This window comes from Dermacentor andersoni, chromosome 7 (genome assembly GCF_023375885.2).
Source record: "Dermacentor andersoni chromosome 7, qqDerAnde1_hic_scaffold, whole genome shotgun sequence".
Taxonomy (NCBI): Eukaryota; Metazoa; Arthropoda; class Arachnida; order Ixodida; family Ixodidae; genus Dermacentor; species Dermacentor andersoni.
In genome coordinates, this window is record NC_092820.1 from 83691031 (window position 1) to 83763119 (window position 72089).

Genomic DNA, 72089 nt, shown 5'->3' on the forward strand with positions numbered 1-72089 from the left:
GGTCTGTTGCCACAGGAAGACTCTTCACACGATTTCGCTACTGAGTGCTGTGGCAGAAGTAGAAGCTGCTTGAAATGTTTTTGTCCGGACGTGCGGTCTTTATAAGAGTACAGTGCTATGTCAGGTCTAAGAAAGTGTATTCTTACGGAAATATACCCGAGGTCTTCTACCCGTGTAACCCCCTGATATGACTTATATTCAGCCTTCTTTGTTTTTGAACGGCCCAAAAAATGGCGCTCTTGGCACACCGAGGCAGATGAGACACACAAGGAAAATGTAAAAATTCGCACGATGTTGGTCTCAGACACTGCTTCAAATATCTTTTTATCCTTGTCTTTTTATTTGTAGAGGGCATTATTTCGAGGGTTATTATTTCGGGAGATCGAAACAAACGGGCCTTATTTTCTGGACAAGAACACCGGGCAATCTGGAGCATTCATTACAAAAATTATCACATCTTAATTTTATGGTTTAATATTGAAAGAAGCTCATGAATTCCAAGTTTGACATGCTGTATCTCGCGTTTTTCACACTATTTACAGCAATGATTAGCTGACACCTGTATTATGGGTTTCAATGCTTCAACCGTCATTGGCGAAGGGAGAGGGTTACGCCGGTAAATATCACAATGGCCTCTATCACGTCCTCATGTGGCTTTCCAGCTTTATTTTCACATATTTATTTCACTATATTGCACTATACTGTAACATTATACTGCACTTTCAAACTGCATCCTAATAGGCACCTTGAAAATAACGTGTGATTGTTTTTGTCGCTACAACCATTTATTTATTTGAGAATACGCCGTTGCCGTTGTCGAGGCAAAACGCAACAGTAATTACACTGGCCAGGCCTGTAGCACTAATGACAGTCACAGTTACCAACAGTTATACAGCATATTTGCCAATAAGAACGAACACAATTTTTTATAAATGCAAAATGGAAATACACTTTGACTTCAGATGGTAAATACAACAATTAAGACCACATATTTTCCAAATATTAGTAAACGAAACAAAGCAACTTCACTATTTTTATCCGAAATGCCTACAAAAAGACCCACGCGCGCGCGCACCCCCCACCCCCCACGCGCGCGCACACGCACACGCGCGCGCGCACACACACACACACACACACACACACACACACACACACACACACACACACACACACACACACACACACACACACACACACACACACACACACACACACACACACACACACACACACACACACACACACACACACACACACACACACACACACACACACACACACACACACACACACACACACACACACACACACACACACACACACACACACACACACACACACACACACACACACACACACACACACACACACACACACACACACACACACACACACACACACACACACACACACACACACACACACACACACACACACACACACACACACACACACACACACACACACACACACACACACACACACACACACACACACACACACACACACACACACACACACACACACACACACACACACACACACACACACACACACACACACACACACACACACACACACACACACACACACACACACACACACACACACACACACACACACACACACGCAAAAGCACGCACCCAGGGAAAGAGATATGGGGATGTAATATCGCCATGATTGACTAGTTTTCACCCGGGAGCTCAGCAGATGGGCCTTCTGCTGAGCTCCGCGCCTCGGTGAGCAGGGCAAGTCCAGGCAAGAATACAGAAAAAGCTACACGAATGCTCGAAGAGCTACAAAGGCGCCGCATATTTCTATCGGCGATGCCGTTCATGTGTAGAAGCTTACAATTAGCTACAAAGGTGACCTGTTATTCATCAGCCCCGGCAATGTGATCGGCCAACAAGGATCGTCTTCGTTTCTTCTCCATCACGGAGGAACATGGAGCGCATTCAAGCCATGGTTCCTGCGAGCACTCTCATAGCTGGAAGAACCTGACCTACTCGGCTATTGACATCACGCAGCAGCCGCGTAACCGAAGCTGCCTATAGAGCTGGCGCATATCAGAGTGTTTTCGATCTGTCGTCGCGGCACCCGCTGAGCAGTAGCAGCCTGTTACTCTCGAGCTAGTAGCAGTAACAAGACGGATGCAGCACCCGAGAACCAGAAGTGCTCCTGACTGGCATTGCTACGAACCGTACGTGCTAAACTTCAGCCCAAAGCTTATAAACGTCGTTTCTTCACTTGACATATTCTGCAGTAGAATACGTTATTTCATCCTGCTATGTATCTTGTAAAGCGCAGATTTGAGCACTTTCATTACAATGCCTCTTCCTTGCATATATTTTAATGTGTGATATTTATCAAATTATTATTCATATTTATTATCAATAGTTATTGATATATTAATGTGTAGTATTTTATTATTGGTAAGCATAAGAAATTACCAATATTGTGCACGGCGTCGGCTTTGGTGAATACTGTGTCGGCTGTTGTGCTGAGTGACACTGCATGTTCTCGCATTCTCTCTGCGGCAACAGCCTGCAATATACCAATATCCTGGCCAGGTTTGTCGATGCAGTCGAAAATAAGGTGAAGGCCAGTGTTGTGCTCGCCAAACGTATGCGGCAAGAATATTAGATCATCAACGCAACACATGCAAATTTTCCTTTTAAAGTGAAGCTTTCTTGTGATACTAAACTGGGCTTACATGGTGATCCTCTGGCGCATCTTGAGCTCGGTGCACACAGTGCAATGCGCTCAAGTGAAAGTCTGGTGTCTTTCAAGCGCAACACACAAAACGCATGAAAAGGAAAAGAAAGGAAACAACTCAAGTATACACGCATAAATCCCGCCAAGCGATGCACTCCCGTGGAAGCCTGGCATCTCCCGAGCACAGTGCACGCAAAGGATACATCGCGCAAAAGGACACGTCAAACACAATAGACGCTAGCATCCGGGCTTCAACCACAACAATGTATGCGTGCTGCAGTACAAGTGTTCACGAACACTTTTATGCTATAAAGCCGAGTGGTGATGAGAAGAAACCACCACAGATACCTCAGGCAGACCTATGAGAAACGAAGAAGCGGGAATCCGAAATCACCCCTATACAGCAAACAACGTTCAGGCATCAGCATTAGACGTCAGCATTCGGCAACAAAATCCACGGAAAATCCCTTGAAAGCTTTCCCTTTTCATTATTCCGATACAAGCGTCTGAACTGAACAGCTCTTTAAGACCAGCTATTGTGTCCACAAATGTTACAAACATTTCAGGAGCATCACAAAGGCCCTAGGGGCGTAACATTAAGTTTCAAACTGCCACCCGGCGTAACGAATGCGGTCGTTTCCTCGTCTTCAGGTTCAACAGGTTTTCGGGGATAGCCTAATGGTATATTTACTGTCTAGAAATAAGAACTGATGTGCAGGCAGCCGAGGACGTCGTCAATTCTTGGTAGCAATTGGACATTCTTCTTGAACACTGAGTTTAGTCGTCTGCATTTTGCACAGAGTCTCGAGGAGCCGGGATAATTGGTGGATGAGTTCATTTATTTAGGACCAGGATTACCGGCGCTGCCCTTGGTCTGGGAGAACTCTTAGGCAACACCTTTCTTCAGCATTTCCTGCACTTGCTTAGCAATGAATTTTCGTACGGAGGACGACACTCAGTAAAGTTTCTCGCGTATGAGATGTGTGCTTTAATTTGCCTCGAGGGAACTCCTAAAAGCGAGGCACATTACCGAAACAGTTGCAATGCTATCGACTGAAGCTATGGTCACGGTACCGTTAATCAACACGTTCGCTTTGATTTCCAGCACTGTAACAGACAAAGGTATTTATTGCACAAGCCGTCCAGCGACCTCATCTGCAGTGGTCGCGGATGCTGATTTACCAGCAGCGCTGGTGAGGTTGAGCGGTGCCGGGGAGACGCAGGGAGGCAAGGACGGGTAATTGGTCGCGTCTAACATCACTGACGGACGCTGGCGAATAACTGCTTCGGCCCTCTTGCCATGCACGGCCTCTTGGAAGCGAATTGGCCTACCCCAGATTGCCTGAACTAAAATTCGCACGTGGAGAGAATTCCGATGGCGGGATTTGCAACAGGCAGCGCTGACGCAAACAACAACAACAACAACAACAACAACAACAACAACAACAACAACAACAACAACAACAACAACAACAACAACAACAACAACAACAACAACAACAACAACAACAACAACCGAGACATTTGTCCAGCATGTCGCGCTGACAACAACAATAACAACAACAACAACAACAACAATAACAAAAACCGAGACATTTGTCCAGCATGTCGCGCGCGGTCAACTCCATCTTTAAAAGCAATGTGAATTCGCTATGGGTTCCGACAGCTGCAATATGCATGCTGAATATGTTCCTACTGCAGCTGGGGACCTATTGTTCAATTGTTATAGTTATCCCCTTCTTGAAACCAAAACGAATTCTAGCTCCGTAAAAGAACCTTGAAACCTACGAACGTTACCAAATAAATTTTAAAGCGAAGATTTCTTTAGCTCCTTCACTTACATTGTATTAACGATTTAGCAAGGAAAGAAAAAAAGGGGGTGGGTGCGGCGACCGCCAGACTGCAGCTGGATTACATCAGGCTGAGGCTATCCGGGTGAGCCCATCAGAAGAAGCTTCCACATGCGTCACGTAGTTGCTTGCTGTGTGACGTCCCCATTGATCACTTTAGCTGCGCTTGCCGGATATCCGGTGCTTTGACGCCACTCGCTATGACGCGACTACTATTTATTTGTTTATTTATTTATGGATACTGCAATGCGCATGGAAGATTTTGGCCGGGTGGCTTACAAAACAATGTTGATTTCAAAATTCGCAAAAATGAAACAAATCTGCACACAACTCACAGGACACAAAGAATGAAACCCTGTTCTACGGGGAAGAAAAGAAAAGAAAAAGAAAAATCCTTAACCTCACCGCGTTAGTTTAGAAGGAAAACAGCCAATACTCTGCTGAAGAACTTGATCGTTAGTTAGACTGTTCTAGCCGTTAAAAACTATCACAAACAAGGTGTAAAAACATAGCAAATGTGCGAAAGGCAGTTACTGTCAAGTTATGCATTTGTCTGACCGCGTCTCCGAATGGCAGATTGCTTTTGTTGCGTCAGTTTTTGAGTGCCATTTAATTAGGAAGTAAACAAATTTAACATTCCAACAACGGTTCCTTTGAGAGCAGGAACGTGAACGGGCCTAGGCCAGAAGAGCATTCATTGATGAGCGTCGAAAACTGTGCAGGGTATTGCAGCTATCATCACCACATTCTCTACAAAAGGCGGGCCATTCTACGAGAAGATAACCATGTGCGTATTGGTCACACTCGAGTAGAGTAGCCGCCAGTAAGTTTTTTGTTAATGGTGTTTACTTTATTAGCTATTGCAATTAGCATTTCATAATTACTGCTGTGAATGTCTCGCTATCAATGAAGAAATTGCAGAAAATTGAATAATGCTTAAGGATGGCATGCTTTCAGCTAGGTACTTTTGCCCGTTAATTTTTTTTTTCAGCTGATATGGAAAACCCGCGAGAAATAGGAAAAGAAATGTCACTTTACTAACCAACTACCCGCATCAAAGGGCAGTGCCCACACGCAAGCTCCATGGCAGTCAGCAGAGGGCCGGGGCTCGTCCCATAGCAACACCAAGGCGTGGGCCCACTAACTCCTGTTATGTGACACTGAAGCGTAGCAGTCACACTCATTACAACTCGCAGATGTTACTTTTTTGATGCGAGACCAGGGCCCGTATAAGGTAAAACCTTTCCATTTTGTTTATATTCCATGTTGGCCATTAGCACTCCTTGATATGTTAAATCGGCTGGACCCTAACCAGTCTGACCTGCAGCGGAGGGCTAATGGTCGATTTGCAATAAAAACAGATTGGGGTGGTTTTACGCTATGCTTGCCCAGAAGCACGGTGTGCGTGCAACTTTTTCTAAGCGCAGACGATGCAGCAGCGTGTCGGAAGTGCAGAACAGGCCCAGATGGTGTCGCATACATCACGCCTAATTTGGGAGCGCAGAACTTACAGTGCTGCTAAACATATATAACAACCCTTGGGAAAGGTTCGTAACTCCCGATTTCGCGGAAGGCCGCCACTGTATGGGCCCGGATTCACGACCCTGATAAGCCTACGGATGTGTCGTTATTCATACCGGTAAGCTTGAAACGTAGCACGGTGGGATATGCGCAAAATTGTACAAAGGTACAAAGTCAATGTTAACAGTGACTGCGTTGGTTTCTTGAAGTGATGGTTTCTCCGAGGAAACGACTGGTTGACGTCCACGTAGCACTCGGTAACGCTCTTTCCTGGATTAAGTGGCGTACACAGAGCGCAAGAAGACATCGGCGAGAATTTGATTCTGTAGGGAAGTGCCCAGCTAGTTTTACCTCAGCGCATTCTTGCCCCTAATATAGCGGTTGAAGGAATGCCAAAACACAGGTTCAAATGCGTGCTTGATACATCGTTCTTGCTTTCATTCATTCCTTCCAATAACATTGTATCAATGGTTAAACGGCTAGAAACAGTCACCGAGAAAATATAAATAATTGATTCGTTTTGTCCGGTGAAAAATTCTTCTTTTTTTGTCGCCAGACCACTTTGACAATATGCAACGAAGGAAAAGCCTAAACGATGTACCAGTTGCGCCGTAAATGTCACATTAAGAATGTGCTCGCGGCCATAATATTTGGGCACTTGTGTATTGAAGGAAAGCTAAGACTGCGCACGCTTGCCGGTGCGTTCCAGCTGACTTCTACACGCGATTAAGCGCACGCAGCTTCCCGGGCGTATTGGTGGCTGGTATTTGCAAAGGACGCTCACCAATGACCGCTAACCCCTGGCTAAGCGGCTTGGCAGATGCCGCTGCTGGTAGAGATTAGTTCTTAAAAAAATTATGGGATTTTACGTGCCAAAACCATTTTCTGATTATGAGGCACACCGTAGGGGAGGGCTCCGAAACTTTCGACCACCTGCGGTACTTTAACGTGCACCTAAATCTAAGTACGCGGGTGTTTTCGCATTTCACCTCCATCGAAATGCGAGATTAGTTCTTCTTGCTTCGAAACTGCTTTCGGATCCATTTATTATATTATGTTCTATGTTGAGATGTAAAAACAGCGTAATAGGCAACAATAAATAAAGGAGGGGGGGGGAGGGGGAGGAGGAGCGTCTTTACCTGACAAAATTTGGCACTGTGTGTGTCCCTTTGTGTCTTCTCTTGTCCCGTCTTTGAATCGCGCTACCATACTCCCCTTGAAGATGCATTACCAACAAGCCCACATTGCAACCCTCGTAAAATTTCAACCCACGAAAGGTTAAACCTCTCTGGGCAGCTGTGTAGCTGCTGTGGTCATCCCGTCGCCGGCCAGACGCTCGGCCAGCCGCGTCCTCCGATTGGTTTCTTTCTGTCACGAGGCATCCAGAGTCGTTCCCGACCTTGAAGTAAACGTAAGATATCCCTAGCTGGCCAGCCGTTCGGCACGCTTTTACCGCTAATACCCCCTCCCCCTCCCCTTCTTGTTTTAACGTAAACTGTTCAGCGGCCTGGTTCTATAGGTAAAAATTGCCTGTGTTCGCATGTGACATTGCTGTCGCATTCTTGCCTAAAATTCAGGGTCCAATCTGCACATTTTGGTTGCCTATTTTATTATGAAATGCTGCTGTGAGGAGTGTTTTACGGGACCAGCAGAACACTCTCCCCAGTCGTAGTCAATTTGGCCACTAACAGTGAAGAAAGGAGAAATGCAGCGTATATTCATGTGAGCAAGATGTGCTGCTCCATCAAAATTGAACAAAGGAAAAAAAATGACGTCCATGTGGCAGCGCAGTGTTTAAAGCCTGCTTCGCAAAGCGGGGCACAGATCGAGGAAGAGCACCTCCAGGTCCAACAAAGCCTGTAGGATGAAGACGAGCGCATGCTGCAACGGAATCACCCGAAAAGGTTTTAGAAACAACAACAACAACAACAACAACAACAAAAGTGAAACATTTTTAAAGTGGCCAGCCACGACCTCGAGGGTCTTCCCGTATGACATTCCAGCAGTAAACACAACCACATACTAGCGCGCGCGCGCGCGCACACACACACACACACACACACACACACACACACACACACACACACACACACACACACACACACACACACACACACACACACACACACACACACACACACACACACACACACACACACACACACACACACACACACACACATACACACTTTATAGAAGGTGGTAAACGAAAACTTCATGCTTATTTATGCCAAAAGTTGCGAGAGTGGAACTTTCTTCATCGGGCAGTTCGACAAGCACGAAGAGAGTTGCACACTCGAAAGTGTTGGCATTAAGAAACCTGAAGTTTTCGTTTACCCCAATGTCTCTATTGTACCATCATTTCTAAATATAACAACTGGCCCATTGATCTTCTCCCTCCTCCTATATATGCATTGCAACTGACGAAGGCTGGTCCACAAGCCGAAAACGTTAAGTGAACACGTCTTGCTTCCAAAAAGTTCATCGGTATGGTATTTTGCCTGGTTGTCTTGCTCAAGAAATTGCAGTGCGCTTGTGCACTCATTAAAACCTTCAGACATACGTGAGTAGCGTGTCCAGAAGAAAAATATCTCACCTCGAGTGTTTCCAAGTGCGCCACAAAATCCTCAAGAAGCGCCCTCCTTTGCGGCGCTCGATTCCTGAAAGGCAAGCCACCAAATTGTGCAGTGACCGTCATACGACGCACGCGTCCACGGCGTGACACATCGAGAAAGCTAGCGGTCAGGGAGGGATGCCACAGAACAATTATAGCAGCACGACGGTGATTAGTGAGGACCTAGTCTTCTTAATTGAAGAAAATGAAACAATAAACAAAAAAAACCGAACAACTAACCTTCCCCACGACGTAGTACGCTGTGCACGCGGCAGTCGTAAAACAAAGGTCATCTGAAATATGCTACTACCCTTAGAAAGGGGATCCCGAGAGGTCTGATTTTCGTAAGACAACCACATAAAGCCAACAGACAACTACAAGGAAAGCACAGGGGGAATGACTTGTTTAATAATGCGTAGCTTTCATTGCCTAGGTTCCCGGGGTCATTTTCTGTTCCGTTCCGTTCGTCCTTCTAATTCACGTTCCAAAAACCCGTAGCGCCATGTAGGTTTGATCAGGCGCTTTTCCGTGAAAACACAATACAACCTTTTCTACGCCTATCACCACATACTTGTGGGCGTATGGACCTACGGCATAAAAATTTTGTAAGAAAGCCGCCAGGAGCCAGCCGACATTCGCCCAATGCCCAAACCATAGTTTCGTGCAATAATTACTCGAGGGAACTCGACTGTCTACGGTAGCTACAAGCGAGGCCGTTCAGCCAGCGTGGGAAAAAAAATTAAATTGTGGGGTTTTACGTGCCAAAACCACTTTCTGATTATGAGGCACGCCGTAGTGGAGGACTCCGGAAATTTCGACCACCAGGGGTTTTTTAACGTGCACCTAAATCTAAGTACGCGGGTGTTTTCGCATTTCGCCCCCATCGAAATGCGGCCGCCGTGGCCGGGATTCGATCCCGCGACCTCGTGCTCAGCAGCCTAACACCATAGCCACTGAGCAACCACGGCGGGTGCAGCCAGCGTGGGAATGATGAGTTGTACATGAATTTGCCTCAACTACGTCCTGCTGGCTTCAAACGGCTCAGTAAATTCGTCATTTTAAACTGACTGCTCTTTTACAAGTAATTCAATAAACACTGTGGAAATTGACAGACGGCATGATTGCAACACAGGGCATCGAGTGCACAAGCCCGATATAGAAGCACTTAGGCCACGGAAGCATGCATCGAGAAGCAGCATAGGATACCCTTGGGAATTTCTCGCAGGCAAGCAAGCGCGTTGAGACGCTTGGTGCGTTTCCATTTGGTCTTGTTGAGGTGGAATTAGATCACAGGCAACGGGGTACGTGGGAAAGGTACGCGCGAAAAATGCAAGCAGCGAGTCAATAGACAGTTTCAGAAATGCAGACTCAAGCGAATTGTGGGCCCCGTGTGGGCATGCACAGAACCCAAGAAAGTATTGGGTTGTTGAGTTTGCGCTGACCCAATACCCCGAAAGCCGAAAACTAGAGTGCGTCCCCAAGCCGTCTCGTGTCTCCCTCGCCCACGATGAGAAACTGCCAGATATTTGAGAGAGAGAGATACGAGCCGCTGCCATCCTAATCTCGTATCGCTCAGCCAAGTTGGTTGCAGAGCAAACTTGCCGTGTTCTGGGTGCTTTTCAGCATATTGAGAGGCAAGAGACTCAAGGGCAAGGCAAGAAGACGCTAGCAGAGCTGGGTCTGGCGTCATTTGATCACCCTTGGCTTAAATTGGGCATAAACAAGTCGAAGGAACAATAATGTAGTCATTATTTTTACTACATACTATCGCAAGCCTTTCTGTTTTCTTTCATTGGATGCGTTTCTTCAAACGCATTCATTTAGGTTTCACTTGTAAAAAGACTCGTTCTTGTTCCTGTTTTTTCGCTTTCCTGCGCCTTCTATTGCCACCACTGTGGCGTCCCGAGCGCGCAACCCAACGCTGCTCTTGTCTCAATTCTGAAACTCGGAAGCTCCTTTGAATCCAAGAGCAACCAACACAACTCGGCTTGGGGCCCCAAGAGTATAACACGATAGCATCAGAGAGTCTCCGACTGCGTCTCATGCTCTCGTTTCTCACCACGACATGCTTCTCACGCTCTCGACGCCTACAAGGACCTGCTTCGGCTCGCACATCAACTTCTTAATTTCGCACAATCACTTGCTTGTCACCGCAGTGACATTGTTTACTCCACAGCACCATTTGCTTCTCATCGCATTGCTGCTTACTTTACGTACTTTGATTGGACTTTGATGGCTATGACTGGTAGAAAACTTTCGCTCATGGTCAACTCACAAACAACGTCAACGACACCGGACTTCCCGCGCCACGGCGTCCTTAAAGCTGTCGCTTTAATATCGCTTTTAAAAAGCGAAACTTATGGCGGTATGAGAAAGCGTGATGATGAGCCGGCCAGCGGGGTTGCAGGCATCGCACCTCGATGGCGGCCGAGATGAGATCGAAAGAGAACCGTCACGTGCTGGTCGGCGTCCAAAGAAAGGATTACGTTTACCGTCCGCGTCCGCTCCGAAGATGCCACGTGACCGTAGCCACTCGGGAGGAAAGCCAGTGCGTGGCGCACAACGCTCATGCTAGCAGTGGAAGCAGAGCAGATTGATCAGCACGTTATGGCAGGTCCATTTGACTTCGTCGCTTGTGCAGCCAAACGCACTGCGTGTCTGTGGATACCCCGCGCACGTGCCGCGCATGCGCGTAGTCGATAGCAGGACAGCACGACAACGTCTACGGCCGCCTCGAGTCACCGTATACAAGTGGCGTCGCAATGAAATGTCGAGAGTCTGAACGTTACTGTCCTCTTTTGACTACAGTCCCCAAGGGTCGTATTCTTGGGACGATTACTCTCGGCCATACTATCCCTGTCGGGTGACGCACAGTGCTCAAGCAGCCAATCGGCTCATCCAGTTTCGCTCAATCAGCCAATAAGCGCTTGCTCACCGAGAGTGATCGCACTAGAATATGTTCCAATGTTCAGATTCCATGCATAGATGAACTACTCCTTAACAACGCTCGTCAACGTATATTTCGACAGAAGCATGCAGACAAAGAAATGGCGCACATTACAACGTCTTGCGCGCGTCCTTTCCAAATTTCCAATTTGTTTTGAGCGATTGGAGCTGCTTACCAACGCTTGCAACACACTAGGCGCGGACACGAATCAATATTGAAGAACCGCTCGAATAAACTGCAGCCACGATATTTGTGTTCCTCGCGCAACCGAAGCTTTCATCGAGGATGATTACCCGCCGTAAGTCGGTATGCGCTGCATAGCACATAGTAAGTTAGGATTTTGATGACAATTACTGATGGCGTCTTGAAAAAATCGCGCTTTATTGCAGTGCACTACAATAACTTAGCGTTCGCGTTTATGTCAACGGAAAACGCGATACGTTTTTTTAGTAGCGTGCATGACGCGTGCTCAAAGAACACTGAAAGCGATTACAGCGCTTTGATTTCAATCAGTCGCTGGTTAGTGATGCAGGGGGTACCTTACACAGTTCATTGAAATGGAAGATCGCTTTTAAACAAAGGCCAATCGTTCTTTGTCCCCCTCCCCCCCCCCCCCCAAAAAAAAAAAATTCCTCCTCGATAAGTTAGATTTACATAGCCAGAAAAGGTGCTCACCTTCGTCTCACCATTGTCTTTGGAAGCGGCGTCTGGAAGACGTGCAGCTTTGGAACAGGTCTGCTCACAAGACTACGACGCACTGCGGTTTGTCTGAGGAGGACGCGTCGGGCGTCCGGTCCGCGTCTAAGGCACCCTGCACCTCCGACTCCGCGCGAACGCTTCCAGCGGCTATAAGTGGGTCCACGTCGGGAAAATGGCTGCCCTGGTAGCGTTGACACTACTACCTTTCTCTATGCTACTAGCACGGTGGAGTGGGTACTGCCATGCACAGCGTTCATTTTAAAAAGAGTGCTCTTAATTTTTTTTTTGTGTCAGCATGGGTCCGAGTCAAAGTGACAACTGCTGTATTGGGACATGCAACAGTACTTACGGCAACGCGGCGGGGATTCAGTTTTCTGGCTGTGATCACCTAGTTGTTTGAGGAAGCTGCCAAATTTCAGAACGTTTATAGTTGCGGTACTTTTATATTGAAAGTGGCATAGTTAATCAAGCAGTTATGTGCATTGTTTGAATTCAGAGTGGTATCTACGACTTTTAACGATATGCTTCCTTTCTATTTAATTGTTGGCACACCGAGCACAGTAGAACGTAGCTGCTCACAAAGAACACACAAAAAAAGATAAGAAATACATTTTGTCAGTTCAGTGAAATCGTGCATCCCGCTTACAACCAATACATTTTCCGAACGTGTAGAAGTTCGCAGGCGGCTCGTATGAACGGTGATGTGGGACATGTGTCTGTCACTTGAGATATTTTAAAATTTTAATGCTGCATTGGAGGGTGAGACGGCCGTTTCAGAGGTACAAATTTGCTCTCATAAGGGCCGCATGGACGTCCTTATGAAACTCTCACACAAGGAATGCGTGTCTACCCGTGCTTGAGGAATGCAGTGGCCTGGAGCCTCGTCCCCAGCCATGGACCAAGCCTGTTTCGCGTCGAGGACATGGCCTGCTACAGAAGCTCCTGCATAGAAGCTCCCCCTATGTAATGCCCTAACGGGCCCTTAGGGTACTCAAATAAATAAATAAATAACGTATTTGGTCTTCGAAATCGCCAGCTCCAGGTCGTGAGACAAGTGCGTAGGCCTCCTGTAAACTAACGTGCATACTCCCCGATCTCCGGGCTGCCCGGAGGCAGCCTGATAGCCGGGGCGGGATGCGGCAGAAACGATGGTTTTCTGTAATGCCATTACATGTGGTTTGTTAAGTAGCGATCTAAAATAATGCTGCAACGGAGCCCTCTTATAGGAGCACCCCCTGAAGTTCAATTGTCAAATTCTGAGCTCTTCTTTGGAACTATCCATGATTGAACAAATTATCTGTACTACCCGCTGTAAGGAACGCCGCACGTTAACTGTGTCCCCCAGTCTGACCTTCCGATGTAGCCCTGATTAGAGTCCCCGACGCGTTCGGAACAACAACCTGCATCGGAATTGCGGACGGAGTACATGGGATCACCGGACACTCGAGGGCGCCCACGCGATCGACCAGCGCGCCTAGGTTTCTCTTCGGCTCCCCTAGGACTGAGCGTTGCTGTGGCTGCTGCACGCTGTTAGTGAGCGTGGCCAACATGCCCTTGATCTTATTGGTTTGCGAACCTGATTCTTGCTTACTGGAAACTGCGGCCCCGGCCGTGTCTCTAGCCGGAACTGGCGCTTCGGTGATGGTCGCGCTAACGATTTGGCGGAATCACTCTGACTGATTACCAATTTCTTAATCTCTGTCATTTCTCTAGCTATCTTTCTGAACATTTCCTTTAAGTGCGCTTTTTCCTTCCGAACGCGCACTACTTCGACATCCCTTGCTTGCTCTTGGAGCAGGTCACGTGGGCCCCGGGAGGGTCCCGCTTAGCCGCCGCCAGTGACCGTATCGACCCAGGATAGGGTGGACTTCCTCTTCCTCTACTGGCCGGCGCTAAATTTGGACCGGGCCCTGGAGATGGAGCGGCTCCTGGATCTGCCCCTGGACCCGGATTTGCTCCTGGACCTGGAACGGCGTACGCAAGGCCCAGGGGTAACCGGCGGAGAGGGGCTCCTGGATCAGGAGCTCCCGCGGGCCCCGGAGCGACCGGCGGTGGCCGGGAGCTGTCGCTCGCCAATAGCTAAGGCCAAAGACTTGCTTCTACTGGCTCAGGATTGCTCCCCGCGCCTGCGTCTCACGACGTACGGCGTCTGGTACCTCTGCTTGCACTCCTTGCAAGCGGTGAAGTGTCGGCCACCACACAGCCTGCATTTGCGGTCATTCGGGTCATAAACACCGTGGTTTGGAGCCACGTTTGTGCGACGAGCCGCCTCGCCTTGAGCCTCACAAGGCCATATCCAATGAGCCACAGTAACTGTTTAAAAGATGTTTGGCCAACATAGTGTTGCGATATTTGTGAGGGAATATCTGTGCTTTATAATATATGAAAAAAAAGACACGAATAATACTTATATGATAAATGATCATTTGATAGGTATCGAGAGTACGTCGTCATGGTCATAAAAGATTTCACGATATTCAATTGTTACGTACGAGGGACGTAACACTTACGCTGTTGAGACACATCGGGTGTTACAAACGTGTTCATGCACACACTCTCATACAGTATGAAGGTCTATAGGTACACTGCAAAGACTTTTACTGTTGTGTACAATAGCAGAGGCCCAGTTCAGCAGGTCCTTCCATTCGTCAAGGGCGCGATTTAGTCACTTTGGATAGAACCTGTAATTTTTATTGTTTTAAACATACTCATTGCTGAAAAGAGATGCGGCTTCACTCATCGTGTTTTCAGCCGCCTTTGCCCGTTCTATAGGGAATGTGTGAGTGATGACACTGGTGGGACAGATTCCTTTGACGTCTCGCGTGACGTCACCAGAAATACTTGAAGCATGCCGCTAAAGAAGGCTTATCTGTAACAAAGTATTTTACGCGGTAGTATGGGTATCTGTAAAAATCAATTCACAGAAGCAATAAATGGGCCCGCGTTTTAAAACAGATACCGCACTTCTGCCTCAACCTTCAATTCGGTTACTACAGGTGTTGTCTGCACCCGTGCATTAGTGCGCGGATGAGAGGGGACGAGTGGGTATAAATAGTTTATTTTCACGACTTCCAAGAAGCATACCATCTTGGAAGCTTTGCTAGGCTGCGCACAGGAAGTCGAAGCGTTAGAAATATTCCGACAAAGGTTCACGCTACAGTGGGGAACAGTTGCTGATGTAATCGTAGGGGCTCTCGCATGATCTTTGGTGTGCAGACATTTTCATTGGCGCTGAGACATAAACACTACGTGCTCTGTATTGCACTCGCCTTGCACTGTAGCTAACATCAGGAAGTAAACTGCAGCATCTGTACGAGTAGAAAACTCGAAAGCTGCGTGTTAACTTTCGTTTAAGGCTCTAGTAACAAGAAAAGGGTAAGTGGGAAACACGCAGGAACGCACTTGATTTCAAGTTAACTGGAAGAAGACAACCTTTTCATATTTTGTTGTAGCGCAAGCGGAACGACAAGGACAACAGAAACGCACATTTGACAGACACAGGGTGCTGTGTGTGTCAAATGTGCGTTTCTGTTATCCTTGTCGTACAGCTTACGCTACAACAAAATAAGATATGCCGTACAAACAAGCTCCTATAGCTAACCTTAACAATCTTCCCGTCGTCCCACTACCTTGTGCCCGAGGATGCGGGACATAGCCATTGCCACACAGAATAAATGTTGTGGGGAAACGCAGCGGTTTGAGAGAATATTGTTCAACCTCTTGCAGCTCTTTTAGCACATGGTTCTGAAATTTATGCGAGGAAGGATTCCGTCAGCGATAATTCCTTATGTTTGGCAGAACATTTAGGTATGAAAACATTTTGTCAAGGGCCATTCAGAAGAAAATTAAATAGGACTGCCACAAGAATTTCAACTGACAATGCAGACATAACGTGCCCTTAGGAGCAGGACATGCTAACTGCGGTATCATGCAACTTCAGCTCCTGGTAATTAGTGCAAAGTTTCGCACTACACACGAAGTCTAAAAGTGGTTGGCGTCCGTGCATGTACATTGAAGGCCATAATAGGCAATACAGAGCAGACGAGCATTACGTCGTGTAAAGTGTTGATGAAAAAGCGTCAGATAATTCATTGAGCGAAAAAGCCAGTGTCCGGCGTTCGTTGGAGCCTAAATTTCCATTGGGTGCGACACCATCTCCGGAGCGTGCCCCGGCGGAGTTTTTATTTGCTGTGACGTCACGGCAGAGCGGGCGAAACGGAGCGCCAGCGCGTCATTTGTTGTGTGGGGGAGAGGGCATCACCACTGCGCCCTGTTTGGCTGCATTTCGGCGCGTTTCTTGTAAGCGCGAGCTCTCACCTGCGGTATAACGGCGCCTCGGAAAGGTCAAATCAAAACTTTCCAAGCTCCTCGACGCGCTGGCTTGCCCATGAGGAGTTCATAACTAGAAGCACCGCTGATTGGCGTTCAAGTGAACAGTAATGCTTTCGCATTCACAACTCGTAAGAAGTACTTAGGTGTCCTCCATTTTTTTTAGAATTTAGTGATGTCTCGGTAGGCACCTATTATTCGTTGTGATCTTCAACATAGCGTCAATGGAAGAAACGGTGCCTACCTAACAATGATGATCAGCCCTAACTATGGCACAATTAGACACTGGACAATCCGATAAGACAGCTGATGGAAAACAGCTCAGAATGTCTTGAAAACGTCTTGACAACGTTTTGATAAACAGTTGGCAAAGGTTGCGAAGTCAGTTGATAGAAAACGATCAAAACACCCGTTGCGTCATCAGCATTGATATCCAATGACAGCGCCTCAGACGTTTTGGCTCACACTGTTCACTGAATACTTTCGAGCTATATCTGCAGCACTGAAAAATTGCGTTAACATACGAATGTAGAGGAGAAATTTCCTATGCTGAAACCTCGCAGGTCAGAAGCCAAAGTTTTACCAGAGCACCTGCGTCGTCACCAGCGACATAAGCATGAACTCACGCAAACACACATCATATCTAAAATGGTGCTAGGTAACGCTATATTTTAAGTCATTTTCATCGCTCCACGTGTGCCGCTACCGGCGCGTCATATGTACTTCAAGGTTGGCTTCCTATATGATGATACCGCGTTTTATCATTGTATTATGCAATGCCACAAAGTAAATTATACTTACTACAAAGCAACGTTATGCTGCTCAAAGCATAAATCTTTTGGACAGCCCCAAAAAAGAAAGCATACTGGTTCGCCCGTAGAACTGCGGGCACCTTTCGTAGAGCCCGTCAATTTGGACTAAAGAAAATCCGTTCATTTGTTTGCGGGTAGTCTGACAAGGATGTACTCGGCGAATGTGTTCAGAGTTACAGTACATTGTAGTTCGAACCTATTTTTGTCATGCACGCTGTGTTAGCTCTGTGAACTTGAAGTGTTTGTTGAGTCCACCGCGGCAAAGCTGTTGCAGGAAACACCATGCATCGCACAGGACAACCAGGAAGGCGATGCCGAAGCGGAAGGCGAGTGAAGCTGCTCGTGAGCACTCAGTATAAAGAGGGAAAAAATGCTCGATTAGAGCTACGGCGGTGTTGGCATCTGCTCTGTCACTACAGCCTTACAGAGAAATTACTTGTTCCTCTCCAGTCCTGAGAAACGAGGCCTCAGCATGTGGTTAAACAGAATTCATCTCCTGATGTTAAAAGCAGCCGACACGCAAGCGTCACGTCTCAGGCTCATGTTATTGGGACTACATCTATTTTACTGGAATTCCTCCTGCAATTTCTGCGAAATAACTTATGAACTATGATGGGAAACAACAACAACAACAACAACGACAACAACAACAACAACAACAACAACAACAACAACAAAATCAATGCAAGCTCTCTCTGAGATCAGGAAATTTATCACCAAAGCAGTTGCTGTCAGGCAGCAACTGAGGCAGCTCCATTTGATCATCAGCTTAATACCACTTCAGGGGAGTACAGCTATGCTGCTGTGAATTAAATAGCGACGTGCTTAAGTTTTTAGCGCACAGAAGTTGAGAAATGACGATTTAAAAAAAAAATTTCGAAGTAAGCTGTCATCGCGCTTTCTTCTTGGGCAGTTTCTGTACTTTATTTATGCGGGCCCTTACATATTGTTACGGAGCAGTGGGACGTAGTCATAGTATGACTATGAAAAAAAGACAATGGTTTGTCGACAAGAGCGTGCGGTTGGTTCGGGCAGCCATATTGCGCACGCAGTGTTGCTGCGACTTATATATGCTTGCAAATACACCTACGATTCACTGATTCTGCCCCGTGGCAATATAATGGCTTTAGAATTAATAACAATAGTGAACAGCATGGTTGTTACGTATTTTGCACTCACACGCCTGTTCATTCGTAGTTTGTTCTGTTTCTTTCTAAAACAGTTTTGTGGCCTTTAGCCATGCAATTCTACGCTGGTAAGAATAGTCACGTAGCTGCGTGTATCTTGCACATCGTTAATATAAATTGTTGTTAACACTCAAGCTCTCCAACGGACCTTACTTGATATAAAGTGTGGCCGCCTGGCACGAAGTGGTAAAGAGAGCAATGTACAACTTCAATAGCTTCCCAACAAATTGTAAAGGTAGTTTTGTGTTCGAGCTTAGATTACTGGTGGTGGTAAATTATTGGGCGCGGACAAGGACGTCTCGGTGTGCCAAAGGAGTCTAAGGCATTTATTTAACCTAGCAGCCAATCGATCAATGAAGCTCATTTTTTCAGTTCTTCGTTACAAAAGAAGAGAAGCTGACGTCGGCAAGATAGAAGCAGCGTTAAAGTACCACTTGACGGACCTCACCACCGAAACATTCAGATCCACGTAAACGCCCACGAAGAACTTAAGGACAACAATCGGAAATATAACATTTATCAGAAAAGACACCAATCGGGAACTTTTGACTCATAAACTCTCTCAGGTACTAATGATTCGTTGCTTGTTTTGTGATAGCTGCGAATTTGCGTATGTTGCCCGGCCATCACTGCAAATGCTACCAAATAAACCCGACGAGAGGAAGTAGGTCGCAGCCCTATTTCTTGCGTGCAAGTTTCGTGCCTGTGGGTTAAATACAGCTTTTCGAAAAAAAAATAAGTAAATTCTTTAAGCAAGAAGTACAAAGTGTCGCACTACCGTTCCGAGAGAAGTTTGCATTGCACAACTTTCGTGTTCAGCAGTAATCGGGGCCGCCCTGAGTGCAGCGTGTGTCGAAATTTTAGTGTTTCGGGCTCAGAAGCTTTTTCAATAAGTTTCGAACCTTCGTCTTTAAGTTTTTCCTCATGAGTTATGTAAGATTTTACAGGTGTCCTCGATGAACCTAATGGCGCCTTGTTTGTGGTTGGTGAACGTAAGGACCAGGTAACGTGTGTGATGTGCACGCATCTCGGAGTGCGTGCGCTGATTGCGGTCGTTGCAAGAAGTTTCATTTGCAAGTGCTCCGGATAGTTATGAGACTTATGTTAAGAGCCCTACAGGATTTAGCTCCTTGCCCTGGAGCTACAATACAAATGTCAATGAGAGCACATTTAGCGAGTACAGGGGCCGCGCCATGGCAAATTTGTGATAAGTAATATACACGTGGTACGAATACATCCTTTGTTAAAGTTTCTTAAGTGAATGCCTTAATGGATTATATTCCCATTGTACGCTAAGTTTCTCAGTGTGTCCAGAGGGAACATATCTGGCGAAGAATTGGGTCACTTTGAGGGTTGCGTGTAAGCAAAATGACATGTTTTGGTGGCAATTGGTGCCTGTGCAATGAATTACGTATTGAAGCATTGCTGAGCATATGTCTTAAAATTTAAGAGTGACCCAAAGTACGTCAGGCTACCCTGGCAGAACAACAAGTGATATGCGAAGGCCAAATTTAACGAATTTCGGTTTCGTGGAGCCTCGCGCCTTCACCGTTGTCGTTTTTGCACCCTTATCATTTTTTTCCGCTACCAGACGCCTCTTGTTGCGACCGCTGCTTGTTTCCTCTTCTTGTTGCTTGCGTTGCAGTCGTCGAACACATCGCCCAACGCAACTTACATGTCGCACGTACATCACTCAATCATAGAGTAGCCGCCAACAGCCTGACCAAATTACATTGCCATACACAATGAATGTATTTCGTAAAGCCAAGAAAATAGTAAAAATGATGCGATTTCTATTATTTTCTCTTGGTTCCCAGCCAATTTGACGTAACAATTTAATACCTGCGGCTAGAAACGGAAAAAAAAAGGAAAACCTGCGATGGCTCCCAACGCGCCGACGGAAGTCAGACGCCGATCGCACTTCGCGACGCCTAGCGAACGCGTCTCGCGGGCATGCCACTGCCAGCGACGAAATTAGCGAGGCGAATTTTGTTACAGCGGCGCTGTCTTAGGCTACTTCCCAGAATTTCGTGATGCGCCTTAGGCAAAAACGATGGCGGAGTCTATAGAGCTAAAATAGCTTAAGCATGTATAAGGCGAAATCGCATCAGCGCACTTGTCCCAGCTGCGTCTGAGGCCAGATATGTCAACACCGGTGACGGATGACGGCTTGCTGCGTTGCCAATGGAATGTGCCGACGCGTGTGCCGTACAGCTGGAGACAGAATCGTTGTCGCCACCGTATACGTTGATCTCGGAACGTCGAGCAGGAGCTTCGAAGGCCTTATGATCGACAAATTTGGGCGGATCGTCCCGGTGGACTCCGATGCCATCGCTGTTGTGGGTGACTTTAACATCTATGCGTCTCGCCCCGACGGGAAGTGGATCCTTGGTGTTTCTTTTGGAAAGGCTCGACCTTCGGTGTTACGCCAAGACCAATGTCCCCACGACGCGCCTTCGGTCGTGCATAGGCCTAACGTTCTCTCAGAACACCTCCAGTGTCGTCACAGAGCCCATGGCGGTCTATTGTAGCAACCGTAAAACCGAAGTTGCTGGGGTCATGAAATAAACGCAAATACAAATAAACACAACGACGTGCATATCTGTATTATGTTGCTTTGCTGTTTTATTTTCGTTTCGTTATATTCATATACAGCTCCACTGCTCATCCACCTTCACAGAGAGGAATGGCTCTGAATATTTTTTTTCTTTTGGTTGAGCCCGCTTGGTGGTAGGTGTGAAATGTTTTGGCGCACAGCGTCGACAGTTCATTGTGGGGCAAATCTCGCAGCCTTTCTGGCAGTTTTTGCTTCAAGTAGCCCAGCGCTTATTATTGATTATTATTGAATACTTCATCATCCGAATGCTAAATACTGCAAGTGAAGCGCGAAATACAGGGATGGACGGAGGGTACAAACAATTTAAGTTATCGTCCCTAACATTCGCCATGCTAAGAAACGAAGTATCCCTGAGCACACGGAATGACATAATAGGAATTCGAATATCGACTGTCAGACTTCTGACTGCTCATATTATCGCTGACGGTGAAGTTAGCTTGTCCTTATTATGTAATGAGCAGCTGAGCCCTTAGTGCGAGCCATGAATGCTGACGTAGATTGATAATAATTTATTTATTACAGCGCCGCACATTTGCTTTAACAACGTTTATCACGGTAATTTCAACATAACTGTGACTGCATTTTGAAAGAGTAATTTACGACTTGCTGACACGCAAATCTTCTGCAAACAATGCAAGCTAAGCTTCTAGAGCTACCAACGAACCAAATTTCCAATAGCACAAAGATTGCACCGCGGCAACAACAACACTTAACAGCAAAGAAGACAATGTTTCTACGAGCAAAGTAAACAAATTATCTTCGAAAATATATTCGCAAATATGAGTACATGCATTGAAGCTAAAAGCTGTACAACATAATCAACTCTGAAGAACATACAACATAGGGTAGCAATATATCCGATGCGTAGGTCCAAAGTCCTCGAAAAAAGATTCAGAACTAAATCACTAGAACGCTTCTTTTTACGGGCAATTTATTACTTTCTCATTCGTTTATTCATTCTGCGGAACTCTCATTGGCCCATGCAGGAGGAAACACAGAACGTAGCCTTCTTAAAAAGAATTACGAGCGTGCCCCACAGGGCCTTTACACACACACACAAAAAAAAAAAGTAGAAAGTGTAACTTGCTTTCTTTTAGAGTAACATGTGGTGTTCAGAAGACGTGCCCTAACTTCGGAAGTGCATTTCTGCGTATGACCTGTCTCGTAGGCTGGAGCCAAGTTTCCGCGACAACATTGATGTTCTCGAAAGTGAGTTTGTCTGGACCGTCCTTTCATTCCGTTTCACTGAGCATGACCGTGGTGACCATCGACGTTATTGTGCCGTCGTAACGCCATCTCGTCAGTATCAGTCGCACAACCTCAACAGGCGAAAAGAGAGAGAGAGAGAGAAAACATTTATTTGTCATGAGATTGGGCCACTTCCTCGCAGGGCGGAGCCCTTAGTTCAGGGCCCCATAGAAGCCGTCGCTGCTCTTGCGGGTCTGAGCTGGTTAGCGCAGTCTCCCAGGAGGAAGGTGAAGGTGAAGGAATAGGGGAGTAGCCCGGAGGGTGTGCGCACTGAAAAACATTATCGGCAACCGCCCCAAGAGTAGTAGCACTACTAACCGACCCGGCCAAGCTGTAGAAAGCCGGATTATGCAGAAGGGCGTTCTACAACAAAACTGCAAAGGTTAACGTAGAGAAAACTGCACGGCGGGTGACGCCGTAGTGCTAGCTTTAAGAATAAGTTTGACATCCCGGCATTCTGCAGCGTGAAACAATGCACGGCACACCAGCCGTTTTTCATCCCGTCTCCATCGGAGTGCGACAGCCGGTGCCCTGCTTGAACCGGCTAGGGCTTCGCAAAGCCCTAGCCGATGGGCCACAGTGACTGGAAAAACGGCGACTGGCCAATATAATACTGTAAGCGGGGCTGTATCTGTGCTGCATTTTCCATAAGAAATATCTAGAAATACCTACATTATGAATAGCCATCCCATAGATATCACCAAAGTGCGCCTACGTGGTAATACAAGATGCACGATAATCAACAGTTACATCAGACAGCTGCAACACCTAAGCTGTTGCGACACATCGTGCGTTACGTACGACTAAGAGGAGTACACGCGTCTGCAAACGCCTCTAGGGAAACTGCACCGACTGTGACGCTTGCGCACAATAGCAGAGAGCTGGCTGAGCAGGACTTTCTGTTCATCAAGAGACAGATTTAAATGCTTTGGGTAAAGCTCGTAGCTTATTGAGCTTTAAAATTTGCGTCGGTACAAATGGCGACGGCTACGACCTCCGAATTTCAAGCGGTCTTTGCTTTTCTACATAGCGGTCTTTTCTACGTAGAAGGTGTGAGTGATGCAGCTCGGATGACGGATTTGATTAGCTTCTAACAAGAAGTAATCGGGAACAGTTGAGGCATGTCTTTATATAGGACTTACCTTGAATAGGCGATCTTACGCGGTAGTTTGTGAACCTGCAAAAATAAATACACAGATGCAAGGCATGGACACATCTTTTTTTTTTTGCACAAAAGCACACTTGTGCTGCAGCCTTCGACTAGGCCGAGGCTGTCGTTGTCTGTAGGCGTGCATTAGCGCGTGCCTGTGAGAGAACGCGTTGGGCAAACAGTTTATTTGCAAGACTTTCAAGAACCGCGGACTTTTTTGGGAGCATTGCGAGGCTGAACGCAAAAAGTCGGAGGGTGAGAAATATCGCGGCAAATCTTAATAAAGCCGAGAGAACAGCCGCCGATGGGGCACGTAAGGGTTCCGACATGAGAATTGGTGAGCAGGTGTTTCTATGGCACATGAAAAGTAATTACTACCAGCGCTGTACTGCGCTCGTCGTATTGCGCTAGAGCTATGGCCACGGTGTAGACTGAAGCGACTGCAAGAGTAGAAAACGCGAAATCTGCATGTAAACTACATTTTTAGGCTTGAAAAAGACGCAGCAACACACTCCTTTCAAATCAACCGCAACCCTAGCGTCTAAGCACATGACGTTGTGCCGAAGGAGGTGGGAAGCCGTAGTGAGAACGTGCTCCTGCAGCAGTAAACGAGTTCAAAACTGTGCTGTGAAGACGTCACTTGAACTTTAAGTTCGCGACGATTTTTTCATGCACCTGGTGTTATCTCTATATAGTCGAAGCCTTAAGAAGAAATCCAATTTGTCTTTCTGTTTGTCAAAACCCTGCTGTCTGAGTGACGTTAAGGAGAACTCCGATTCCTCCACTGACGTCAAGAACAGCGAACGCCTGAGCGTAACGGTTGAAGTTCACTATTTGTGTATTTATGTATTTCAAGTCACCCCTGCTATTCCGGGAAAAAGAGTCGAGAAGTATGAGGAGAAACAAAAAGCTAATGCAAGCGCTCTCTGACGTGATTAAAACTATCACCAGTGCAGTTGCCATCTAGGGGCCACTGTGCAGCAGTGTTTAGTAATCAGTTTAATATCCGTCTTATGCTGGACTACTACGCTGCTCTAATGCAATGTTTCTGAAAGTTGAAGTGCCATGGTACCCAAGTTTTCTGCCTAGAACTTGAGAAGTAATACATTTTTTCGTGGCTTTGATCGATAGGGTTTGAAACACAACAAACTGCACTTACCTATTAATCAAAAAGCGAAGCCTCTGAGGCTGGAATCAATGGTTGCACTTTAATGAACCATTGGCTCCCGCAGAAGCTTTCCTTCTTCCCAAACTGCTTTTCAGCTGAGGCCTACATCTACATCGGAGCTTTTCGTAGTGAAAAAATAACTTCGCACGGGTACCTCCGTCGCAAATACACGGTACAATGTCTCTCTAAATGCAACCATTTCAGTGCAGCACCTCTACAATAGGCCCTGCTGTCACCTTTAGAGTCTCTCGAATGCTTATATGAGTCTACAAATAGCAACTGCAGGACCTCCACCACAGGATTTGCAAGCAATACACACTTTCGCCTCCTCCCTGTCGCATCGACACGCACTTTCTAAGCAAGGTCTGCGAGAACAGAATATGATGTGAAAACTGACCTTGCTGGAGAACATACGACTTGCTTAATCTCATGAGACATAGACATTGTGGTTTAGACATAGACATGCTTGTTGGTGAAAGACGTGGATACATTGATTAAAGTTCGATTCGCGAATCTTTGGCACTGAACACACGTTTTCTCATTTTGTTGCAGCCGTGCCTTGACGGCAGCATGTGGCGTTGAAAATTTCCATCGTCAAGAGTGTCGGAGAATGCTGTGAGGAACGGTGCCTCGGGACATTTGGGTTTTCAAACTCTCACCGGGCTGTGAATTGCACGAGTCGCATTTGTGTTCGAAACATTCAAATAATGTATTTCGTCGTCCGATATTTTGTCTCTTGCTCGCCCCCATTACTTTCACTCTCTCAAACAACCCCACCCTCACTTGTAGATTTAGGAAACCTGGCTTGTCGTTTGCTGAAACAGGCGTCATATTGAAGGTTCTCCCGCTGTTCGCTGAATTTGTGCCCACTCAGTAGTATATTCTTTGTCAATGTATATTTTTTGTTCACTAAGGCAGATTTACGTAAGAAGCGCCTCCGTGGCATTCAATAAGCTTCGCAAGTGCGGGCTCGTGCTACAACGTTTGGTGATGCATATTGAATTTGAGTGCCGTACAAAGTTTTTACGGATAAATCGCCCACGTTCGACGACAGCCTCCGTGACAATACGTAGTGCCATCGCCGTGTTAAATGCAATCGACACGAGGCCACATACTTTTGAAAAAGGTTGTGCGTGTAGACTATTTGGCGAGGAGTGGTTTTTGGCGACGCAAGGAAAACACTGAAGTGCTCAAAGCAAAATAGGTTTGTATTTAGAGGAAAGAAGGAAAACATGGCCGCTGGTTTTCAAAAATCGAGGTTCGCAAAGCAAATAGTCTCACTCTGCGAGAGCGTTCCCGTCGGAGCAATGCACTTCAAGTCGGTGAACCTTCTACTTCTCCGTAGTTTGCATTTCTTGGTTTCCAGTCTACGCAAGTCATCAGATACTTTTGAGGCACTGTAGCTTAGAACTGTGTCGTCTCACCTCTCTGTGTGTTACGATATTAGACGTAGGAAACAGAAACCAACGCAATTCATTACTGTGCACTTGTATGGTCACATAATTATTTGGACTGATGACTGTTGGTGATTACGACCGATAGTGGCAGATAGGCGGCCCTCCTTTCTTGAATAATTTACGGACATCACGTCATATACTTTAATATCATTTGGGTAAGGAAGCCTAAGTCAGGGTAGAGAAAGAACATTTTTATACAAGAATATTTACCTTTTGACAGACTGCGAGTGCCATGGCACAAGTCACGATAAAGCTATAGGAACGTCTACTGTATGTGCCTAAGGTTTGTTTATTCAGCGTAAACGTAAAAAGAACAGCACACGTGAAAGGATGTTTCGACCGTTATAAAAACTTTTAGGTTAGTGGTAGCTGAAAAGTGTATTTCAACTACGGTTAACATTATCTGGTTTATTAGGTGATCGGGCTATTTACAAAACTTGAGAAAAAGTTGATAAAAATAATTGGTTTGATGCAATATATAGATATTGGTGTTGTGTCGCGCAAGCAGGTGGTCTGGCACAGGGTATGTAGCATCAGGGCGCTATGTGACTTTTACTGGATCTATTCTTTTGCGCCTGTGTGATAGTTTAAGGCCCCGTTGAGCACTTCTGTTCACCTGCGTCTCTAGTGTACCTGACTTTCGTCTTATGTCCACCACTTTACTTTTATCTCTAATTTGAAGGTTACTCAGAGTAGCTTTATCACCGCGCCTGGTTATCATTCATATCCTATGTCGCTCACCATAGCGATTGTTGAAGCGTCCTTCGTACTGATAGCGTTGTGGTGGATTAACCATGCAAGCAACAGCAAAAGAGTGGCTCATGTCATCCGGAAATAATGCCATTTAAAATATAACTTCGTGGGGTAAAATTTGCTAGCGAAGAGCACTTGAAGTTCAAATGATTACGGGTCTGGTTTGTTTACCAATACGCTCTCCGGCGATGGAGTCAGCACTAATCCGCCGCCAATTGCATTCTCACGCATTGCTGTTCGCGTCCGTGTTCGGACGCGAGAACTACTGAACAGATTCCTAACCACGGCATAGACATGTTTGCGCTACCGCGCGTGTTTGACGTCTGGTCAGCGGAAGTGTTTACGGCGCACTTGGGCATCTACGAGCATTCTAATGAGTGGATTAGCAGGCAATTGTGAGTAGTATGGTTAGTTCTTTATGCATGATGCCATCAGGATGGTTATTCGCCGAGGATGAATCTTATTGTACATCATTTCATTAAACCTTGGCGCCAAGGATTTGTTGGGATAACCAGAGAACGGGACAGAGGACCGCAGAATAAAAAATGCGCTGTGATGAACACGTATGTGCAGCAGAAATGCACGTGTATGTTAAAGTCATGAGTGAGCCAATGCGTCAAGCGAAAAGAACACGCAGTTTAACCGTGCGAGTCGTGCCCAATCTTCTAAATAGCTGAAAAGAAAAAAAAGTAGAAGACGTTCATCTCCTCGATGATGGAAGACATGTTCTGGGAAGTCAACAATATCAGCCCAGCATCCTTCGTATATGAGTACACTAGAGGACTAAGACTCAGTCCTTTGTGAATTCAGGAGGTAGGTGATGGCGTCGAGAACCATTGCGGTTATCATCGTGACCGTGATATTAGCAGCCACGTTAATTAGTGCTGATGAGAGCGGAGAAGGAAACGGCGAAAAGAGCAAGCGCGAAAAGCAATGCCAACCGGCAGAGAAACCTGAAGAGCTGCCGGAAGACATACCGGAAGGAACACCACAAGCTTCCTCTGGAACAAATGCCCAAGAAAACCACCAAGAAGAACCAGGCGAAGAAAAGGCAGCAAAAACAGACGTTGATATTGCAACGGTTAGTGCTTTTTGTTGATTTCCTGGCCGTTTACTTAATATGGGTCGTAAGTTCATGACCTCCTAACGGAACAATATGGCCGTTTATAAGATTAAAGGACATTAAGGGCGTGATATCATCGCTGAAATTTCACTAGTTCTCAATTTCGTATTCTTATATGTAACATCTATTAGCATCGGGCAAATCTAGTAATAGGAAGTAATGCCTTGCTTTGAGGCCCCACTAGACTTGATGTAGTTTCATAATGAATTTGTATGCATCAAATATATATATATATATATATATATATATATATATATATATATATATATATATATATAGTGCTTGCAAATATACGTCAAACCAGCGGTTATCGGGTTACCCAGATTTTCAGAAACGAATACTGAGGATCTCCGGTTTAAACAACCGGTTAGCTGGATATTCGAAGCTACTAGATTACTAGAATAATCCAAGCGCCAGCTATTCTAGTGCAAGCACCTGTGAATTTAATTCAGCTGCCCCACATTTAATCTCAGCACCAAACTATATTATCCCAAAGATGCATTAGCGGAATTGTTCTAGGATGTTCAAAATTATGAGGAAATGCTATAATTTTGCGCCGACCAAACATAACCCAACAGCTTTCTTGAGGAGCGTTGTCATGTGACTTCAAAAATGCATTTCCACCGTGATACATGATCGAAATAATGCACTCTTATCGACATTACTGCCATGAACAGGTCACGTAAAATGTAGCTATTTGATGGCTTTGCTAACATGCATTGAAGCTAAGGGACATCCAGCAACAAACCGTTGATTTCTAAAGCTGGTAACAACAGGCTGAAAAGAGCGTCACGTGACCTCTCATCAGTTTATTTTCTACAAGGCCCGTTGACATGGATATCAAATGAATGAGCTTTGAACAATCTGTGCGATTTTACCCATGTAACGCATCTGAGATTACGTGGAGGATCACGTATCTCACGTAACATCCGCCAGCATATTCCTCATTCTCAACCATATTGACATGGATATCAAACGATCGAGCTTCGAAGGAACTCTGTCCTGATACCTAGCTCAGCACGAGGTCGCGAGATCGAATCCCAGCCACGGCGGCCGCATTTCGATGGGGGCGAAATGCAAAAACACTCGTGTACTTAGATTTAGGTTCACGTTAAACAACCCCCGGTGGTCGAAATTTCCGGAGTCCTCCACTACGGCGTGCCTCATAATGAGAAAGTGGTTTTGGCACGTAAAACCCCATTATTTAATTTTAATTTTAACTTCGCAGCAAGCAGACCACAGTACCATGCCAGCCTCCTTGAATGCTGAATCTTGCTGCAGGTTTTACAGAGAAATTACAGGGATACCACTTAACTGTAAAGCTGTAGAACACATATAAAATGTCCGATTTCTGGCGTTAACAGCTTAATTCATTTGCTTGCACAACTTCTTAAGTGTAAATTAAGATTACTTTTCTTTGTTTAGTATTTTTTGCCTGCTCGACCACAATCGAATGACATCAATATATTAACATGTTAACTCAGAGAACCTAATTTGGCTTATATATTAACACCTTCGCATACTGCCACAGCTGCACTCTATCATATGTGTTGCAATAATGAAGGAGTGCTTGTCCACCAGCTCTCCTATGTCCCTAACAGTGAGCTTCGAAGGAACTCTGTCCTGATACCTAGCTGAGAACGAGGTCGCGAGATCGAATCCCAGCCACGGCGGCCGCATTTCGATGGGGGCGAAATGCAAAAACACTCGTGTACTTCGATTTAGGTTCACGTTAAAGAACCCCAGGTTGTCGAAATTTCCGGAGTCGTCCACTACGGCGTGCCTCATAATCAGAAAGTGGTTTTGACACGTAAAACCCCATAATTTATTTTCAAGATACCTACGTAGAATACGCTAGACCACGTGGTAAAGGATGTCACGTGAGCTTGCGTAACTTTCGGAAGCCCACATGTGATTCACAAACACATTGAGATGGGTTGGAAACGAACGGGAATCACAAGAGCTTTGCGATGGTACGCACGTAGCAAACGTCAGATCCCGTGAGAGACGCTGTCCCGTAACCTCACGTATATTTCGCTGGCCCATGCGTAATTCCCAATCATACTGACGTGCATAACAAGCAATGCGGCTTCGAACAAGGTCTGTGATGGTACGCACTCCGCGTACTTCAGACCACGTGAAGAAGAGTCACGTGACATCACGTAAGTTTAGCCAGACCATGGGTAATTACCAACCCTGCCGACATGGATATCAGGCGAACGGGAGAATCATAAGCTATGCGATGGTACACACGTACTGAAAGTCAAACCACCTGGGAAAGGGTGTCACGAACCTCTTATATTTCGCTAGCCCATCCGTGATTCCCAGCTATACTGGCATGGATATCAAGTCATCGAGCTTCGAACAAGATCTGCGATGGTACGCACTTGGCGTACTTCAGACCACGTGGAAAAGACTCACGTGACGTTGCGCAACTTTAGCCAGACCATAGGTAATTTACCAACCACGCCGACATGGAGATCAAACGAAAGGGTGAATCAAAACATTGCGATGCTGTACACGTAGTTAACGTCAAATCACTTGGGAAAGGGTGTCACGTGACCTCACATATCATTCGCTAGCCCATGCGTGATTCCCAACCATACTGACGTGACTATCAAACGATCGGGCTTCGGACAAGGTTTGCGACGGTACGCACTTCGCGTACTTAAGACCAAGTGGAAAAGGGCCACATGACATCTCGCAACTTTACCTAGACCATGCGTAATTGCCAACCATACTGACATGGATATCAAACGATTGGGTTTCGAACAAGGTTTGCGATGGTACGCACTTCGCTTACTTCAGACCACGTGGAAAAGAGTCACGTGACATCACGTAACTTTAGCCAGACCGTGGGCAATTACCAACCATCCAGACATGGACATAAAACGATCGGAAAAAACAAAAGCTACGTGTTAGTATACACGTATTTGACATCAAATCACGTGGGAATGGGTGTCACGTGACCTCACCTAGCTTTCGCTAGCCCATGCATGATTCCTAACCATACTGACATGGGTTTTACACGATCGCACTTCGAACAAGGTTTGCAAAGGTGTGCACTTCGCGTACTTTAGACTACGTGGAAAAGAGTCACGGGACATCACGTAACTTTAGCAAGACTGTGGGTAATTACCAACCCTCTCGACATGGATATCAAATGAACTGGAATAGAAAAATCTATGCGATGGTGCCCACATAGCGAGCCTCACAGCAAGTGGCGAAGGATATCACGTGACCTCCCATAACTTTCGCGCTCCCGTAGATGCTTCTCGACCCTGTTGACATGGATAGGATATTAAAAACACCTAGACTGCAGCAAAACACTCATGTATAGACGCCACCAAATCACGGGAACAGACGCGGACAGTACTTCGCTCGCCGGCTCCGCCGTCCTGACCGAGCGAAGAGCGACAGCAGCGCCACGAAATGCGAGAATCGATGGAGGGTCCACGCATTGACAGAAGTTAGAAAACGGAACCTAATCTAGTAACGTTGGGCGGGACTGCGAGTGGTTACTACAAATCACGACATTGACTCCGAATCCTTTGGTGATGACCCGCCACCATCTCATGAAAAGCGCTCCGATAAACTGGAGGGGCAGAAGATTAGTGTTACTGGCCTCCGAACAAGAGCTGTGTTTGTTAAATGATTTAGCCCCACCTTTCTGCAGAGAACTGTCTACAGTAGCTTCCAGGACCTCACCTTTGTTTCAAGCTCCTTCACCAAAAACGTCAGGTGGTGTCCTGATATTGAAACGCGGGCAAATGACCACCTCCCCTCTTATCTTAGGATTGAAGGGCTGAAGGGCTCCAAGTTACCCGGCGTCACCCAATCTATCGATTGGCTCATGTTCAAATCAATTGTGGAAGACGGCTGTCGTGAGGGCGCATCCTGTAGCCTAGAGCATACTATAAAGGTCGCCCAAGAGGCTGCCACGCATTCGCTTTCGAGAACATCTGCACGTACAGAATACGACATTGCATTAGAGAAGCTTGCTGCAACATGTCGCCGTGCAGAGCGATGATATAGGCGCACGAAGTCGGTACATGACTTGAAGTTGGCCAGACGAACTGAAAAGAAAATTCATTGTCGCGTGGACAAACTCGCATAACAAAGATGGCTGAACGGCAGCCATCACAAGATGGCTGAATGCGTGAACGGCAGAAGTTATTGCAATTGCCGAAGATTACACTATCATAACGCACATTAGCATTGAAACAATGCGTGTGCACATAAGACACTTCGCCCAGACCCCCATCTACTACGTCGCAAGTCTCCATGGAGAGAGGACCCACAGGACATTCAGTACAACTGCCTTGACACACCATGCCTCTCTTACTTCCGGATGCGTACCTGCTGGAAGACTTTCGATTCCTCCATGCTGCTTGAGCCGTACTCAAGTAAACCTCACAATCCCAAGACTTCAGAAAAAGTCGGACTAGCTGTCATCAGTGCTCAAGCAACTTACGTTGCTCCTCTTGTACGAGAAATACAGCGACTTCATACACGTCTATACTGATGGCTCAACTACATCAACCAGTTTCGTTCGCGCTGTAGTCACAAAAAGAAGAAGACTAACCTAACGGCTCCAGACTTCCCATAACAGTATGTCTACAGCTGCAGAGCCGCGAGAGTGCTCCATGTGATCAACACAGAGACTCCTCAAAAATGGGCAGCCTTTTGCGATTCAAGGCCGGCTTTACAATGTCCCCAGTCATTTCTCCGAGGTGGAACTCACGATCAATTGCCATGCGAAATCGTGGAACCCATTCACCACTTGTGAGAAAAAGGCCATGATATGACTTTTCAATGAATACCACGCCATTGCGGTATCACAGGAAATGATGACACGGACAAGGCAGCTAGCACGTCAAACCAAGATGACCACTGCATACCCATTCCTATCTGAAGTGGAGACGTTGTGAGACAGCTTTGCGTTCTAGCACGCATACTCGTTTGCTAAGTGGATCACCACACATGCAAGGTGCACCCGACTGCACAGTCTGCACAACCTTTCACTGCAACTCATACCTCCGGCCGAACTGCACCGGCGCGAAGCGTCTCTTCTGTGTCGGTTGTGGTTGGGAGTTGCCTTCACGAAAGCTTATTCAGCACTCATTGGAATGGCTGACAGTACTGCATGTGATGTCTGTGGCTACGAGGAGAGAATTGACCACCTATTGTGCCACTGTCCTCAGTTTGAAGCACAAAGACCAGCACAAACAACATTACCTCGTTTCTGTCCAGCTACATGGCAGTCGCATATTTTTAAACTCTGGCTAAAGTTAGCTGGGACACCCTCTATATAAGCAGTTGTTGATATATAACGCAAGTTTTCTGGTGCAAATGTACTGCCTATAGCTAAATATAAAAGGCAACGAGTCTTCTAGTATTTCTTCACGGGGAACCGTGTTCGGTAATTAAAGGTTTAAAAGTCGAACTTATAAAGTAAGCATAACAGTGAGAACAATTGAATAGTCCACCAAAAAGTTCTTACAACACCAGAGAGCTCAGTTGAGCGCGGAATATTTGAGAGGCTGCACAACTGTTTCCTTGTACACCGTAGACTCATTCCAGGTGGCTGTACTGAATATAGAGAATTTGAAAGTTGGTATTCTTAATGTACCTGTAGATATACCTGTATTATTTGTAAATGGAGCCCGCGACCTCCAGTCAAGTGCTACTACATGAGGTGATCGAACCGGAATCAAAGATAACCGAAAGAGGGTGAACTACCGGAGGTTTTTTTAATGCATGCCCTACGGTGTTGTGCAATACACATAGCATTATTTTGAGGTCAACCCGCAGATGAAATTTTCATCCATCTTGCTGTAGCAGTCTTCATGTTCACTCGAGCGAGAAATTTCCCAATTACTGGCATGAGTCCGCTCAGTCGGCGTCCTCCACTACAAGTTGAAGAAGCCTACCATGTTAAGAAACATGCTGATTTTTGTTTCAGTTCTATGCAGCTGGCGAGCACATTTGGATATTAGGATTAAGCGGATCGCAATACCCCTGCATGCTCGACGTCGTTCAAGAGACAAATGAGACTTTTACTTCCTTTATGAGGCTCATTCAAAAGGAACATTTCAGGTACGGAATCCATGCTTTTTAAAGACATTTTCATAAACTGGTATATTTTCTTATTTGCATAGCTTACAAAGCAAGGACCTCCTTGGAAAAGTTACCAAGAAGCCTACGGCAGGAAACACATACAACGCCATGGAAGTATCGCTCGCGCGTCCGAGCTCACGCCGTAAGTACCTTTCGCACTTTTGATATTCATCTAGCAACAAACAAATGTTTATGTTAACAAAAGTTTGTAGCATGATTGCTTTAATTCATAGCCGGATTTGTTAAAGAACAAAAAAATGGAGGGTCGTGCGAAGCTTCACAATCACCGCCCTATGTGAAGTGAATATTTAGAGCAGTTGCAATATCAATTTCACCTGCCTCTAATAGGCCACATATACTACAGCGTTGCCAGCACCTGGCAGATAACATGTACTCCATATAGTGAGAACTCTGCGCCATATATATTCTGCTCTCATGAAGCGCACAAAGCATGCGTACAACGCTTTTGTGCTCTCGTAATTGGGTTATGTTAACACTGCAAACTTTGTGCGAACATAAACAATGTTACGCCCGTATTTGAACAGAATGTGACGTCTCTGCCCCAGCAGCTCATCCGGGGTCGCGGAGCAAGCGCCTCGTAGGCTTTGCATAACGACTGAACATAGGAAGAATTCAAGTATTTAGTAACTAATTACCAAGCGCATATTTAGCAACAAACGTTATCATTTTACCAACTATTACCCCTTTCACGTCCTCATTTTTTATCTGTAGTGAACTTCGTGTAACGTATAGTTCTTGTAGGATGCTTGTAAATATTAGGTATTTTGGCCGTAAACACTGCTGAGCGCTTCAATTATTTTTGAGGTCGCAATAAACCTTCATATACCAACCTTCGGAAATACATCAGCCACTATTCGTATTAGGCAAGGTTTGACCTCGGAGGGGTAGTTTGAGTTTTTCCAGACCATCGCAGTGAATTTTTGAACGCTTGTAAAAAGCGTTTCTCTGGGAAGCCGGTCTTAAGGCATAAAGCGACACCAGTTGCTATTTTGGTGTCGGATATAATTCTGAGCGAGAAAATTCAAAACAATGTAGCGAGGGTGAATAGCAACGAGCCCATAACCTATCGCCAGATTAGCGGTGGCCTAAAGAACAATTTAAACACATGTTAAATTTCAAAACGCGCGCAAGTAAAAAGTAAGATTGTTGTGATTGAAGGCTGATTGCCCGACTATGGGATGGAATGAGAAAATATGACCGTTTCACGCCCTCGTCCCTGAAACGATCTGCAGCGCTAACGTAAATAATTTAACTCAGTTTTGGTAATCATGTCAGTCACTTTAGACAGCCTGCACCCATCCATAAACAGGTCCATAATTCCAAAATACAGTAAAAACGTTGCTCGTTTAACTCACCGAGGTCACCACGAGAACCTGGTATAACGGACAAAAATAAAAAGATTACGAGTATCCAGTAATTACTTGTAAAGCTCATAATTCGGAGAGACATACCTAATTTTCTCCCCACATAAAGGCTCCTTTCTCTTCCATTGCCGTAAAATTTAAACAAAAGGTGACGAACTGTTTTGTGAACACACCAAAAAGGTACGGATAACTGCTATGCAACGATTTGAAGCGCTTCAGTACGCATTATTTTTTGAAGGCCTGCAATTACCTGACATTCTTGAAACCTTTCCCACGATCGAGGTGAGAAAATTTCAGCTCTTCATCTATGTCGAAATTGTGACACGCTGAGTCTGTTCGCTATGTTGGGAAAAAATTCTCGGTAGTTTAAAATTGCGCTTTTAATGTGGATTGATTGCACAAATAATTGGCGAGAAAGGCTGTGATTACCGTGAGCTGACAAATTTTGCACATAACTCGCAACACTGCCCCCATTACAAATATAAATAGCGCTCTTTCTTTAGTTCGCACAGAATAGCGGAGGAACCTGCTTCATAATTCATAAAGGGAAAATAAATCTGAATTTTCAGTAATTATTTCCAAGGTAATTAAAAACTTACACAGTTCCAACTGTCGGCGAATATCGCCCAGAACTTGTCCCCCATTCTATTTAAACATGAAATAGATGGCACTCTTGGTTCCAGTAGGGCAGTGAGGAAACTGTGCGTGCATCTGTTTCAGTTACCAGAACTAAACAGGCTGAACACGAGCGTTTAGGAGTTTTCGTTGAGCATGCAAGTTGCTGACAACATGCACCACACTATGTCCAAATATGAAATACACGGAGGGCCCAGTTCTTTTACGACGCTGTGAAATCCGGCACGTAATGTTTTCGATAGCTTCTAGTTGCGCCAAGACCTTTGCTGTAAAGCAAGTGCTATGTTGAAAGCAGAGAAATACCCAGTTCTTGCACTCTGCAAGAAGAAATGAGGTTGGTGTCATTGAATAAACGTTTTCTTGCTCACGCAGACCTTGCGATAACCGGATCCTGGAACAGCTCGGAGATAATGCTGTACGAAAGCATCGACAAGAAGTGCGCTCTGTTTTCCGCCACGTACTACGAGCGACCTAGCATGCTTCCTCTTAAAAGTAAGCTTCGCAATATTGAACAAAGGAATGAAATACAAATGCTTGCCCCAGAATGATATAGAAGTACCAGAATAACTTACAGCTAATACGCCAGACCACTTCATTGTAAACGTTGAAGAACAAAAGCGCGAAGTAGTTTTTCTTCGGGAAAAAATTTCATTTAATTTCATTTTGTTACATTAAAGACCCCATTCGGGGTATTACATAAGGGGTGGTTAACATGTGAACACAAGAAAAGGCAGGTGTTACATTGAAGTACAAGTTTCAACAGTTTCTAGAAATTGTGAATGACATGGTGATGACAGCGACATTAATGGTTAGGTCGTTCCAGTCCTTGGCAGCTCGAGGAAAAAATGATGATTGAAAATGACAGTTCGTGTTCGAGGACGAGAAACTTGGAGTTCATGGCTGGTGCGCTGTGACATGCGTGAAGATGATGGCGTGACGTAAGGCGGGCGGCTTTGTGAGCTGTAAAAAAATTTGTGATAAAGAGAGAGCGTGGCGATGCGACGACGAAAAGCAAGAGATGCCAAGCTAGATTGTGCCTTTAAGTGCTAAATGCTAATGTTATATGAATATGTAGAATGGATGAATCTAGTCGCACGGTTCTGAACTGACTCGAGTGCATTGATGATATATGTTTGATGAGGGTTCTAGATGGCGGCGGCATATTCCAGTTGGCTAAGGAATGCTAAAGCAGAAGGGGAATGCCGTCTGTAGCTCTACGCTCATTCGTAAAATAAAATAAAGGGCGTTTATCCTGCAGCCGATTTTCCTAAACTTTGGTAAGAATCACTTTCTTCTTGATACACAGAACGAGCAAGAGCCAGTAAATTTCATCAGTCGTTTGCTTGATAAAGCGACTGAAAAATGCCCATAAAGAATATGAACCGTTACGAGGATACTAAGGGCACAATATTTTCAACGACCTGGTTACTTTGACACTGCGTGTCATATACTAAACCAAGAACCACTCACAAAATCACTGGTCATACCAATTGAAGGCGGTAAATTTTAAGCATGGTGTAGGTTGCGGTTTCGGTAACAGACCTTGATGAAAAATTAAGTGGTTGTGCCCCTTAGCACGTCTAATGTTTTTTATCGGTGACTTTATTTGTGCTGCTGCCAAGAGTAAACGCGGATTTTTCTCCATTTCCATGCCCTCAACTATGAAACCTCTGTCCCTGAATTTATTGAAATAATTACACACCATAGAGTAACACAACAGTACTAGGACGGAACTAAGGTCATTGATCAATAAATTTTGTAAGAAATAGCTACAAGCAAAAAAATCATGACACTGGGACTATAGTAATACAAAAAATCTTACTGAATGTAGATAGTGAGTTTTCATTGTATTCATTGATAAGAACACATTTAAGTCACGTACCCAAATTAATCAAGACAAACAAATCAATGCAACCGAAAAAACAAGGTATCCACTATAATAACAGAGCACGCTGTATTGAATGACATTGTGTTTTCCTGGTGCTAATAATGAAGGTCGCGAAGGACATTTCAAAGCAAAATAATAAAAAAAAAACACGATATTAAAATTTTGTGATGTCACGATTATCAGTATGCTCACCGCATGCGGAATCCTTGTGCCATAAGTGGCTCGCATTCTAGTTTTAAAGGTTTAACCATAAATTGCACCACTTTTATTGAGCGCGGTGTTTTCTATATGGCCAACATGCGCGACCGGTAATGCTAGACGTCTGTGCAGGGGATGGTATCCTTAAGTCGAAGTGCATCATTTTAAACTGCAGAACACTGACAAGAAATGCGGAAAGCCGGTAGCTTGGAATGCGAACGCCTCGCATGCCGCGCCAACGGGAAACCGGTTGCGTGTCGCACCAATAAATTTGCAATATCATGAAGAGCTGATTGAGGGGTTTTTATGGCGCAAAGGCATCGTTGGCCAAAGAGCGCCAAGTCTATATCATGAAAAGTTAAAAGCAACGCCATTTAAATAGCTATTTACCTATGCTGACGAGCATCACCCTGATGTACATGGACTGCATGAATAAAAACGGGCTGGTTGTTAACGAGCGAACATAAATGAGAAGAAAAAAAGCGCCAGCTTTGAGCAGAGGGAATTTCATTCCTGTACGATCATTTATCAAGCAGTAAATGTTATTAGATGCGGGAATAAGTCTTAACGCTTGTGCTTTACAGAACACAAAGATGTGATCAATACGTGTTCCCAAGGTACGTATTACAATGTTAATTTTTTGCGTTTATCGAATGCGCTTTAATACTCTCACGAGAGGCGCTACACACCGGTAATTAGAGAAGACGAGCGTGCAGCAAGACGAACATATATTGAGGCGAACTTGTGTCCCGTATAACCGAAAGCAATTAGCCCAGTAGCAGCAACATGTGCGAGCATGGACGGCGATCAAGGAAGAAAGAGCATCACCTATGTGTGGGCAGTATTTAAAGAAATCAACCAAAGTTGAAAAAAAATATACCAGTTGTTAGTCTGCGCTTGTATCGTGCACTTCCTTTCGTCCTTCGTCCGCATTGCGCTGCCCAGCCCTAGGAATATGTTCACTCATCAACTCGCCCAGCTTGCTGTGCTAATTCTGTATTTAAAGGCTGTGAAGGAACGTGCGTACAACTATCGCTAGAGAAAGCGCCAGTTGCTCTGCCTGATACGATAGGCCTATCTAGGCGCGAAGCTATCGCTGTAGGTTTGCCCGAGTGCTTACACGGATTAACAACCGTCGTTCGAACGCCACCGGCACAGATGCAAAACCCGAAAGCCACGTGGCATTGCTCCCCTCAAAAAAAAAAAAAAAAATACATCGTCCCGATGTTGGAAATAAGCATTTAGGTAAACAATTAGACAGCACTGGAGGTTGTGGAGAACCCAAAGTTAATGAAAAAACTACGCAAGAAGTTTTCTAACGTGCTTAATACGCCTTCATGCGCACAACGTGAACAATTTGGGGCAGTGCACGCCGTCGCTGAGAGTTCGTCAACCCGTCAGGAATGACCTCATAATTCAGTGCACACACGTGGCGGACAATCTTGTATGAACCAAATGTACAATTAGTCGCAGACATCCGACTACTCCACCATTACGCAATCGACAAGGGACACAACATCATCTACCAGTGGATACCGGGTCACTGCAGAATTTCGGGAAATGTCAGTGCGGATGACGCTGCCCGGTCGGCTCATGATAGTGCCCAGATTGTACCCATACCGCTGTCAAGAACAGATGCAGCCACAAGTCTGCGCTCCCTCGCACGCGAGCTTACGCTAACTCTGTGGAACACCAGCGAATTCACGAACACACGTCTTCACAGATTGGATCCAGGTTTGCAACTCCATCTTCCACCAGGGTTGCCACGAGCGGAAGCAACACTTCTGTGCCACCTATGGCTCGGCGTGGCATTCACGAACTCCTACTCCTTCCGTATTGCAATGGCCGACAGCCCTGCTTGCGACACCTGCGGCTGCAAAGAGACGATCGCGCACCTCCTCTGTGACTGTCCACGCTACAATGTGCAAAGAAAAGTGCTCTTGACCGTGCTCGAAAAACTGGACAATCGCCCCTTCACAGAAGAGAAAGTTCTAGGACGCTGGTCCAGACGGGTTTCGGCGCTCAAGGCCTTAAGGGCTTTGCTCAAGTTCTTAAGGACATGTGAATTGTGCGAATGCCTTTGACTATTGTTGCGCGTTACATCGCGTTACTGTTTGCATTTTTTCTTGTTTTTTTCTTCTCTCTTCCTTCTCCTTTTATTCCCTTTACCCTTTTCCCCAGCACAGGGTAGCCAGCCGGTATTTACACTGGCTAACCTCCCTGTCTTTCCTTCCCTTTTGTCTCGCTCTCTCTCTCTTGTATGGGCCGACATAACGTCGAAGGAGCTTCTCGCTGAGTCTCGTCCACGAACTGGTGCCCATACCCAAATTTGCTCGCCTGGCGTGTATTATTTATTGCGGTGTCGAAGGTTGCATTGTGAGGCGCCAGTTGATCGATTTCTTGCGGTTCGGGCTCGAGCGAGCCTCCGGGTTTCTTCGGCGCGCTGCTGAAGTGTCGCCACGTCAGAATGCGGGCTTCTGCATTGACATGTGGCAGCATGGCGCCGAGTGTCGTTGTCACGGCGCGGCCGTAAATAAGAGTGAACGGTGTCAGCTCAGTTGTATCCTGAATGGCCGTGTTATTGGCGAAGGTGATATAAGGGAGTACTTCATCCCACGTTTTATGTTCAACGTCAACGTACATCGACATCATGTCCGTCAGGGTTTTATTTAGCCTTTCTGTGAGACCATTAGTTTGCGGATGGTATGCGGTAGTTCTGCGGTGAGTGGTTTGGCTGTACCAAAAGATGGGCTGCATCAGGTCACTACAGAATGCTGTCCCCATGTCAGTGATAATAGCCACTGGCGCACCGTGACACAGGAGAATCCTAAAAATAAAAAGAATCTGGTGGCTTCCTCAGTGGTTCTTCTTGATAGTGAGGAAGTTTCTGCGTAGCACGTCAAGTTATTCGTTGCAACAATAATAAATTTGTTCGCAGCAGTGGGCGTCGGGAAAGGCCCAAGAAAGTCCAATCCAACTTGCTGGAGCGGTCTTGTCAAGGGTTCGATCGGTTACAGTAGTCCGGCAGGTTTCGTTGGGGCAGTCTTCCGGCGTTGACACTCTGTGCACGTACGGACGTAAGGCTTGACTTCTTCGGCAATAGGCGGCCAGTAATAACATTCTCGAATCCGCGCGAGGGTTCGTGCACAGCCGAGCTGTCCGGATGTTGCTTCATCATGAGACGCCAGCGAAATTTCTGGACTTAACGACGATGGTACAACAAGAAGGTAGGCCTTCTTCGTAGGATCGAAGTTCTTTTTGGGTAGAACACCATTTCTCACACAGAATGCGGGCACACTGCGTTTGATGATTTGTGCGACGCTGTCACTTCGTCCTTCAAGGTACTGAATGAGGCCGCTCAGTTCAGGGTAGGCCTATTGTTGCGTCGCGAAATCGGAGGCGGTAACCATGCCCAGAAAAGTTGAGTCGTTGTCTGTACACGGCGAAAGACAGTCTGAGCCTGAATGCTTTCTTCCGTTCTTGTAAACTACGGAGATGTCGAACTCCTGCAACCGAAAACTCCATCTCGCGAGGCGTCCGGACGGGTCCTTCAGGTTTGCCTTCCAGCACAAAGCGTGGTGATCGGTAAGGACCGTATAGTATCTACCGTATACATATGGGCGGAATCTTGAGGTTGCCCACATTATTGCCAGACATTCTTTTTTCCGCTGTGGAATGGTTTGACTCTGCCTTCGATAAAGAACGACTAGCATAGGCGATGACATATTCTCGTCCATTCGGTCTCTGAACAAGAACGGCGCCGAGGCCGATACTGCTTGCGCCGGTGTTGGATTTCTGTTTCCGCGTTGTTGTCGAAGTGTGCCAAAATGGGCAGTGATTAAAGACGGCGCTTGAGCTCTCGAAACGTTTGCTCTTGTGGTGCGTGCCATAGAAACGGGACGTCCTCTTTTCTCAGGCGTGTCAGTGGCTGTGCGATCCGTGAGACGTCTTAGACGAAGCGCCTGTAGTGGGCGCAAAGTGCGAGAAACCTTCTGACAGACAGACAGACAGACAGACAGACAGACAGACAGACAGACAGACAGACAGACAGACAGACAGACAGACAGACAGACAGACAGACAGACAGACAGACAGACAGACAGACAGACAGACAGACAGACAGACAGACAGACAGACAGACAGACAGACAGACAGACAGACAGACAGACAGACAGACAGACAGACAGACAGACAGACAGACAGACAGACAGACAGACAGACAGACAGACAGACAGACAGACAGACAGACAGACAGACAGACAGACAGACAGACAGACAGACAGACAGACAGACAGACAGACAGACAGACAGACAGACAGACAGACAGACAGACAGACAGACAGACAGACAGACAGACAGACAGACAGACAGACAGACAGACAGACAGACAGACAGACAGACAGACAGACAGACAGACAGACAGACAGACAGACAGACAGACAGACAGACAGACAGACAGACAGACAGACAGACAGACAGACAGACAGACAGACAGACAGACAGACAGACAGACAGACAGACAGACAGACAGACAGACAGACAGACAGACAGACAGACAGACAGACAGACAGACAGACAGACAGACAGACAGACAGACAGACAGACAGACAGACAGACAGACAGACAGACAGACAGACAGACAGACAGACAGACAGACAGACAGACAGACAGACAGACAGACAGACAGACAGACAGACAGACAGACAGACAGACAGACAGACAGACAGACAGACAGACAGACAGACAGACAGACAGACAGACAGACAGACAGACAGACAGACAGACAGACAGACAGACAGACAGACAGACAGACAGACAGACAGACAGACAGACAGACAGACAGACAGACAGACAGACAGACAGACAGACAGACAGACAGACAGACAGACAGACAGACAGACAGACAGACAGACAGACAGACAGACAGACAGACAGACAGACAGACAGACAGACAGACAGACAGACAGACAGACAGACAGACAGACAGACAGACAGACAGACAGACAGACAGACAGACAGACAGACAGACAGACAGACAGACAGACAGACAGACAGACAGACAGACAGACAGACAGACAGACAGACAGACAGACAGACAGACAGACAGACAGACAGACAGACAGACAGACAGACAGACAGACAGACAGACAGACAGACAGACAGACAGACAGACAGACAGACAGACAGACAGACAGACAGACAGACAGACAGACAGACAGACAGACAGACAGACAGACAGACAGACAGACAGACAGACAGACAGACAGACAGACAGACAGACAGACAGACAGACAGACAGACAGACAGACAGACAGACAGACAGACAGACAGACAGACAGACAGACAGACAGACAGACAGACAGACAGACAGACAGACAGACAGACAGACAGACAGACAGACAGACAGACAACGAACTTTATTTAATCCTGAGGAGCTACTGTCAGGACCTCCTGACGGGAGGCCATTGTAGCCGCTGGCCACGCCCACGTAAAGGACAGAACGCCGTGACGCTCCGCTCTTTCCTGGGCCCTCTGGATAGCCTGGGCTTGCTTTCGTAGTACCGTGCTTCTGATGGCCTCCTCCCATTCGGCCTCGCTGGAGAGGAAGTCGTTAGGCAACGCGGGACATCGCCAGAGCATGTGAGCCATTGGGCAAAACGTTTCAGTGCAGTCGGGACAACTAGGGTCCACATCCGAGTACACCCTACTGAGGAATCCCCGCGACAGGAAAGATCCCGTCTGCAGCATTCTAAGTGTAGCTGACTGACCTCTACTGAGCTTCGGGTGAGGCAGAGGATAAATTCTCCGACCAAGTTGGTAATGTTTAGTAATTTCATTAAATGTGAGGAGTGGATCGTTCTGCTGAGTCCCTTCCTGCCCCTCCGGAGCCTCCAGACCGTCGCGGCGCGTGAGTTCTCGCGCACGGTCGTGGGCAAGCTCGTCGAGGTTTGGGAATCCCTCGAGAACGTTCGTCCCCATATGTGCGGGGAACCACGTGATATAATAAAAACCGGGGCAAGCCCTTTTTTCTAAAATAGAGGCCGCTTCTCGTGCGAGGTTGACGCTTTCCTTTTCACGGGGCTGTGGGAAGTGTCGCACGGCTGCTGTCTTCTCAGGGTCTGGTAAGACGCCTGCAGAGTTGACAACGTGGCCCAGGAATTTGAGCTGTTCGTAGGCGAAGCAAAATTTTTCAGACTTCAGCGTAAGTCCGGAAGACTTGATAGAGCGCAGTACCACTTCTAGCATGCTAAGGTGTTCCTCGAAGGTAGAAGCAAATACTATCCCATCATCAAGATAAACCATACAAGCCTGCCATTTCAGACAAGCTAACACGAAGTTCATTACTTCTTAGAAGGTTGCAGGGCAGTACAGGGACCAAATGGTATCACCTTGAACTGGCATAAGCCATCCAGTTTTATGAAAGCAGTCTTCTCGCGATCCCTTTCGTCAACCTCCACGTGCCAATAGCCCCTCTTTAGGTCCATGGACGAGAAGTATCTTGCACTGCAAATGTGATTCAAGGCATTGTCAATTCGAGGGAGCGGGTAGACGTACTTTCTCGTGACCTTGTTCAGTCGGTGGCAATCGACACAGAATATTGTAGGCTGTTCTCTTTTTTTTTCACAAGCACGACGGGGGAAGTTCAGGGACATTGAGAGCGTTCGATGAGATCGTCGTTCAGCATTTCTTTTGTATGTTTCCTGATTGCTTCGCGTTCTTTCATGAACACGTGCTGCAGTAACCTGTGAATAGGCAATGCACATTCATCTGTTATTAGTTGAGGCTTCGTAAGGGTCGTCTGGCCAATCTTGAACAATGTAACGAAGCAATCCTCGTAGGTATGAAGCAGTTTCTGCAGCCGTTCTTGTCTCGCTTGCGACAGAGCAGGGTTTATCTCGAATGAAATCTCAGCAGGTCGAGGTGCAAGCTCGTTTTTGAGCTTGAGGATGCTGCGTTTGTCGGGAATAGTCTCGAAGAGCGCCACCGTGTTGCATTTAGTGAGGTGACGATATTCCGAGCCGAAATTCGTTATCAATATATTGGCTGTTCCTTCGACCAGGCGGACGATTGCCCTTGCTAAAGTCAGCATACGCTCAACTAAGCAACTTGGGTTCGCTTCGACCAACCTTTCGACGCAGCTGCCGTTGTTGGTACCCACTGCGATTAGAGTACTCGAGCGGGGTGGAAACGTGAATATGGTCATCCAGAATAGCGAGTGAAGCAGATAATGCAGAACTTGGATCTCGTGCAATTGCGTTGTCTGGTGAAAGACTTCTGGCCTCTACTTGTCCATTAATGACCACACTGTTCGCCGAAAGGAAGTCTACGCCCAGAATGACGTCATGGGAGCACTGTAATAGGACGATCAAAATCGTAGGGTACGCGTGTCCTCGCACCGCTGCACGAGCCGCATATCTTCCTTTTGCTGTTACTACATGATGACCTGCTCTTCTTGTCTGCGGGCGGTCCCAAGCAGTAAGAACTTTCCTTAATTGAGTGGTGAACCCCGCGTTCACGATGGAGAAATCAGCACCGGTGTCAACCAATGCCAGTACATCCTGGTCTGTCTTCGCTGCTAGGTCCGTGCATCGCGTCGGTGGCATGAAGATTCCGTTGTCGCTTCCGTGACACATTTTGTTCGTGCGGTGCAGGCGTAGTTACACCACTGGAATGTTGCGGTGGGGGAGGGTCTTTAGCCGTGCGAAAAGCTGCAACCGTGCCTCCACCGGTTGCCATACTCAGTTTACCATGCTAGGGCTGGGAGACCTTCCCGCGCTGCTCCCGCGTAGCCAGGGCAGGGGGAAGTAGAACGGCGGGATGAGGGTGATGGCTTCCGGTAGCGGCTCGTTGCCGAATTCTGCCTTTGTAGGTAGTGTTCGATCTGAAGTGGCCTTTCACAACGTTGCGGACACGTAGCCCCGATAGGGAACCCACGGATGCCGAAGTTCCTATATAAGCAGCGACGGTATACATGGCCGGGCTCGCCGCAGTGGAAACATAGAGGACGCTAGTCGGGAGTCATCGAGACGTCGGACTTTCTCGGGGCTGCCTGTTCGACCATAGGGAGGCGGTTATTTGGTGGTGAGCGTTGCAGCGGTGAGTACGTCGATCTGGCCGGCCGCACTTGGTTTTGCAGAGCGGAGGCATATGACATAAGCTGAGGTGACCGAGAGTTGTATTCGGGTGCTTCCTGCGGCTGAACTTGTTTCCCCGTTCTCAGTGCCTGCTGCAATTCTCGCGTGATAACGCCACTGAGCACTGCGACTTGAAGACCGGAGCTAGAGAACATTTTATGAAGTTCCTCTTGTACTACAGCCTTCATTGTGTCTTGAAAGTTGCTCACGCTCATGGCGTCGAATTCCGTAGCAGACGTAGCATGGACCAGCTCAGGGCGTCCATACTGTCTTCTTTAAACGGTGAGTGTTTTTCCGATGGCTTCGGCTTCAGTTAAAAATTCAGCGACTGTTTTTGGTGGGCTCCGCAATAGCCCAGTGAGAAGATTTTCTTTCACTCCTCTAATTAGAAAACCAAGCTGCTTCCGGCAGTTCTGGATCTGCTCAACTAAAGAGATTCTTAATTTCTTCCGCTAAGAAGGCCACGCTTTCATTAGGCAGCTGGAGACGTGATTTAAGTTGTCTCTCAGCTCTTTCCTTGCGAAGGACACTTGTAAATGTCAGAAGAAGGCTTCGCTTGATGTTTTCTCATGTTCTGAGCTGGGACTCCTGGTTGACGAACCGTGCACGTGCAGAGTCCTGCAGCGCGAAGTAAACGTGCTGCAACTTCGCGTGGTCGTTCCACTTCTAACTCACTACGCGCTAGAATTGTTCGAGCCAGTACTCGGGATCAACGCTGGGGGTTCCACGCAAATTCGGTGGCTCCTGTGGTTGGTGCAACACGATGGCTGTAGGAGTGATGGGCTCGGTCATCTCGGCTGTCGTGGCCTCTTTTGCAGGGCGTGTCTTCTCTGGTAGGAGGCCTTACTCAAGGAAGAGCCTCAGATTCCGGCGGCTTCTTCTCTGGTCGTCTTCTGGCTAGTGCAGAGTGTTGTCGCGAGTGCTCGAACGAGCGCTGGACATACCTAGACCTTCCACCAGATGTGGTGAGAACGTGAAGAAAAACGGGCTAGTGGTTAACCAGTAAATATAAATGAGAAAGAAAAAGCCCAAGCTTTGAGCAGAGTGAATTTCACTCATGTGTGATCATTTATACAGCAGTACAGGTTATTGGATGCGGGAATAATCCTTAATGTTTGTCCTTTACAGAACAAAAAGATGGGATGAATACGTGTTCCCAGGGTACGTATTACAGAGTTCAATTGTTTGTGTTTATCGAATGGGCGTTAACGCTGACATCAAGACATGACAGGTATAACTCTTGTAACGGAGCGCAGGTGTGAGCACTAAATAGCGCGGGGAAGTAGACGAACGAAATAAAAAGAAAAAAATTGGAAAAGGGACACCTATCTGCCATGCACTTTATCTACAGTGCACACTTGTACCCGTAGTGGCAGCTCCACTTATTAGTATCACGTGTATTGTGTATGCTTCGTTTCCTTCGGCTTCAGCAGCAGCAAGGAGTGCAACGGACGGGCAACCACAATACGTGCTCAAACATAAATAGCTGTGATTCTGGAACGTTTACCAGCGTCAACTACAGCAGGGCTTCTTTCAATGTCATCGGTGGCACGGTACAAAACACGGTAAAGAAAAGTGTTATTCTGTGTAATTATCAGACACAGTTATCGCATCTGACTAATGTCACATAAATTCGTAGAACTGTTTCAATTTACGAGATTAAAAATTAAGCTTTGAAAAGCAACTCGCTGCCTGACAACTTAAAATAATGTACCTCACTTTCCATCTTTAAATATCAAATAAACGACTACTTATTTGGAATCTACAAATGACTCGACCAATTAACTGTACATTGCCTATGCATTTTTATGTCTACTTCTTGAAATTTGTGATTGGTGGTAACACGTTATACCATGGTATTTACTTTATTGTTATCTTGTGTTGGTTTTTCTTTGTATGCCATGCGCTCCTTTCTTTTAATATTTGTAACTTGGTTTTATATGATTACGTATAAAGTCAGCGTACTCATTCCGTCTTTCATCTGCTAATTCATTTTTTTACAATGCATTGTGAGGTTCATTTTATTATTTGGTTTACATGTCATTTATTAGGATTAGGATCCTTTATTAAATGTTCCATGTCCGCACCTATATGCTAGACTGCGAATGTGTGCTTCTTTCAGTTCGAATAAAAAGACAATTTTCGTGAAATCTAATGCTTCAGGCAGATATTCAACATTGTAAACAGCCACCTGAAACATAACGCGCCCTCGGATCAGAAATATATAAGCTCAGCCAGTGCGGCGCTAACACGAACGGAAAAAAGAAAAAAAATAGGGCTAACAAAGCGTCAATGCTAAAATAGACAAGGTCGACATACATGGTGATTAAAATCGGACGACGGTAAACTTATGATTATGCGGCAACGATGCGATTCCCGCTTTTAGACGAACCGGGGCTCGCGAGCTCCGGCTACTGCTCTTCAACGCTCGGCGAATTACCTGATTGCGGACTCGAGAATCTTACGGTGAAAAGTAGCACTTTTTGCAATGGGCGACGGACCAGGTAGAACTTTTTGCACGGGAGGCGGGCATGACATGCGCCCCCGAAAAGTCGGGGTTCGTGCTGGTGCGTGCAAAATACGCCAGACGTGCAAACCGGTCGAATGTGGAACTCCCTCTGAACGGACAGGAAGTCTGCGAAGTGCAAACCGTAAGAATATTGGGGATGTGAGTTCAACCGAAAGCCAACGCCGGGCATGCGATACGGTTGCTCACGGCAGGGTGATAAACTTGGCGAAAATGATCCGCGGGGTCCCACGCATTCAAGAAGGCTTTTCGGAGGGCGAGGCCGTTAGACTACTGCACGCCTGCTCATGCCATACGCGTTGTCGTTAAGCTTGCCCTTTCGCTATACTAGCTAAATCAAGGGTTAACTGCCGAATCCCGGGACCACACCTGAGTAACAATACTGGAATGGCGTCAGAAAATTCCTTCCAGAAAGAGTGGGTTACTCAGGTGGAGTCCCGCGATTCAGCGGTTGACCTTTGATGTAGCTAATATATCAAAAGGGAAAGCTTAATGCCAAACCGTATGGCTTAAGAAAGATGCCAGAAGGATGGTACATAAAAGAATAAGAGTCTTGAAGCCGCGAAAGCTCAATTGCCCTGCTATCATGTCCAACTTTCGGGCTTCTGTGAGTCTTCAGATAAGTGTTTGGATGGCTACTATTGTGGTTCATATTATTAGATTGGGCAGGTGCTTAGACCTTTAACTTGACCCGGTGGCTCTCGGTGCGAGCACGGCACTTTCTCGCACCCAGTGGTTGTGCGTGTGTGTTCCCAGGAAGGAGGCCACAATGAAGTGATTGCTGAGACCCTGAGCTGCAGTGTGCCATCAGCCATCGCTTCTATACGATGACTGAGGTCGCGACTGGTGGTAAACGTTATTGAAATGGGGAAGGGTAAAGGGGGACGTGGCTGAGGGATCGGGTTCAAGTAAGGCCCCGGGCCTGCTTGGCCTTCTCCGCCCAGTCCACCAGTTCAAGCTGTCGGTCGACGTCCCCGGAACTGAGCCCGGTCCAGTCAGTCTCGCTGTTGACGGGGGGATGAGAAGACTGAATACCGACACTTCGGGAAACCTAACAGCTGGTCATTCTCAGGTGGGCATTACCGCCGGTGGTTGAGACTGTTGCGCCTTGAAATGTCAGAGGGAATTTTATGGGTGTTTCCCACGAGGCGAGTCCCTCACCCGCGCCCACCGGTGACGGGGCCCGAAACTGACTAATGACGGGCAAACAAAAAAAAACTCTCTTCGAGGTGACAGCAAACGCCACATTCTGTGGAAGGGACAACAGCTGTCAAGGCTAGGATCCTGAACCTGGCACGCCGACCGTCATGGAGAGCCCACTAATTCGGAGAAGGAGTCAATGTCGACGGCTTTCGTGGGAACCGCGTGGACACCCGTTTCGCGACTGCGCCGTCATTGCAGCACAGGCGGGTTCGAAAGTTGAACATCAGAGACGGAGTTCAGCAAGGTGGTGCGAACATGGGATTTTTCATGAGAACATGGGAATAGAAGAATTCGCTTGTGTGGGAAACAAGGAGAAACTAACTGCTTTAACAGGACTTTCCAAGTTTTGCTGAGTGAGCTCTGACTAGAATTTCACACTTGCTTTTATATGTACATAAACCTCTTCTTTCACTTCTATTCCTGGACGTACTCATTCCTATGACAGGAGGATTCCTAGCCTGAACGCTACCCCTATCCGCGGCAATGCCCAGACGTGCGTAAACTTCGTCCTTGTTGCTTCCAACGACTTTGTGGCATTGCCAATTTGCCAATTCCATGAAAGTATGGCCATGTAATGCAGCAATTGGTTATGTGCATTCATGCCCAACGCAACTTATTGGCTTCAGTCAATTAGAAATACATGACTGTGTGGAAATCTAAAAATACATAGCCTGACAAATAACGTTACCCTAGTGTATTAAGCCAAAAGCGTTAACAGTATACAAATTTCTGTATAACTTATCGCGACCATGGTAGCGAAAAGGTCACAAAGCCACAAAGCCGAAAGATACCTTTTAAGCGAGTTCAGCAGAACAGAATAGGGATCACAAATCCAGTCTGAAGGTCTTAACTGCAGTGTGCAAACCAATGGCTGTAGAATAGTGTGCTCATCAAGTACGTTTATCCGACCAGTTGTAAAATTGATTTTGTCAAAAAACGTATCTGATGATCATGAGACTATCAGCAAGTAGCTGGTCACCTAATTTGAGCGTATTGTCCAAGCAATGCATGAAAAGGCTTCTCATGTTGGCAATAGCGAATCACTTTCTTTTTTATAATGTTTGACCTGCGCCTTCTTCATGTAACATACATTTAAATTGGGGCTCTTGTTGGAAAGGAACTTTGCAAAGTCACGAGCTACAATTCATAAAATGCAATAAATCCAGTAAAGCAATTAAGAAGGCAAATTTATTATTTAATTGGTGTTTCAGTTATTCATGGAGATAACGTCCGCTTCTCTGAATATTCCAGCTGAAGGACTAGAATTACGGCATCTGGAACAGGCGATGTTCTAAAATCCAGGAAAACTTAAACATTATCGCCCCGTATATTTTTATTTGCCTCACTGCTCCATGGTCATTGTTTGTTTATTATTCAGGTATGCCCACACAGTCAGTTGAGTACAATTTCCGGCTAAAGAATTCCATTGGGACACAAGAAAAGGCGCAAGAATGCATGCAAGAACTCATAACTCAAAGGGAGGCACGCGAAGAAAATGCAGAAGCTATAGGAATGCTGCCCATACTCTCCGACTGCAGGAAAACCCGTCGGAGCCGTGGCTCCAGCAGTTCTGCTTCACAAGAGGAGGACACACAGCCATAAAAACCACCGAACCAATCCAAAAGCGAACAATGCAAGCTAAAAAGACGATGCGTCACATAATAAAGTGCTTCTTAAAAAGAACTATTTTTTTGCGCCAAAATCCAAATTTCATCTTCAGCTATGCTGTAGTGCGACTCTCTGGATTATTCTTGATCAGCTGGGGTTCTTCATCGTACGCTCAATTCAAGGCGCAAAAGCGTTTTTGGCATTTCGTCCCCATCGAAATGCGACCGCGAAAGCTTGAATTTGATCCAGCGACCCCCCTCGCCCCCCCCCCCCCCCCCCCCCGCCCCGCTTTAACAGTGCAACCCCAAGCCACTAAGAAAGAATGGTGGATAACATCTTTTCGTGCCATTTCTCATTTGTAGTATCAATTTTTCCGAACAATAAAACACAGTAAAGAGAAAAACATTTTGCGATACACAACTCCAGTTGAGCACTACGTAACACGAAGAATTGTTGTATGGTTGTTTAGCGTTAAGCTCAAATTCTATGCATGACGCTCTAACAATAGGTCGAGGCGACATGCATGACGCAATTCGTGAGAAAATTGCTGCTGCTTCAGGGAACCGCCTTTTAGCCAAGTTGGTGGTTGCTGAAATCCATAATTGCCGCGTACAAGACACGCTCAAAAAGGTCGTCGTCTCTGATTCTGCATTTTTGTGCGTGTCTTATTTAGGGCCATTATGCTTTTCATTGCAGCTACCCAGCAGTAACAGCGCCGTGGCTATAACCAGGCGTGTCAACAGGCTTCCGCGGTGAGAACCATCAGCAGCGGCGTTACAGCGTCGCACCTTGATGATGCAGAATGTGGTACTTAGGGAAAATCATTAGCCTGTGTAAGTGCCCGATGAAATGTTCTGACTTGACGTTTACTTTCCGGCCGACTCAGAGCAGTGTATTAACAACCTTTTAGCATCTACGCAGCATCCTAGCAGGTGAGCTAAATTCACTGAGGAGAACATTCATTCAAGTAAGGGAAGCCAGGCTACTAGGTCTTTCCGGTATAACCACTTGAGCAGAGCGTGCTGAAACGCATGCGACTACGTCTCTGTACCTCCCATTGGCTTGGCCAAATCGCGTAACAATTACTTCAGGCCTAAAATCAGTGCCTGTTCCTCTCTCTGCGGTGGACAGGCATAGAAGTGGCAGTGACTCCACGCTATTGTGATTTCGCCCTCCTCCCCCATTGCATTGACGCCTACCACAGCCAGACAGTCTTCAGGTGAAAAGAACGCTGGCTCCTACTAAAGCTGAAGATAAGATGTTAACATAAATCGGAAAGACTACTTAACTACATGAAGGCAGATGAGACCATGGTTCACATTATTCTAGAACATACAGCTCACAACGCTGAGAGAGGAGCCGTATGAGGTCTGCATACCGACACCTGAACTTTCAGACGGCCAGACTTCCAGATCTCCTGTATCGTTCGAGGCTACGGGCACTGTGCAGCAGCGCTTTCCAGCCTCTATTAAACTTTGCAAAGGACACCGGCTTCTACTGTTGCGTCTAAGTAGACTTGGCACGTATGCTAACCCTAAATTATGGTGCGGGACGGACAATAACTGTTCCTGTCCGTCACGTTCCTTGCCGTCTAACTGGCAACTTTCCTCCACATTACGTTCCCCACCTCTTAAACAGCTTACCTCACTCCCATTATATAAATGTGCAGGTATTGCACCCAAATATACATCGACGGCTCCGTCCTGCCGAAGAGCTCTACAACAGCTGTGGTCATTGCAGCAAAAGCGACCCCTATCAAGTTAAAAACACGTCACTTCACAACGTCAACAGCAACAGAACTCGAAGTGCCTCGAGTTGCATTATACTCTATTAAGGACGGACCAACACACAAATGGCCGATCTTCTGCGACTAGAAGACGGCACTGCAGTATCTATTGTCAGCCTTGTGGCGCAATCCGCATGAACAGTTGGTACTTGAAATGACAAAAGTCATACACCACCTGAGTGATAATACACAATAAAGAATTTTGCAGTAGCTACCAAGATACTGTGGTATCACAGGCAATGAGCGTACCTATCAAGCTGCTCATTCAGGTCATCCAAAAAACAACGGCCTCTTGATCGCGCTGTCTAGGACAGATGCTGCAAGGATGCTGTGCCTACATGCACACCAATATACTAGATCGGAGTGGAATGAACCCCATTTTAGGCACGCCTGTTCATACACCCTGGATTCAACATTAAGCCACTGACTTTCACCAAAACTTCCCCCAAGGGACGTGGCCGTATTGTGTAGGCTATGGTCGGGAATCGTATTTACCAATGCCTACGCTTTTTTCATAGGGATGGCCAACACCGCTGCATTAGGAGGGCGCTAGTGCGTGCGTGAGTCAGCCTTCGATTACCTTACATAAGGAAGAGGTCAAATGCCTTAACAGTTACCTCTCAGGTAGACCAGTACGTGTACCCGATTGACACGTGGTGCTACCATTCCAAAGCATGCGCAGATGAGTTTTGTGTCTTCTTTCTTTTTTCGCCTTAGTGCTTTCTTCAGTTGATAGTCGGCGTTCGTGTTGTTCACCTCTATTATTTTGTGTCTGTGTCTGCACGCCTTACCCCTTCTTTGCATTATGCACCACAGCAGGCCACGATTGTGGCGACACGGAAGCAATTCGTCAAGTTCTTTGTCAGAGCTCGCAGTAGAATGTGCAGAGACAATGGCTTTCAGTAGTGCTGAACCAGTTAGAGAACCAGCCTCTGTCGCAAGAAAGAATATTGAAACATCGACACGACTTAACATGGTATCAGATAAGAAAATCGCACGTAGCAGCGAGCGAATGACGGAGAGACACTATGGAACTAGTGCAGGTCTTCGTCATAAGGAGAATAACCTACGTTCTCTCTTTTCAAGCCGCCCGACAAACCGAAATCGACCAAGCAAATCGCCTGATCTGAATTGCCTGCAAGGCGGCACTCGGCATGCCCAAAACACGTGCACAGACCACCTCAGTGAGCTGGGCATGACGAACACATACGAACAACTCACCGCGGCAACACCCATGGCCCAGCGCGAAAGACTCAACGAAACACGCTATGGGCGCTCCATGCTAGCACGACTACGCTACCCCCTAATGCCATAGTGATGCGGAGACGAGACGTCACTTATGCCGCCTCATCTACGAGCAAGAATCCATGCGGACCCCACCTCACGTCACATGAACCCTTTCTGCCACGCCGAACGGTGAGAAGCCCGAGCAGCCATCCTGCGCAGAAGGTAGGAGGACACAGATGCCTACTTTACTGACGAGGGCTTGTACCCCAGAGGTGAGATGGCGACTCCCACTTACGTGGCGTTGGCGACTAACCGGGGGAGACTGATCGCAGAAGCGTCCATACGCACGACATCGAGCGCCACGGCGGAATACGTGGCCATAGCCCTGGCCATGCGAGACACTGAGGCCAGGGCCTTGTCGGCTCATATACTAACAGACTCGCAAGATGCCTGCCGGCTCTTCCTTCGAGAAGTTCTACCAGCCGGGGTCCTTCGCATACTGGTACCAAAGCTCCTAATGGACCACCAGATAACCTTGTGTCCAGCGCACACCGCAGTGGAAGGCAACGATCGGGCGGATCGCCTGGCAGGAGGTATAACAGGCCGAGCCGCGATACACACCCCTCAAGCGGATGCCTCTCCTACAGCAGGCAGCACACCCACAGACATACTGGAAAGACAATGACGTGGAGGACGAACCAATGCTCCACGACACCCCAAGCTTAATAGGCCACAGGTGAGGGACTGGAACCTAATGCAGATGAACACCTACCCAAAATTACACAGACATCACCAAATTTTTCCGGCCAAACACGGTGACAGAAGTCCAGGCTGCGGCTCCACCCCAACACTCGAAAACATAACTTACCAGTGCAAGGAGCGTTCGGCAGACGCCATCTCACCGCCCAGCATTTAGTCGTGGGAGGCACGACTATCCGCACTGGACTTAGGAAGCCAATTGGCGACCCTCGACCAGGCCCGGAGAGCCGCAATAGCCAGTGGGGCGCTGGAAGAGGGCCTGTACCGGCAGTCACCATGCATAATCATTATTATTGCGATAGCACTTTGTGGACACTCCAGGCGCATTTCTGCTCTCGGCGTCGACGTCGGATTTACTTATTTTGCGATTAGTATTTTTAGTTTACTTCAGACGCTATGAGTCTGTCTGTCTGTCCGTCCGTCCGTCCGTCCGTCCGTCCGTCCGTCCGTCCGTCCGTCCGTCCGTCCGTCCGTCCGTCTGTCTGTCTGTCTGTCTGTCTGTCTGTCTGTCTGTCTGTCTGTCTGTCTGTCTGTCTGTCTGTCTGTCTGTCTGTCTGTCTGTCTGTCTGGCCGAAGCAGTGGCCCTACAGGTTTAACCACTAGGTAAGCCAGGCCGCCGTGAATTCACCGTGCTCGCTCCACTGTCGTTATTTCCACTTCGTCATCTGACTCTCGTCCCGACAGCTTCGTCACGCCGTCTGAACCGACTCAGTAACAAAAGTTGTCTAGTATTTTGGGCCACTATAGAGGACCTCGTCGCCGATAGGCAGTCAATCTTACTGCAGCGTCGTCACCGCAGGTTTGTCGTCCGACTTTCGTCATGCGCTCGTGAATAATAACGCTCGTGAATGCGCTCGTGAATAACTCTTTAACCGCTTGTCAAACCTTGCTCCATTTGGAGTGTTTTGCAGCATATGCAGCAAAATGCAGCATAGTTTCATCCAAATCGCACGCGAGTACAATAAACGTGCTTTATCAGAGGAGTACAAGGAATCTCATCTATGCAGTGACAAAGAACAGGCATTTAATCTCGCCTGAAGGCCGTCACCGGCACTGCACTAGCACAAGAATTTACAGCAAAGCGGCCAACTTTGCATTCGGCTGAACAACGTTTATGCAAAAGAAAAATGCTTAATGCGCACGCATTGAATGATCGCGGTATTACGCAGCATGGAATATTCAGCATTTTCAGCTTCTACGAGCTTGTACGTCTTTCTTGGTCTGTAACGAATTAAACTTACCATAGATCGTCGAGCTACCTTCACAAAAAAAGAATGATAGCACGAAACAAGTTATAGACAAATGCTTCAGTGTTGTAGCTAGCAACATATTTAGACTGAACATTTTGGCGTGGAGCTTAAAATTTGGGGACTTTGCGTGCCAGAAGCGCGATTTTATTATGAGCCGTGTCGTAGTTCGAGACTAGTGTATGACGTGGGGTTTTCAGCGCAAGAAGTGCAGCGCACACGGGTGTCTTCCTTTCTTTTGCATTTCGCTTCCATCCAAATGAGGCCGCCTTGACCGGTATTTCATACACAAGCTTGCGCTTAGCAACGCAACACCATAACCGCTAGGCCATCGCGGCGGGCCCAGGAAATCTGGTGTTGCAATCACACAACCCGTAATCTGGGAATGGCAGGTAGTGCGGACTGCTGAGCGAAAATTATACGGACAAAGATTTCCCGAGAATGGCGACACTTTTTCTTCGCCTTTAAATGTAACTTGATATGAGGACAGCAGCCTGAACTGAACATCGCGAGATTTATAGGGGAACAGGTAATTTCAGTTGCTAGTTTGTGTAAATTACGCGTAAATTATGTTTACTCGGGGAGTCTGTGGTAGCAATACGTTCGATGACCGGTGTGTTTGATATTTCATGTTTTTTTTCACCCATGCCAAATTTATTCACAAAGAAAGCTTGATCTTGCACTTTTGTTCTTTATAGCTGACCTGCGATCTGTGAAAGCTGCAAAATATTTCTTTCTGTCACTCAAGTGCTCTTCATATTGTGTAACTAATTCGTCCCTTCTTTTCATCGGCAAATATAGATATCGACACTTCTCAGTATGCACGCTGGTATAGATCTGGATTTATTCTGGGCAGTGATACGCACCATAGGTGAAGATATCGGTGTATTCTAAATGTTTTTATGTACCATGTTACAAAATATTGAGTCAGTCATAAACTGCAGAACGAATGAGAGAGAACTTATCAATATAAAATAAAATTGAGACAGCAGTGCTATCCCGTTGTAGTGACGGTGAAAAATCGGAGCACTACATGTGCGTGTTGACAGTTTTTCTCTTTAGTATGGAAACCAGGGCGCACATAATGACAAGTGACTGATATGTAAAACGCTAGCACCAAGCACGGTAGCCTGTGGGGGAACATAAGCACACGGGTGAAGTCCGTCTCTTATTTAGGCATGTCTTGATGTATGTTAAAAAAACTTGCTGTTGTGCTTGAATCTTCCAGCATGTAGAATGCTCTACGCGTCATGCTCGGGATCTTGTTGAACGTGTTGGCGAAAACGCTGAAAACATTCCACGAGAACTGTAGTAAAATGTTAAAGACAGAGTCGCCGGAAAATGAGCTAAATAATGTATTTCTACCCAGGTATCTAAGAAAATGCTTTTTGGTAGGCAAATATTTCGCTAGCACAGAAATGTTAGCATGAACGTAAAAAAAAGATAATAAATCTTAAAAATGTTGAGCGCGACTAAAAAGTGATGGCTCTAATATAACCACCCGCCCTTTCTCTCTATAGCCAACCTAAATGAGGGATCGTAGATTACGACGAGTGAGCTCAGGAGGCGACTCCTCTCCTTTTTAGCTACTGAAATAAAGGAACAAAAAATTGTACCGAGCAATGGCAAGCGTTACATTGTACTTGTGACCAATGTGAGGTGGTCACAGCAAGCACTTAGTAAAAACACTAAATTTTTTATTCGAGAGGTGTAGTGTTAAACATAATGAAACAAATGAGAGGGGAGACATCTTTAAGCGATGTCAGAGATGAGGAAAGTTTGAAGATTGATTCCACTCTATACAGATTCTAAGAATGCCTTTGAAATATCGATCGCCGCAGCCAGCCTGTGTAGAAACACTACAGAAGTAACCCATGCTTGAGTAAAACATTTGTGGAGTGCTTTTCGAGCACAGAGCTGTCGGCAGTGCCAGAAAAAAGTCACAACGAGAAATAATATCGACGGGGAATTCGGGATTACGTTGTTCCCCCCATGGGTATTTGAGCCATTTTGATAGGAAGGCAAAGAAATAAAAGACTACAGAGCATGCCTTTCGATATCCCGTGTGGGTATAAACGCACAAGTTTCAAGCCATCAGCTACCGTACGTGCTATTTCGAAAACCACGGGGGACGCGCCAGTACGTCACGCAACGCGCACGGTGTGATACGAAGACTCTGAAGCCAACGCTGGTTTTGAAGGTCTCGAGGTATGTGCTTTTGGGGGCAATGTTCGGGCGACTCGCTGCAGCGCATATCTTTCTTGCCCTTCGTTATTTCTTACCGTGTCTTTTCTAGCTTTCTTGTACTGTCGCAGCAGTTCACACTTGCGCCTGTCAGTGCCAGAAAGAGATGATGCATGATAGATGCGAAGCACCAGCTGTTTTGTGTCGTAAACCGACTAGCCCGCCATATCGGTCTTGCTGCAAAGAGCTCTAAAGTTGCTACGGAAAAAAAGTACGGGGTTTCATGCGGCGAAAGAAAGATATAATTATAAGGAAACGGAGTAGGAGGGGGGGGGGGGCGGATGCCAGCATAACTTCATTTGACAGCCGGATGCTCTTTGACGTGCGCTTAAGCACTCGTACACCAGCGTTCTTACCTTTTGCTCCCGTCGTGACGAGTTCGCTGTAACCGGTGATCGAACCCGTGTCCTCGTAAGCGCAATGTAATAATCGCTAAGCGCACCACTGTAATTTTGCTGTGTCTATCTGTCCGTCCGACCACCCGCCCTTTGTTTTTCGGAGTCGCAATCAACGCTTCAGGTTTACACTTGCTATATACAGAAGTACTGGCCAGTTACATGCGGTAACGATAGCTGTAGAAAACTGCACATGCGTGCTTAGGAATTTTCTGTGCATAAGAAACGGAACTGCTCATTCGCGGAGGTAGTACGAACCGGTGGTTAGATGGCGGGAATGCCGCCTTTCTCGTTTCTCCTATCCCACATTTCGCATTTTACCGGCTGGCTTCATGAAAGTTTTATTGCGAGAGCAATTATATGGACATTCTAGGCGCATTTCTGCAGTCACCGTCGCCATGAGGTATCGTATGAGTGAACCGTTTGGCAGGCATTCTCAGATCATGAACAGCAGGCTGCCGTTATCCCTCAAGAAAAAAGTGTATAACAGCTGTGTCTTACCAGTACTCACGTATGGGGCAGAAACCTGGAGGCTTACGAAAAGTGTTCTACTTAAACTGAGGACGACGCAACGGGCTTTGGAAAGAAGGCTGAAGGGTGTGACGTTAAGGGATAAGAAGAGAGCAGATTGGGTGAGGGAACAAACGCGAGGTGATGACGTCTTAGATGAAATCAAGAAAAAGAAATGGGCATGGGCAGGACATGTAATGAGGAGGGAAGATAGTCCATGGTCATTAAAGGTTACGGACTGAATTCCAAGGGAAGGGAAGCGTAGCAGGGGACGGCAGAAAGTTAGGTGGGCAGATGACATTAAGAAGTTTGCAGGGACAACATGGCCACAATTAGTACATGACCGGGGTAGTTGGAGAAGTATGGGAGAGGCCTTTGCCTTGCAGTGGGCGTAACCAGGCTGCTGCTGCTGATGATGATGATTCTCATTGACACTTTTCGTCTGACTATTATATTTCAGAAGCTTATTAACTAATTAAGAATAAATATGTAATTAGGGAGAATGCAAAAAATTGTCGGTGTATGTCCAAACGATGGCAAACAACATTACTTTGGTTCTGTCCAGCTACAGAGCAGTTACACATTTCTAAATATTGGTGGATGATAGTTTGGGCACCCTGTAGAGCAAAAAGCAATATCACAATTTTCATAACCTCGCATAAATTATGCGAGATTTGGAGCCGCATGAGCTCTGGAGATTTTCCGGACGAAGGTTCGAATGGCAGAGGGATGTCTCAGGATCAGGCTTTTTGAAGTTTTTCCAAAGGGTTACTCACAAGGTTATGCTTATGAAACGCACCAAGGAAAATTAAAATTCGGGATGTCTAAATGATATCATATATACGTATATATGTATATAAGATATCAAGATACGTATATACGATATCATTTAGATATCCCGAATTTTCATTTTCCTGGTTATAGAAGATACGTATATTGTGTCTTTAAGTACTGTGTGTGTGGATCATGCGTAACGTTTCAACGAGAGTTGGTTTAGGGATTCTTCGATAAAAACGACGTTGACCACAAAATTAAGGTACCGATCAGGACAGTATATAGGGACTCTAACGTAAGATTACTTACGCTTTGGTCATTGCGGCTGTGGTCATGTATTTCCAGAACTCGCTCAAAGAGTTCAATGGAGTGAAGCTGTATACAGCTCAACATTTAAAACTGCCGAATGAATAAAATGTGTTCCAGATATTACTAAGGCGCATTATCGTTGGTGGTTATCGCACAAAATGAAATATTTGATGAGACGTAAGGCTATATCGCTTAATGTTGCCTCGTATTACAGCAAATTATGCGGGAACTGTTATCACATCAGGGGGAATGCGCTACAGGCATGAGCCCAACACTCCGTAAAACACGCAAGAATTAAAGATAACGTAAGTGAAACATCTTCAAAAGCTCGAGCATTTTTTTCCCGCTAACCAGTCATCTCACAGAGATAAGGACGCTGGTCTAATTATCTGTTTTTTTTTTACTACAGACATATATTTTCCGTCAAATGAACAGTGTTTCTGAAGTTCTTCGCCACTGACAACTTGACCTGCTCAGACGTCAGACGAGGTTGTGTTCTTTTTTTATATTTCATCGCATGGGCAGTTGTAGGGAAAAAATGTGAACGAGGAGTGCTTAGCAGTAGAGAAGCAGACTTTTCACATTTGAACCAGCTGCTTGAAAATGCTCAACTTTAATCAGCGAAGTTGCTACTCGCGATTCGGGCAGTAGCACAGCTCATGTAAACATTAAAGCCATATGCACTCTGCACCGCTGGCTTTGAATGCCCTATATGATTCGTAATCCAAAGTGTTTGTACGTTTGAACTCTGCCAATGAACACGGGAACAATTTTTTATAGAAGTTGCTCCTCCGGCACGACCAAGTAGCACCGAATAGATAGGATTCGAAATTGTGCGCCAGTAGAACTTTTCAGTATTTTATGTCAGGCTCATAGTGTAAGTGCCTCTTTTCACGGCAAGTTTTATATGAAGAAATTCTAAAGAAACCCTCCTGAACCAATCAAGCGGCTCATTAAGCTTCCAGCAACGAATGACGTATTATCGCGGATGCCACAAAATTAAACTTAGATTGAGTATTTTAATATTTAAATCTATCAATGATTAAGCAAAGCTTCGCTACGAACAATAAGCTTTCAATATAGAGCACGTGTTCTACACAGGAGTTTCTTCGTGTATCTAAGCCTCAAACAGCGCACATTGAAACAATGGTCAAGGCTGTGCTGCAAAGGAAAGAACTTATACTCAATGTGCAGATGGCGCGTTTGCGGCCTTGCGCTTCTGAATTCCACTAAAGATTCAATCATCAGCAAGAAAATGCGAGCTTGGGTTGCGCATTGTGACTGGGTGATAGATAGCAGTCGCAGCGTTTGAACTGAAATTCTGTCGCACAGTGAAAGTGAAAAAGAAGTGTGGTGGAGTGGCCCATGACTTATTGAATATGTAGTAAAGAAACAAACTCTGACTATCGTCTTGCATGTTCGTGGATTTCGATCATAAGCTTTGAAACACAACCAGTGGCTGTACTTTGACGACCCGTTGGCTCCACCAGAAGGTTCTCTTTTCCCCAAACTCTTCGTCACTTGAAGTCTACATCTTTTTACGAACGCTTCATATTCTTCCTGTTTGACTTCCGCAGATTTATGGGGTGAAAAAATAACTTCGCTCGGGTAGTTTTATCGCAAGTACACGAGAAAATGCTCATCTAAATGTAACCTCTGCGAGAACGGAACATGATGTCAAAGCTGACCTTTCTGTAGAGCATGCGATTTGTTTAAATTGATGACATATACATTTCGTGGTATATGGAAAATGCTTTACGTTGAAAGACGTGGGTATAGTGATTAAACGTCAACGAGCGTGGTTTGCGAAACGTTCGCATTGGACAGATGTCTTCTCATTGTGCTGCAGGGGTGCCTTGACGGCAACATGTGGTGTTGAAAATCTCCATCTTCAAGAATCTCTGAGAACGCTGTGAGGGACGGTGCCACATGACATTTGGGTTTTCACATTCTCACCGGGCTGTGAATAACACGACTCGTCCTTTTTGTGCGCTGCATTCAAATAATGTATCTCGTCATCTAATATTATATCTGTTACTTGCCCGCAATTTCTTTCACTCTCTCAGATATCAGCATCTTCCCTTGCAGATTTAGGAGACCTAGATTGTCGTTTGCGGACGAAGGCACTATATTAAAAGTGATATGCTTTCTTCCCCTGAAGTTGTGCTCACTCCGTGATATATTCTTCGCAAATGGCCATCTTTTCAATAAGGCACATTTACATACCAAGCAGTTGTGGTATATTGTAAGCTTCTCAAGTGCGAGCACTGGCTGTAACCTACGGTTATGCATTTTTAATTTGAATGCCGTAATACGTTTTTACGAAAAAGCGCCGACGTTCGACGACAGCCTCCGTGACAATACGTAGTGGGATCAGCTTGTTCAAAGCCACTGACACGAGGCCACAAACTATAAAAAATGTTGTGCGTGTAACTATTTTGCGAAGAGTGGTTTTTCGCGAGCAATAAAAACGCAGAACGGCTCAAAGAACAATAGGTTTTTGGCTTAAGGAAAGAAAGGAAACATGGCTGCTGGTTTTGCAATATCTACGCTCGCAAAGCAAATTGTCTCACTCGGCGATAGCGTTCCCGTTGACGCAATGCGCTTCCAGTGCACTTCTCCGTAATTTGCATTTCTTGGTTTTCTATCTATGAACGTCATCAGATACTTTCGATGCGCTGTAGCTTACAGCTGTGTCGTCTCAACTCTCTGTGCGTCATGCTATTAGACGTAGGAAACCGAAACCAACGGAATTCATGACTAAGCACTGTTCTGTTTTAGTCATTTCATAATTTGGAAGGATGGATGTTGAATATTAGGGCGGATGGTGGCGAATAGGCGGCCTTCTTTTCTTGAACAATTTCCAGAAATCCCGTCATGAACTTTATTATACTTTTGGGTAAAGAAGCCGCAGTTATAGTCAGAATTAACATATTTATGCATGAATGCGTTCCTTTTAAGGTACGTTATAATTATAGGAACATAAATTGTATTACCTAAAGTTCGCCTATTCAGCGTAACAAAAAAAAAGAGATCACACAGGAAAGGATCTTTTGACCGTTATAAATACTTTCACGTTAGTGGTTGCTTGAAAACGGATTTAAAAGGCAGTGAAGTTTATCGGATTTATTAAGTGATCGGGCTATATAAAAAAAATAAGAAAAAGTTGATGATAAAATGAACTGGTTAGATGTTAGGCGTTACGTATTGGTGGGATGTTACGCATACAATTGGTCTGGCACACATGATTGAATGTCAAGGCGTTATGCGAACTTTACTGGATCTAATCTTTTGCGCCTGTGGGATAGCTTATGAGGCACCGTTGGGCATTTCTGTTCATCTCCGTCTCCAATGTACCTGACTTTCGTCTTATATCCGCCACTTTACCTTTTCCTCTAACTTCAAGGTTACCCGGAGTTGCTTTATCGCCCACTCCTGGTTATCGTTCATCTCCTATCTCGCTCACCATAGCGATTGTTAAAGCGTTTTTTATAGTTATAACGTAGTGGTGGATTAAGAATGCAAGCAACGGCAATATAGTAGCTCGTGACATCGGGAAATGACGCCATTTAAGATATAAGGTCGCGGTGTAAAATCTGCTAGCGAACAGCACTTGAAGCTCAAACGATTACGGGCCCGGTTTATTTCTCATTACCCTCTCGGGCGACAGAGCCAGCACTGATCCGCCGCCAATCGCTTTCTCACGCATTGCTGTTCGATTCCATGTTTGGACGCGAGAACTTCTAAACATATTCTTAACCACAGCAAAGGCATGTTTGCGCCACCGCGCTAATTTCACGTCTGGTCAGTAAAAGTGTTGTTTACGGCGCACTTGTGCGTCTACAGGCATTTTAATGAGTGGATTATCTTGCAGTCGAGAGTAGTACGGTTACTTATTATGCACCATGCCATCAGGATGGTTATTTGACGAGGATGAGTCACATTGAAAATAATTTTATTAAACATTGGAGCTAAGGTTTAGTTGGAATAATCAGAGAACAGGACAAGAGGGACAGAGGCCCGCAGAGTAAAAAATTCGCTGTGATGAGCTTGTATGTACAGCAGGAATGCACATGTACTTTGGCGTCGTGAGTGAGCCAATGCATCAAGCGAAAAGATAGGGCTGTTTAACAGTGCGAGTCGCGTTCAATTTAATAAATACCTGCAAAAAAGTTGCAGGCGCTCATCTCCTCGAAGATGAAAGATATGTTACGACACCTCAACAATATGAGCCCAGCATCCTTCATAAATGAGTACACCAGAGGAGTAAGATTCAGTCCTTTGTGAACTCATGAGGTAGGTGATGGCGTCGAGAACCATTGCGGTTATCATCACGACCGTGCTACGGTAATTAGCGAGGGTAGTTAGCGCTCACGTGAGTGGTGAGGAAAATGGCGAAAACTGAAAAGACGAAAAGAATTCCAACCGGCAGAGAAACCTGAAGGGACGCCGAAAGACACACCGGAAGTAGCACCACAAGCTGCGCCTGAAACAAGTGTCATCAACTGCAATCTTCCAGTAGATCGATCGTAGGTAAATGGAGGAAAAAGAGTTTTCACCGTACCGGCAATCCAGAGCGTCATCAGTAAGCGGCAAAGGGTAAACGCCCTTTCTTGCTAATTTTTGCAATAGCTACAATCTATACAGAACTGGTACGTTCCATCGCTCGTTTTCACGAGTACGACGGCAGAAGCCCAAGTGTCACACGTCTAGCAATAGTAGTGAAAATGTGCCAACTGTATATTTAATGATTTGATAGAATGTGTAGTCAATTCGCTTAGATAAATTAAGCCGTAGAATCAATGCAGACTGATGTAACTTTCTGTGCACGTGTTGCAGGTTCAGAAAAGTAAGGTGTGAGCTGTTACCATGGTTCCGACCTGAAACGAGAGCCAGTATATGGTCCACGTCACATATATCTACTACAGGGGATGGATAGCGCATGGAGCGCCCTCGTCTAAAGCCAACTTTGTCCCGGAAGTTGGCACTTCATGACTTTTCGGCAGCGCTTCGTCTGCACGGATTTGTGACATTTATTCTCTTAAAATACATGCTTATTGAGCTGTAAACTACCAAAAGAGGCCTACCCAAACAGGTTTCAGGCTTGAGCTTATCCAGAAGAACAAATTACAGTCTTTAGATCTGTGATTAACGTTCCAGGAGGAGCACGTCTCTTCGCACTTTGGCCTAGGGCAAAGAAACCACTGCTTGAATTTTCTTCTTGTCATTCCGAACTTGTTAAACAGGGGATAGCTTAATCAGCTTTTAAGTCTGCCATTACTAACTCATGTCCAGACAATATGAAACAAAGTTTTTCACAACAAATAGATAGGTTCGAGAAGGCTAGTTATCCTGTGCATTTATTATCACTAACCTGCGAAAAGCTTTTAATATGGGTAAAAAGCTCCGCCAAGAAAGAAGAAAGACAGAAAAAAGAAAAAAAGGCTTGCTGTGGTGTCCTATGTACATAGATTATCCCATGGTTTACGGAACGTGGCCAATATATATGACGTCGATACAGTTTTCTCGGCCCCAAAGTTGCCTATCATGTGCCCTACGTTATATAGGAAACTTGAACAGGGTGGCAAAAAAGTAAAGATTATTGCGGCGTTAGACATGTGTCCCCTTTTGTGCCTTGTAACACAGGTATAGTTTATCAGATTCCTCTGAAGTGCGGGAAGACTTACGTTTAACAGAGCGGCAGGTGCAATAATATTAGACTAAAAGAACACAAACATTTACTTAACAATACTAATGCTTCACATCTAGCGTCACATTGTTTCCATTGTGGTTGTAAACACTTGCTTGAAGACGCAAAAATTCTTTCAAGACACATATGCCAAACCACACGGGAAATAATCGAGGCATTCCACATTAAAAAATTAGGAGATACTTGCGTTAGCCATGTATCTTTGTTAGTATGCACCCGCCGTGGTTGCTCAGTGGCTATGGTGTTAGGCTGCTGAGCACGAGATCGCGGGATCGAATCCCGGCCACGGCGGCCGCATTTCGATGGGGGCGAAATGCGAAAACACCCGTGTACTTAGATTTAGGTGCACGTTAAAGAACCCCAGGTGGTCGAAATTTCCGGAGCCCTCCACTACGGCGTGCCTCATAATCAGAAAGTGGTTTTGGCACGTAAAACCCCATAATTTTTTTTTGTTAGTATGCGAATTTCAGTATCTTCACAAAACGGGTGTTGATCTGAAGTAGTGTCTTTTTGTTGTTACCTCTTTCGACTTCCCTACTGCCTGATATGTTTCACTGATGTCAGCACACCTGGTCATGTACTTATGCGGGAGTTATGTACTTACAACTGGAGTAAACCTCAGTTGTACGAACGTCGGTTTATCGAATATTTCAGAATAACGAACTTTTTAAAAATCCCCGGCAGTTTTCTTAGAGTCTATGCAAAAATGTTTCACTTAAACGAATTTCGGAAGAATCAATATTTCAGTTTAACGAACTCGCTCAGAGGACCAAGGCTTATTTTTAACGAAGTTTCGCGCCCTGTACTGCAGGCGCAACCGATGCCCGCCCTTATCAAATCGCCGCTCCAGCGGCAATGTATCGTCGCTGGTGCTACAGCGCCACTGGGGCAAAGCTGCGGCGCGGAAAACGAACGGCAACGAGGCATGGCCTCCGAGATCGCCCGCACGAAATGAGCCAGCGTGTAATCTCAAAGGCTATGAACAAAGAAACGTCGCTGGCACTTACAACGCCGCCAGAGCAAAGCGGCTATCTGTCACACTACAAACCACGTGGGGTGTTTTTTTTTCCGACTGGCTAGTGGTGGCATGGTAGCCGTCTCTTTGTTTCCAGTCTCGTCGGTTACGCGTGTGCACACAAAGGCAGGATTATAACTGTTATGAACTTGGTACTAACCTTGTTATGAACCTTGTTGATATGTACAAATTCCATTTCACACATTTCCAACACTATGGATGCCATGTCTTTTGCTCCATGAATTGCCCTTCAAGCTTTTGACTCTGTATGCCATGTCTTCTGTTGGTCTAGTGAATATTCAGTTTAGTGAACTTTCAGTTAAGTGAACTATTTCTTTCGTTCCCTTGAAGTTCACTCAAGTGAGAGTTCACTGTAGATAGTTTAGTTTAAAAATTTAGCTGAGAGGGCTCGTCCTGTCTGCTTCTATTCTGTGTCCGTGTCACTTCGCGCTACAATCCAAGATCATGAGCCTACTCGTTAACACGTAAGAGTGTTCATGATGTTTTCCGTGCATTATAGACTTTATCTGCAGGTCAACCCTATCTTGCGACTCAAGCTGATGTTCCCTTTAGTGAAACTGTGGCTGCGAGCTTGCTTTCTGAGAGCCGGCTTTTGAGAATACAGAATGAGATCAACACATTAAAAGGCAGAACAAGTTGTTGAGTATTTCAGACCGAGAATCTTCTAAGACCAATCCATTTTGTGGTGTTAATATTCTGCTGAAAGTTTTTCATTGTTACCTTCATATGGTGCCCAAGCCTTGCCGTAATAAATTCTTCACTTTGAGTAGATAGAAAGGGTGTACTCCACATAAGCTGGTGGCTTCTTGCTGCATTTTCAAAAACTGTTTTTTTTTTCAGTTGTTGTGTCCTGTTTTCCTTTTCTACCGCTTAGTTAAACATCTGTATAGTGAAAACAACTTTAACTATTGCTTGATTTTCTAGATTGCACGCCCTTGCTGCAAAACAGTTTAACTTCAAAACTGCTTGCACCTCACCGAAAGAATCATTTTGAAGCAGCGATAACCACCGAAAACACGCGCGACATGATTATGAGAATGTGATATTGTTGTTTGATCTACTGCGTGTCCCAACTATCATGCACCAATATTTAGAAATGTGTAGATGCTCTGTAGTTAGAGAGAACCAAAGTAATGCCGTTTGCCATGTTTGGACATCCACAGAGAATTTTTTGCATTCTGCCTAATTACATATTAATTCTTAATTTGCTAACAAACTTCTGAAATTTAGTAGTCAGATGAAAAGTGTGAATGAGAAAATTGTAGAGAAACATGAAAACCTCCCGATACAGCTTTATGTTGCTCATTGTGCGCTACTTAAGTGTTTTTCCAAGAAAGAAGACGGCAAATTCACGCAAAGTGCCTTAAGCGGATAGTAACGCGGCAATGTTGTGTCGCAAAGCTACGAATACAACCTAAATTGGTTGTTTTAAGAAATATACGTAGCACATAAAATTATCTGTTTTTTATGCAGCCTGTGAAGAGGCTGTGGCCCTCAAGGAAGATGCCGAGGCCATAGGAGTTGACCACGGAAACTAAGACCACAAGCAGCTGTTCCGTTAGTGACCGTGAAAAGGTCCTCTGGGGCACAAGTCTAATTCGTCGCCACCGCCTTTCTCCTGCAGCTTTTCTGCCTAATCAGCTAATCATATGGGTCGAACATGGCAAAGAGAAAGAGAATCAACAGCTTCAAGCAAAGAACCTTCTCAATCTCAATGCAGTTTAAGTGTGAAGTTGTTCCCTTGTTATTTATAAAAAAACGGGAGATAAATAGATGATCTTAATATGGACATATCTTTCCCGCAGAGAATTGGCAGTGAAAAAAGCTGCGTATGATGGCTTGAATATCGGCGAGGATGATTCGGCGTAGATAAGATAATGATTATGAACGTTTCTGGTGAAGGTAGTAGCGGTAGTAGACTGGATTGTCAAAGAGTTTAGATATAGATTACAAGACAGATTTCAATCGACTGCCAGAATTTAAATCATCCCAATAATTCTTGTGTTTGATAGTCTATTCATGTCGAACGACAGTGCGTCCTGATAAAGTGCTTCTCGCTTACATCATTCTTATGCTCCATAATTCGCCTGTTTAAATGCCCTGTTTCTCCCGTACGAGCAAATTTGCCTTCATTATAAGAAACCCCTTAATTATTTTGGGAAACTTGCTGATGACATATCAGGACGGCATGCCCCCCCAGGCTTAGATATGAGTTCAAGAACCTCGTATCTTGGAAATCTTAATGATGCACTCCTGCTAAGGAAGTTCTTGGTATCATCCACAAGGTTATCTGCGATTGCGAATTTGCCTAAATTGGAAGAACAGTTCGTCTAAAACATGCGAACCGATATCGCTGACGATGCGTACACATTCCAACTGAAATAAATAAATATAAATATAGCACAAATGCAAGAACCATTAGCATGATCCCATTCTTTCAGTGGAATAAAATCTGTCTTCCAATCTAAATCTGGAATCCTTTATAATTCAGATTATTAAATACCTCATGAGGGCTGCTACATGAAATATACACGTGTATTTAATCCTCATTTTTACTATAAAACCCGATGATGCTTAAACAGTAGTGAAAGTACTGAGATAACAGTACTTAATACTTCATATTGCTCCAGAAATCACTTTCTCTGCCGACTGCAACATCCCGCACTAACAATATTTGACAGCAAATGTGGGACAGAAGACACATAACACTTAGGATTGTGCTGTTCGCTTTCATTATTTGGGAATGAAGATCATAGTGTACGTGTTATCGACCAACGTGTCATTACCTCTAAAGAACAAAAAGGGGGGTTGCGTTTCGCAAAACTGTATGGAGGTTTTTACTGTGTGCAGTTTAAATTGTAAACCTCCACAACTTTAGGCTATACAGGTGCACTAGTTTAAACAGAACACACTCTTCACCTTGTCACGGCCCAGGTGGTGATTCAGATTCTTCAAAAGTATTTCATTGTATGGGACGATACATAGTGCTTGACTCATCTGCAGAAAATTGCCTTGCAATTGTGTCATAAGAGATAAATTCATTATAGAGTTTTAACTTGCCCTGAATGTATTACAGCTGCGTACCGGTAAACTGCAAGCAGCTTGCAGTAACTACAGCTTGTGGAAATACAATTGCAACTGCCATATTATATGTAACTGCTAGAGAACAGGCATAGGCAACAACATTGGTTAGGGTACAGTAGTTTCTTGTTCTCTGCAGTATCTACCCTCCCACATAAAATAAAGTTTTTCCTCCTCCTCCTGCTCTACGAGATGTGAATGTGAAGTCTTGCATAAACTTCATAAGTATTTCTCCTTGTTTGCGCCACAAATCATTGTTGCTATGACTGCAAAAGCAGGGTGCCTGTTTACAGCACCTATAGAGAACAGTCTGGGGAATATTTGAAGAACAGTAACCATAATGAATAATTGAATAATTTTTAGTGTTTTCAACAAATTTGGCACTCGTTGCCTTCCGCTGTGGTGTTTTTCATAAAGTTGGTTCGTCTGTGCAAGGTTTGACTCCAGGATGTCATTTTGCATGAAAGAGTGCATTTGGGCGCAGACCACGTTGTCGGCAACGTTCTGCTGCACAGCTACGTTCTGCTGCATTTCTTGTTTACCTTAATGATATTGTAACTATACCCAACTCTCCTGAACTTATTATGTATGCTGATGATACTAATATGTTTTTTAAGTCCACAGATCTAACAGATTTAGAAAGAAGGGCCAACACCTACCTTCCTTCCCTGGCAGCCTGGCTCCGGGAAAATAGACTGCAGCTTAACACAGCGAAAACAAAGTACGTAATCTTTCGTGCACGTAACAAACCACGAAGTAGGGAAATATTTTTTAACTTTTGAAGGGCAACAGATAACCAGGGTTAAGGAGCCAAAGTTTCTTGGTGTTTGGTTCTAAGAGCACCTTTCATGGAATTTACACATTAATAATTTCGCTACCAAACTCTCCCGATCTGTTGGATGCTTGTATAAAATTGCACACTTAATACCTATCTGGCTGAAACAAAACTTATATACTTCACTGTTCTACTCCAGATTATCGTACGGCGTATTGGTATGGGGTACTACAACAAAAACTAACTACAACAGGCTCATTATTCTACAAAAGAAAATATTGCCCATTAATGAAAACTATCAGGGACCATGTGATGAACTAAGCGCATTACCATTATTTTTTAAATA

The 72089-nt window shown here is 45.7% G+C and overlaps 1 protein-coding gene and 1 long non-coding RNA gene across 2 annotated transcripts; one reads left to right on the top strand and one right to left on the bottom strand.

The window, feature by feature from the left end:
- Positions 1-7672: 7672 nt before the first annotated feature.
- Positions 7673-12483, bottom strand: LOC126534943 (uncharacterized). Its single transcript, XR_007600423.3, has 3 exons — positions 12323-12483; positions 8683-8746; positions 7673-7967 (listed from the first exon to the last, which is right to left on the bottom strand). It is a non-coding gene; the product is annotated as an uncharacterized lncRNA (long non-coding RNA).
- A 15373-nt stretch (positions 12484-27856) lies between these two features.
- LOC126534176 (uncharacterized) lies at positions 27857-51965 on the top strand. The gene is made up of 7 exons (XM_050181423.2): positions 27857-28148; positions 34156-34289; positions 34352-34452; positions 36704-36823; positions 39002-39034; positions 47681-47713; positions 51661-51965. Exons 1-7 carry the CDS (start codon positions 27888-27890, stop codon positions 51882-51884), a joined length of 906 nt encoding a protein of 301 aa, XP_050037380.1. The 5' UTR covers positions 27857-27887; the 3' UTR covers positions 51885-51965.
- Positions 51966-72089: the final 20124 nt, after the last annotated feature.

Coding starts and splice junctions, on each gene's coding strand:
- LOC126534176 (XM_050181423.2), top strand. CDS start 27,888: ATGGCGTCGAGAACCATTGCGGTTATCATCGTGACCGTGATATTAGCA. Junction 28,149..34,155: donor CAGACGTTGATATTGCAACG/GTTAGTGCTTTT, acceptor TTTTTGTTTCAG/TTCTATGCAGCTGGCGAGCA. Junction 39,035..47,680: donor GATCAATACGTGTTCCCAAG/GTACGTATTACA, acceptor TGTCCTTTACAG/AACAAAAAGATGGGATGAAT.